This window comes from Pseudochaenichthys georgianus, unplaced genomic scaffold (assembly GCF_902827115.2).
Source record: "Pseudochaenichthys georgianus unplaced genomic scaffold, fPseGeo1.2 scaffold_699_arrow_ctg1, whole genome shotgun sequence".
NCBI classification, from domain to species: domain Eukaryota; kingdom Metazoa; phylum Chordata; class Actinopteri; order Perciformes; family Channichthyidae; genus Pseudochaenichthys; species Pseudochaenichthys georgianus.
Genome location: NW_027263253.1, coordinates 685 through 72,773, shown reverse-complemented (window position 1 = coordinate 72,773; position 72,089 = coordinate 685). Strand labels below are relative to the sequence as shown.

General features: G+C 43.3%; 3 protein-coding genes across 4 annotated transcripts; 2 read left to right on the top strand and 1 right to left on the bottom strand.

Moving 5' to 3' along the window:
* Nucleotides 1-5,096: 5,096 nt before the first annotated feature.
* Nucleotides 5,097-6,939, bottom strand: LOC117443896 (uncharacterized). Of its 2 annotated transcripts, none has more exons than XM_034079705.2 (3): nt 6,880-6,939; nt 5,426-5,962; nt 5,097-5,242 (listed from the first exon to the last, which is right to left on the bottom strand). In XM_034079705.2, the coding sequence occupies exons 1-2, from the start codon at nt 6,899-6,901 to the stop codon at nt 5,433-5,435; spliced, it is 552 nt and encodes a 183-aa protein (XP_033935596.1). In that variant the 5' UTR covers nt 6,902-6,939; the 3' UTR covers nt 5,097-5,242; nt 5,426-5,432. The 2 variants fall into 2 exon arrangements, with proteins under 2 accessions (XP_033935596.1, XP_071058771.1); XM_071202670.1 differs by having other exon boundaries at nt 5,097-5,238.
* Nucleotides 6,940-11,100: 4,161 nt separating this feature from the next.
* Nucleotides 11,101-17,029, top strand: LOC139433601 (zinc finger protein 135-like). The gene is made up of 2 exons (XM_071202668.1): nt 11,101-11,554; nt 15,700-17,029. The coding sequence occupies exons 1-2, from the start codon at nt 11,359-11,361 to the stop codon at nt 16,833-16,835; spliced, it is 1,332 nt and encodes a 443-aa protein (XP_071058769.1). The 5' UTR covers nt 11,101-11,358; the 3' UTR covers nt 16,836-17,029.
* A 17,344-nt stretch (nt 17,030-34,373) lies between these two features.
* LOC139433602 (zinc finger protein 879-like) lies at nt 34,374-63,096 on the top strand. The gene is made up of 3 exons (XM_071202669.1): nt 34,374-34,785; nt 39,865-40,727; nt 62,367-63,096. The coding sequence occupies exons 2-3, from the start codon at nt 40,078-40,080 to the stop codon at nt 63,094-63,096; spliced, it is 1,380 nt and encodes a 459-aa protein (XP_071058770.1). The 5' UTR covers nt 34,374-34,785; nt 39,865-40,077.
* Nucleotides 63,097-72,089: the final 8,993 nt, after the last annotated feature.

Sequence of the window (72,089 nt, the reverse complement as noted above, 5' to 3'; positions counted from 1 at the left end):
GGCCAGCGAAGAGATATAATCCCTCCACCTGGTCCTAGGTCTACCCCTTGGTCTCTTCCCAGCTGGACGTGCCTGGAACACCTCCCTAGGGAGGCGCCCAGGTGGCATCCTAACTAGGTGCCCGAACCACCTCAACTGGCTTCTTTCGACGCGAAGGAGGAGCGGCTCAACTCCGAGTCCCTCCCTGATGACCGAACTTCTCACCTTATCTCTAAGGGAGACACCAGCCACCCGGCGGAGGAAACCCATCTCGGCCGCTTTTATCCGCGATCTCGTTCTTTCGGTCATGACCCATCCTTCATGACCATAGGTGAGGGTAGGAACGAAAATGGCCCGGTAGACAGAGAGCTTTGCCTTCCGGCTCAGCTCCCTTTTCGTCACAACGGTGCGGTAAAGCGACTGCAATACCGCTCCCGCTGCTCCGATTCTCCGGCCCATCTCACGCTCCATTGATCCCTCACTCGAGAACAAGACCCCGAGATACTTGAACTCCTTCACTTGGGGTAAGGACTCATTCCCTACTTGGAGTGGACAGTCCATCGGTTTCCTGCTGAGAACCATGGCCTCAGATTTGGAGGTGCTGATCCTCATCCCAGCCGCTTCACACTCGGTTGCGAACCGATCCAGTGAGTGCTGAAGGTCGCAGACCGATGAAGCCATCAGAACCACATCATCTGCAAAAAGCAGTGGTGCAATCCTTAGTCCACCGAACTGCAGACCCCCCCCCCCACGACTACGCCTCGAAATCCGATCCATGTATATTACAAACAGGATTGGTGACAAAGCGCAGCCCTGGCGGAGGCCAACCCTCACCGGAAATGGGTCCGACTTACTGCCGAGGACCCGGACCCAGCTCTCGCTTTGGGAGTACAGAGATTGGATGGCCCTGAGTAGAGACCCCCTCACCCCATACTCCCGCAGCACCTCCCACAGTAACTCCCTGGGAACCCGGTCATACGCCTTCTCCAAGTCTACAAAACACATGTAGACCGGATAAGCGTACTCCCAGGCCCCCTCCAGGATCCTTGCGAGAGTAAAAAGCTGATCCGTCGTTCCACGACCAGGACGGAATCCGCATTGTTCCTCCTCAATCTGAGGTTCGACAATCGGCCTGACCCTCCTTTCGAGTACCTTGGAGTAAACTTTCCCGGGGAGGCTGAGTAGTGTGATGCCTCTGTAATTGGCACACACCCTCTGATCCCCCTTTTTGAAAAGGGGGACCACCACCCCGGTCTGCCACTCCTTCGGTACTGTTTCCGACTTCCACGCAACGTTGATGAGACGTGTCAACCATGACAGTCCCTCAACACCCAGAGCCTTCAGCATTTCCGGGCGGATCTCATCCACCCCCGGGGCTTTGCCACTGTGGAGTTGTTTGACGACCTCAGTGACCTCCCCCCGGGAGATTGGCGTTGATCCCCCGTCATACTCCAGCTCTGCCTCTAACATAGAGGGCGGAGTTGTCGGGTTCAGGAGTTCCTCAAAGTGTTCCTTCCAACGCCCCAACACTCCATCAGTTGAGGTCAACAACGTCCCATCCTTACTGTACACAGCTTGGATGGTTCCCTGCTTCCCCCTCCTGAGGTGTCGGACAGTTTTCCAGAACAACTTTGGTGCCGCCCGAAAGTCCTTCTCCATGTCTTCTCCGAACTTCTCCCACACCCGCTGCTTTGCCTCGGCCACGGATGAGGCTGCTGCCCTTCGGGCCTGTCGGTACCTTGCAACTGCTTCGGGAGTCCCCCGGGATAACAAATCCCTGAAGGCCTCCTTCTTCAGTCGGACGGCTTCCCTGACCACCGGTGTCCACCAGGAGGTTCGAGGGTTACCTCCCCTTGAGGCACCTAGGACCTTGAGACCACAGCTCCCCACCGCGGCTTCGGCAATAGAGGCTTTGAACACCGACCACTCTGGTTCAATGTCCCCAACCTCCACAGGAATGCCCGAAAAGCTCCACCGGAGGTGTGAGTTGAAGGCCTCCTGAACTTGGGCCTCCTCCAGACGTTCCCAGTTCACCCGAACTACACGTTTGGGCTTACCAGGTCTATCCAGAGGCTTCCCCCGCCACTCGACCCAACTCACCACCAGATGGTGATCAGTTGACAACTCCGCCCCTCTCTTTACCCGAGTGTCCAAAACATACGGCCTCAGGTCCGATGATACGATAACGAAATCGATCATGGACCTTCTGCCTAGGGTGCTCTGGTACCACGTACACTTATGAGCATCCTTATGTTCGAACATGGTGTTTGTTATGGCCAATCCATGACTAGCACAGAAGTCCAGTAACAAAACACCACTCCGGTTCAGATCAGGGGGGCCGTTCCTCCCAATCACGCCCCTCCAAGTGTCTCCATCATGGCCCACATGTGCGTTGAAGTCTCCCAGCAAGACTAAGGAGTCCCCTTCAGGAGCCCCATACAGGACTCTTTCCAGGGTCTCCAAGAAGGCCGAATACTCTGAACTGCTGTTGGGTGCATAAGCACACACAACAGTCAGAGTTTTCCCCCCCATAACCCGCAGGCGTAGGGAGGCGACCCTCTCGTCCACTGGGGTAAACTCCAACAACGAAGCACCTAACCGGGGACTTGTGAGTATCCCCACCCCCTGCCCGGCGCCTCACACCTTGAGCAACTCCGGAGAAGAATAGAGTCCAACCCCTATCCAGAAGTAAGGTTCCAGAGCCGACGCTGTGCGTAGAGGTGAGCCCAACCAGATCCAACTGGTACCGCTCCACCTCCCGCACAAGCTCCGGCTCCTTCCCCCCCAGAGAGGTGACGTTCCACGTCCCCAAAGCCAGCTTCTGCCGCCCGGGTCTGGTCCGTCGAGACCCTCCGCTTTCACTGCCACCCGTCTGGCAGCGCACCCGACCCCATCGATGTTTCCCGTAGGTGGTGGGCCCGCGGGACAGAGAAGCGGAGGTGTTGCCCACGTTGCCTTTTCGGGCTGGGCCCGGCCGGGCTCCGTGGCAAGCCCGGCCACCAGACGCTCGCCGACGAGTCCTCCTTCTGGGCCTGGCTCCAGAAGGGGACCCCGGGCTTCCTCCGGGCCGGGTATCCTCACTTCTTGTTTTTCCTTTCATGAGGTCTTTTGAACCAATCTTAGTCTGGCCCCTTGCCTGAGACCAATTTGCCATGGGAGACCCTACCAGGAACACAAGGTTCCAGACAACACAGCCCCCAGGTTCATCAGGGCACACAAACCTCTCTACCACGGTAAGGTGCTGGTTCTTCAGAGAGGCAATGTTTGCGATTTATAAAATACTAACTTGACGGGAAAATGTGCGGTCCTCCACGCAAACTCTGACCCATGCGTACGCACTAAGCACAAAAACGGGAGGGACGAGGAACTGCGACACCGTTGGCAGAAGGAAGAATGGAGAGAAACAGGGGCGGACTGGCCATCAGAACGGTCGGTCGTCAAGGGCCGTTGACGACCGACCGGCCCTTTAAAAACAAATTGTTTAACGTCATCATTTAAGTTGCGCTGACGGCCGACAGAGGGCGACAGCGGCCGCTAATGCAGTTGTGTGGTTCTTATCTGTCAGAATCACACACGAAGAAGAAAAAAGACCGGCCACACGAAGAGAAGGGATTAGAGTCTGTGGATTAGACGCTGCGGCAGACAGGGAGAATGAAAAAACATGGATACAAATCAAAGAAAACGAAAAGAAAAAGGTGGGGCCGAGAAGGCAAGAGAAATAAAGGTGATGTCACTCGCAGGTGAAGCATATCAATGTCGCAAATTGACAGACAAGTGCAAGATGATGAAGAGAATGATGAGGGCGCGAGTTCAGATATACAGCCAGCCTCCTGCGTTCATGATGAGGGGCAGCGTTGAGCTGCTGGAAGAACCAGCTCAACTGGCACAAGTGCAGGGCAAGAGCAAGAGGTGGGTGAGAGTTATCCCTTGAACTCAGTGGCGTTTCTCCTGCCTTTCTCCGGTCCTGTGTCCTGCATCGTGAGCGCTGGATCTTGAGTCGTGGCTGTGGTCCTGGATCATAGGTCCTGGATGGATATCCTCGTGGATTCATCTTCCTATTATACACACATGCATTTCCAAACATCTGGACTACCTATGTTGCAAATGTGTTATCTTTTCAATTTCCACACGGCATCTATTGCACGTCTGTCCGTCCTGGAGAGGGATCCCTCCTCTGCTGCTCTCCCTGAGGTTTCTCCCATGTTCCCTTTAAACTGGGTTTTCTCCGGAAGTGTTTCCTTGTACGATGTGAGGGTCTAAGGACAGAGGGTCTAAGGACAGAGGATCTGAGGACAGAGGGTCTGAGGACAGAGGGTGTCGTATTGTCATACTGATATTCTGTACAAACTCTGAAGTCCACTGAGACAAATGTAACATTTATGATATTGGGCTATAAATAAATTGATTGATTGATTGATTGATTCTTCAGTTTAGCTCCGGCTCTTTTCACACCGCCCAGAGTCCGACTGGTGCTGCGTCATTGCGTCATCGTTTGCGTCATGACATAACCGTTTGCGTGCCTGCTTCATAAAGCCAAACCGCGGAAACCCCTCACAGCTGACAACGACAACAATGGCCGATTGTGCTCCAGCTTCCTCTGCACCTCTTCGGAAGACCAGAAGACGTTTCTCCATCGTTGTGTACAAACTGGACTATACTGCAAATGCAAATAAATATGAATGTAATGGATGTTTGTTGATTTGCAAAAAGGTCACAGGTTTTCTCTATATTTCCAAATCTTGTCCCAATCATTGTTTTTTAGCAGAAAGCATCTGTTTGCATTCATTGATTTGATAAATTGGAGTGTTTCCTTTTGAGAAGCAGGAAGTCACAGTTTGGTGCATCAGGACCAAACCTTTTTCACACAGTCGGAACAAAGGCATTTTTCCAATAATTGCCGGGTGTGTTGTTACGTTAGGACAAACTGACGATTAGTTAATTATCTTTGAACTGTTTGTGACTCATTCACACTGTGTTACCTGAGGCGCAGGATTCGGAGCCACACCTGTCCTCCTCCACCCAAAGGTGTTGGTTGCATCCCAAAACCGCATGCATTTCATGTTACAGGTGCAAAACTGACTTAGCCATAACAAAAACAGTAGTTCATACACCTTAAATGTCTTTATTTATCTTTATTACGCATTAACATTTCCAGATAACAAGAAGATAGGACGTCACATTTCAGCCCTAAACATAATCGATTTTCTTTGCACAGCGACAGGTGGAGATTCACATGACATGTCGTGGACTGGGTGTCTGCTGCCTGCAAGAGAGAACATGGTTTATCTGCTCATAGGCATGCATATTTGAAGGGTGTTATTTTTCAGGACTGTTTGGATTGATCGGATTTGACAGTGTGATACAACATATCAGAGCTCTGCCAATAACCATGACATTTCTAGATGAACAAAACCATAGTATTTCATTTTGTATGATTGCATCTCACCTGTATTCTACTTGCATCCTCCACGCCCGTGACCGCGACCGTGCCCGTGACCGTGCCCGTGACCGTGCCCATGTTTGCGACCATGTTTGTGCTTTCGACGGCCTCCGTGCCCATCATCACTGCTGCTGCCGCTGCTGCTTTCGCTGCCGCTTCCGCTGCCGCTTCCACTGCCACAACCTTGTTCTCTGCGTTTTATACGTTCTTGCCTGCGTTCAGCACGACGACGTCTGCGGCGTTCCTTCTTCTCGTCATCATCCTTATCACGGCATCCGTGGCGGTCCTTGTCGTCATCATCCTTATCACGTCTGCGGCGTTCCTGCTTCTCGTCATCATCCTTATCACGGCATCCGTGGCGGTCCTTGTCGTCATCATCCTTATCACGTCTGTGGCGGTCCTTGTCGTCATCATCCTTATCACGGCATCCTTGGCGATCCCTGTCGTCCTTCTTGTCCTTCTTTTGATCGCAACCATGATCCTTGTCTCCACCCGCTACGAGGGCATCGTCCAGGTCGAAGTTGTAGCCTGACGGGTGTTCATCTGTTCAACAATCAGAATAAAACATAGAATCAAATCAAATCAAGTTTTCTAAGCGATTTTTGGTGGAGCCAAAGTGCTGTACATAAAATAAAAATAGCCTACAGTAGAAACACTTTACAGCAAATACAACAACACAGATCCTCTGTCCTCAGACCCTCTGTCCTCAGACCCTCTGTCCTCAGACCCTCTGTCCTTAGACCCTCTATCCTTAGACCCTCTATCCTTAGACCCTCTGTCCTCAGACCCTCTGTCCTTAGACCCTCTATCCTTAGACCCTCTATCCTTAGACCCTCTGTCCTTAGACCCTCTATCCTTAGACACTCTGTCCTTCGACCCTCTGTCCTTAGACCCTCTGTCCTTAGACCCTCTATCCTTAGACCCTCTGTCCTTAGACCCTCTATCCTTAGACCCTCTATCCTTAGACCCTCACATTGTACAAGGAAACACTTCCAGAGAAACCCACAGTTTAAGGGAACATGGGAGAAACCTCAGGGAGAGCAACAGAGGAGGGATCCCTCTCCCAGGACGGACAGATGTGCAGTAGATGCCGTGTGGAAATCGAAGAGATAATACATTTTACAGCATATAGACCGAATGTTAGGAAATGCATGTGTCTGTAATAAGAAGATGAATCCACGAGGATGTCAGCTACAATCCTGTGGAAGCCATCAGGGAAGCAGCAAGACAAAGAAATGCATTTCAAACACTGAGCTACAACCCCTAGACAAAGGACTCTATATAATTGTATTTTTTTAGGGTAAAATGACATTACATTCAACATTTCATGACACCAAGAAATGAATTGGCAACAAAATGTTACTTAAATTAGATAGTACCAATTAATACTTCATCCCCAACACCCAAGACAAAGGACTCAACAAGATTTAACAAGAAGCGTTGACTTTGGTCAATCTTACCTTGGTTGGTACATGAGAACATTTTCTGTCGTTGATGTCTCTCTTTGTGGCAGAACGTTTCTGTGACACAGAATAAAAGAAAAACACAGTGAAGTGCATTTAGGTTAAACCAGTTCGACTGGAAATTAAAAGGTGTGGCAAAACACACTGCATTCTGAAAAACAGGTATGACTTATCTTCTCCGAATTTTAAAGGTGTCTGGGAACGGCAGTAACAATGACGATCCCATTTGACACTATTGTCCTTAGTGTTAACACAACATGCTGCTATCATATAACACATATACACAAGTTTCTTCACTTATGTCTAGAACACAGATATCTGTTTAAATCCCACATGTTTACATATTATTACCTTAAAGGTGGGGTAGGTAAGTTTCAGAAACCGGTTCGAGATACACTTTTTGTTATATTCCATGGAATGCTCTTAACATCCCGATAGCGATGAATATCTGAAGTGCTTTGACAAAAAATCCATAGAAAAATGTCATCTGTAGAAGCCGTAATACTGTAAAAAGTACAACCAATCCGATGGCCTACCTGCCTCTCAGCCTTCCATCGGGGCACACACTTATCTCGTGCCCTCATTGGTCATGTGCGCGTTCGTGTGTGTTGGGGGAGGGGCTCTGTGAGGAAGTGGCAGATTTTCTCCGGTTGTGTATTTTCTAATTCTAGCGATCTCGAGCCGGTTTCTCAAACTTACCTACCCCACCTTTAAGTAATATTTTATTTTAATGTACAGTATTTAGTTTTTCATTCTGTTATCTGATTCTATTATAATTAACTTATTTCCGCATTTACTTGCACATTGTGTGGCATGCACCATTCTCTCTAAGTTTTATTTGTGTCTATTTCCTTTTGCAATTTGTTTAATTTATTTGATTAATTCGGTATTTTATTGGTTGCTTTAGGGTTAGGGTTAGGCCTGGGATTTAAGTGGCAAATTATGTTGTATCAAGTCTTTGAATCTTTACTTTATCTTACTTGACAAAACTCGGTACACTGCACTGTGCTTTCGTTTCCACTGAATCTGCACATTTTATAGTTATACAAATATATGTGATGAAAATACAATTCTGTAATTTTAACTAATGTTCTAAAGTGACATTTAATCAAATTAAGATGTTTTCTACCTCTCACACATCACACAGGATGGCACTGGCACTGATGGAAAGCACTCCCCGGAAGGCTTTACTACCCATCATGCTCTGGGGCAGGCCCAGGTCTCCAAGGAACTGATTGAGTTGAAGAGAGAAGTCTTCAGCTTTAAGGAAGCCATTGAGAGGAAGATGTGCCAGAATGACACTACCATGACGGCTACTAAACTGTAATGAAAACGCAGCATAAAGTGAGCCTGGCCTACCTATAACTTACTAAGCAGTGCGAGGCCCTGCAGTGGAAAAGCGGCATTACTGTATGCTGAAGGTCCTATAACAGCATTTCTGTTTTGATGCTATTCCATTTTCATCTTTAGGCATAAGCATCAATCTCGGCCAATTGTCTCTGGGTAAAGTGATCCGTGCCTTAGGGATAAAAGAGCTCACCCGTCTCCTTAAAGGTATGCTTTGAGACTGGCCTAACCATACCAGTGGCGTTTTCTCCCGGAGGCCAAGGGAAGCCAGGCTTCCCCTGTTTTTTCGGATTGTAGTTATAATTTTAATAAATAAATAAAAATACTTCTAGGATATATATTTTAAGTATAGTATTTTCATTTCATTTCATTTCATTTCATTTCATTTCATTTCAAACCTTTATTGAACCAGATTGGTCCCATTGAGATCATAGATCTCTTTTTCAATGGAGACCTGCAGCATATAGGTTCCACATGAAACATAAAACAATAAAGGACATTATACATTATATTTACAGGATACATAGTTATAGACATTTACAAGTTCCCATAGTATCAAGGAGCATTTCATTTAGCCTAGCTTTAAAGACATGCAGAGGAATGAGATCGCTCAGTTTCAATTCTTGCTGAAGATTGTTCCAGCAAGTGGAGCTGCGCATAAAAGCTGTCTCACCTGAGACAGTCCTTGCTCTTGGCACATCTAACAATACTACATCATGCCATCTCAGACAATAGCTGCTTGCAACTCTCTGTGTGATCAGAGAGCAGATATAATATGGGAGTTTACCCAACAAAGCTTTATAGATAAACGTGTACCAATGACTGAGCCTCTTTACAGTTAGTGAAGGCAAACCTGCCTTGGCATACAGGGTACAGTGATGAGTAAGTGCTTTACAGTTAGTGACAAATCTTAGTGCGCTGTGATAGGCGGCATCTAACTTGTTCAGGTAATAGGCAGGTGCATTCATATACATCAGATCACCATAGTCCAGCACAGGTCAAAGGTCACAGAGCCTTCTCCTGGCCTCAAGCGAGAAGCAGGACTTGTTTCTGAAAATAAACCTAGCCTAACCCTCAGCTTTTTAAGCAGATTATTGACATGAAGTTTAAAAGAGAGACAATCATCAAGCCAGATACCAAGGTATTTATAACAGGTAACCACTTCAAGTACTTGTCCTTGCATAGTAACAATATCCAAAACAGGCTCTGGTGTCTTTTTAGCTTTTGAAAACAGTATTACCTTGGTTTTCTCAACATTTAAAAGAAGCTTTAGTTCAGAGAGCTGAGTCTGAATAATGTTAAAAACAGCCTGTAATTTAAGTACACACAAATTGTGCTTACTTGTGTTTGCAGAGAGATTCAATTACATATGCTGTCCTCCACTAGGAACACCGTTGACCCAGGCTACCCAACAGGACCCTCTTCACACCACAGTGAATATCCGTTAACGCAACACATTTATTTTACTTTTTGTAACTGACATAACTGTTATCTGTACAACAAAACAGTACAGCTACAATAGCCTTCAAAAACTCCACACTGACATCGATAATCCTTTTCCAAAACCAGCCAACAAACCTTCCCCTGCCCACTCAGCAACTCCTGCACCTGAAGAAGCAATTTAAGCAGGACAGAGTAGACAGAATAAACATTGTAGGACCCAACACTGACCCCTGGGGGACACCACAAGAAATGTCCAAACATGAAGAACTGTCATTTCCCAACTTCACATACGGCTGTCTATTGCTTAAATAGCTTTTATTCCAGTCTAAAAGTATACCCCTGATACCATAGCTTTCTAATTTATGTAGTAGGATATCATCATGGTTGATTGTGTCAAAAGCTTTTTTTATATCTATAAAAAACCCCTACTGCATATTTGTTGTGTTCAAGGGCGAGAATAAACCATAACCATGATATCAAATGCAATCTCTCAGCAGAGTAGTGAGGAATAGTTCAGTTGAGAGGTTCATTAAACACATCATCCTGTTATATCTCTCTATATAAAGGAAGGCTAGGAAGGAACCTGCTAACTATATGTGTGTTTTACATTTCATGATTGGTGACCTATGATGTAAATGCCATTTCTCTTTCTTTAGTGTGCATGTAAAGGCTGTAGCTGGATGCAACTGGGGCGCAGACAAACAAGCATTAATAGATATTTACAGATCAATGATGAGGTCCACAATATATTTGTATAGTGTATGGAGCAGCAGCAAAAACATCACTTTTAAAAATGGACAGACTACAATATAAAGCATTGCGGCTGTGTATTGGAGCAATACAATCACCCCCTATTAATGCAGTTCTGATAGAAGCAGGAGAGACGGAAGAGAGGAACTTGCTCTGTCGTACTGGGTCAGGCTACAAGGGAGTGGAGAGGAAAATATCACAAACAGGAAACAGGATTGCTGGGAATATGCAAAGTTCCAGGGGCGTGGGTTTGGCTGGACAAGTAAGGAGAGAACGAGGACATATGGAGTAGAGACCATCACGTTTGCCAAAGCAACCCCATTTAGCAGTGTTCCCCCATGGCTGTCCCCAGAAGCTAACATAGATGTGAGTATCATGGAAAGGAAAAAAGAGTGGCAGGGTCAGAGAGGCAGGAAGGGAGTGGAGCCTGATGGGGATACTGGGAACAGAAGGTGAGGGGGTAAGAGCTACCAGGAAGGCCATTGTTAAGTATCTGAGTGAAACAGGATTGATTGGAAGAATTTAAAACAACGTAAACAACACAATGGTACAATTCCACAAGTGGTGATAGGATGATATGGCGATACACACTCTTGTACAGTAGGTGGCGGTATGCACCTTAAAGCTGTTTGCAATCCGCCAAAAACCAAGAGGAAGAGGAGGAGGAGGAGGAGGAGAAGAAGAAGAAGAAGAAGAAGAAGAAGAAGAAGAACCAGAACCAGAACCAGGATCCATGTGGCGTCTCGTCGCTACGGTTCTCTCAGGAAGTCTGGATAAACCTCCGAATGGACTGTGTGCTCTTTTTTCTGGAGCGTTTACCTCGGACTATAGGAGCTAGCTTAGCATGCTAGCTGGAAACACGTTAGCAACACTAGTCAGATTGAGAGAGAAACGGTGTGTTTAACGGAGTCTGCAGGAAAAGGTGATCTAGGAAACATGAGTAAAGTCCAAATGCTGCTGTCGTTGAAGAAGCAGCGACTCACTGCGGCTTCTGCTGAAGAGATATTTGCTCTGTTTGAACAAACGATAGCAGAGCTCGAGGAGGAGCTGTCTCTTTCCAAAGAGGAGAACAAGAGGCTCCAGAAGCTATTGGACGCTGTTTTACAGCCTCAGCTTCGGATCCACAGAGCAGGTCTGTTCCCTTTACCCTTAATCAACACTTTACACTCTTCAGTAGCACTTTATTATCACATTAATAACACTTAGACCCTTTATCAGCACTTGCTGCAGGTAGCAGATCCTGAAGTAAAAGTACAAACACCACACTGTGAAAATACTCCATTACAAGTTAAAGTACTGCATTCATATCTTATTTAAGTAAAAGTATGTAAGTATTATTAGACACATGCACTTTATTATAATAATTAAAATGTATTACGGAAGAGCAAATCTAACAAAATAAATATATTTATAAAAATACATACATTGAATAATATGCCATTTAATGTACTGATTTAAATATTACCCATACATGTAGGCACTAGTAGTAATAATAATAAATTGGTTTTTTTTATAGCGCTTTTGTCGAACCCAAAGACGCTTTCAATTTGGAAAAGGGTAGACAAACAAGGACAGGCAATAAAACAACAACAACAAAACAGAAAAGCAGTCAGGAGGAAGTTGGTTGAGAGGGGGGGGCTTATGGATATACAGAGTTGAAGAGGTGAATTTTGAGGCGGGACTGGAACAGGGTGAGGGACTCAGACTCACGTACCTCATTCACACTAACGGTGTTTCAGGGCCGGTTCGGAGCTGGAGCTTGAAAAGCACCGGGTTTTCCTGTTCACACCGCAGCGGAGCCGCCTCTTAGCTCCGGAATCCGGTTCATTTCGAGCACCAAAAAATTGTCCGGCCAGAGCAAAAACACCGCATACGTCACGCCGGGGGCGGGATCAACTCCTGAACAACAACAAAAACAACAACAATTAAAAAAAAAAAAAAAAAATACATGTTCAAATAAGTATAGGAACCAAGTCGAATTTTTCAAATGTATTGAACTGGTGATCACAGTTTGAACAGTTGACAGCTATAGGCCTACAGCTTTCATGCTTAAAACATAACTTTGTTTTTAAATGAAAGAGGGATCAAACACGAACAACATAGCGGTTAGGGTAACGTAACCCTATTACAACAGAGATCAACAACCTATAACGGGGCCTATGCACAGAATGCAGCTATTCAATACTCATTCTTGCTTAAGAATATGAGCATGTCTTCATGCTCAGGGGAGAGGCGGGTGCGGAGGCGATTCACAATCAAGCCAGCTCTAAAGAAGCCCCTCTCAGCTGGAAATTGGGCATAAGATGAGGTTGCGTGATCTGCGTGTAGAAAGAGGCATCAGCCATATCATTAACTAGCTAGATCTGATGGATTTGGACATAAACGTGAGTGAAGTATAACCGGATGCGAGAGAGAGAGATCAGCACCAGCAGCTCTGCCCGCTGTGAGGGACCGGTGAGCGGAGCAAAACACAGCTTTAGACCTAACACATTTAGCTATGGCACTGTCGTACTTGAATAACATGAAATGTAGGCACCCCTCCCAAAAAAAATTAAATATTCACAACTCAAATTGCGCGAGAATAATTCATAAAGAAATCAATGAATAAATATGTTCAATAATAAATTAAACACATCTAAAATGTTACTTGATAAAGAATAGGGGAACTAGTACAAAGGTCATTAAGGAATTAAAGCATTAATATAAATTAATCTCATCAATCAATTATTGCCAACATGTATTTATAATATATTCTGTGAATATATATATATATATATATTAGAGCCGGGACTCGATTAAAAAAATTAATCTAATTAATTAGAGGCTTTGTAATTAATTAATCGAAATTAATCGCATTTTTAATCAAATATACATATTTGACCTGAGAACAGTGAGAAGCAATTTTCACATGGATTTTACTCCAAGTGGTCTACAGTCCAAGTGCATGACATTAAGGATTTTGGGAGATGGCCCTGTGGGCCGTCTAAGCTAATTTACAGATGGCCCTGAGCCCAATAGAGATTGCCCTGAAAAATGCACGCGGACGAAATGGCACGAAGGGTTTGGGGGGCCTCCGTCCCCCTAGAAAATTTTGATTTTTGCAGGTCTTAGATGCTGCCTGGTGCATTCTCTAGACTGAATTATAAGATGAACCACCACAATATTATATTATACAATTTCAATTTTATTCTTCATTTCACTTGTTTGTTTGTGTTTGCTCGCTTGCATGCCCTGCATAGCTTTAGGAAATACTTAAGTTGTTGGTCAAAACACTTTTGGAAAAAAGTAGAAAACATTACATTCAGTTATAACTGCCAAAACAAACATTATTTACACTATTATGGCCCCTGTTAAAAATGTTTGTAATGTTAACTACTGTAAGTTGGTCGAACGAATGCCTCCTCACCCGGAAGCTGACCGAGCAGACCCGAGCAGCAGTCGAGAGGAGCCGAGCGCATCCGCGAAGCACACGTCAGAGTTCCCGTTAGCCGGCAAATCTAAATATCTTCGGTCAAAATAATTTCCCTTTAGAGCAATACCGCTTCAGTTGCGCCACTTATGTGACAGACAAGAAGAGTCAACTCTAATGTCTAACACTTAATGTGGAGAAAGAGATGTCCTGTATGGGTTGATTGTGCGTTGATCTGTTGGTAATGCCTCAGGGTTCCGGTGGGCATGTAAACAAATGCATAATGCTGCGCTATACTTTGTGGCCTCATCCAGTTGCATAGCGACACTTATTGTGTAGTTGTCTTTTAATAAGCAGGTGGTCATATCATTAGCTAGAACTAGCTGGAGCTGATCGATATGGACATAAACGCGAGTGAAGTCTAATCTGACGGGAGAGAGAGATCAGCTGCTGCTGCGTGTCGAGACTCGACACGCAGCTCTGCATAACCACATGCAGCGGTGAGCGGAACAAAACACACACTTCAGGTTAGAATATCACACGTAGCTATTTTAATTACCTCTCAAACTACCTAAACGAGTTATAGATATGTTTAGTTTTACTGTCGGGTCACTCATTACTGGATCCGTGAGCTGCATGATACTGGCATAATAGATTGCCCGATCGGGCAACCAGCAGGTGAGGCTTCATTGCCCGAGCTAAATACTAGATGGCCCCGGGCCATCGGGCAGTCCTTAATGTCGAGCCCTTGAATCCAGTGAGCCAGGGAGTTGGTTATTCTCTCAGACGTGGACTTACTTATCCTGGCCCTGAAACCAGTCATCTGGTTGAGTGTGGGTTGGGTCAGGGTGTGGTTCCTTGCACTCGGAGTCGGGCTAACGTCCACGCTAGCTGCTACATGCTTTGCATTTAGGTGATACTTTAGGCTTGATGTGCTGCGGTGATATGCACGTTATTTTTTGCATAATTAGCACACAACCGTGCTCTTATCGACGCTTCCATCCGTCCGTTTTTTAAAACAAAATTTCCCATCCACGGGGCCGACCAAAGCGGTCTCATCAGCTTGTTCGTTCATGTTTGACTATTGTTCACCGTGGTTTGTTGTTGTTTGAAGTCCCATGCTGAAGTCATGAACGTTAGTTGGTGCTCCAGTATAATCGGTACGCCTGAAACTCATCCAGTGAGAAACGTTCTGCTGTGCAAAAATAAGTGCGATTAAAGTGCGATTAAAATGCGTTAATTTTTTTAACGCGTTAATTTTTTTAACGCGTTAATTTTTGTGTAATTAATTAATCTTAATTAACGCGTTAAAGTCCCGTCCCTAATATATATATATATATATATATATATATATACATACATACACACAGAATATATATTTTGAGAGAGATATACACTAGTATTAGACGTAGTCAAAAGTTTGGACACAGCTTCTCATTCAAAGTTTTTTATTTATTTAAATTGGTTCTACTTTGTAGATTTATATTGAAGACATAAAAACAATAAAAGAACACATATGGCATTGTCTAGTAAACAAAAAAGTGTTAAAAAATCCAGAATATGATTTATATTCTGTAATCGTAGTGTATCCATGAACAATCCCAAATACAGTTTATTGCAGCTAGTGCAACGCCAGAAGAAAAAACCCTTTTTCATTTTTAACTGGAAGTGGAAAGGGGCTGGGCTACATGAGGTGAAGTGAGCCAACACAAATACACAATAGGTGGGACTAAGAAAGATAATGGGAAAATATAAAAACAAAGGCATTAATTAGGGCTGCAAAATGTCTCCCATTTTAAGGGTGATTAGATTTTTAAATGCTAACACTTAACAGTGTGTTCTGACTGTGTGTTGCCTGTTTCCTGCAGACGTCCAGCAGCTGCTGGTGGTTAAAGAAGAGCCTCTCCCTGACCAGCAGGAGTGGAGCACCAGTCTGGACCTGGAGGACCCAGAGCCCCCCCCACACATTAAGCAGGAACAGGAGGAACTCAGGATCAGTCAGGAGGGAGAGCAGCTTCAGGAGCTGGAGGAGGCTGAGATCACCAAGTCCACTTTCACTCCTGACCCTGTGAAGAGTGAAGATGATAAAGAGAAACCTCAGTCCTCTCAGCCTCATCAAAGACAAACTGAACACATGGAAACAGAAGCTGATGGAGATGACTGTCGTGGACCAGAACCAGCCAGGAACTCAGATCCAGAGAGCAGTTTACAACCAAAGACTGAGGACCACACTGGAGACTCTTCTGAACCTGACACTGAAGACAGTGCTGATTGGAAAGAGGTCAGAGAACCTGCATCAGGCTCAAACTCACTGAAAAATAGACATGAATCTGTCAGTGATCCACAACATAGTGCTGAAAATAACCCATTCAGCTGCTCAGTCTGTAAAAAAGCTTTTTCACATAGTCGAGGTTTAAGGAAACACAGGAGAGTCCACACAGGAGAGAAACCACACAGCTGCTCAGTCTGTAAGAAAGCTTTTTCATGGAGTGATAGTTTAAAGACACACATGAGACTCCACACAGGAGAGAAACCACACAGCTGCTCAGTCTGTAAGAAAGCTTTTTCACGGAATGAACGTTTAAAGGAACACATGAGAGTCCACACAGGAGAGAATCCACACAGCTGCTCAGTCTGTAAGAAAGCTTTTTCACGGAGAGAAAGTTTAAAGACACACATGAGAGTCCACACAGGAGAGAAACCACACAGCTGCTCAGTCTGTAAGAAAGCTTTTTCACAGAGTACACATTTAAAGTCACACATGAGAATCCACACAGGAGAGAATCCACACAGCTGCTCAGTCTGTAAGAAAGCTTTTTTACGGAGTGATAATTTAAAGTCACACATGAGAGTCCACACAGGAGAGGAAAAATACAGCTGCAATGTTTGTGACAAAAGATTTAAATGGCGTAATCGTTTCAAAAGTCACAAGTGTGCAAATGTTTTGTCATCATCCAGTTCAACTGTCATCCACACATTGATAATTCAAAACAGCGATGTGTAAGATATGGCTAGTAATTTATGGGCTCAGAACAGTCTCATAATACACACATGCACACTGAAGGATTCACACTTGTATATCATTATCCGCAAAAGGATTCACACTTGTATTTCCGGATCCACACTTGTGTTTTTCAATGCACACACAAATGTGTTCCGTTTCATATCCATGTAAATAAAATCCAAATACAGAAAAAACTCTTACATATGTGTTTTTGATCCACACATATTTGTGTTTAAATCCCCGGAACCTGCAAACACAAACCGCTTACTGTGCACGGATCGCTGTGCATTCGTGTGTGGGTTTTTTGAGACTCCCCTGACGGTCAGCCGATTCGTACTTGTAATTTTTTCTATCTATAGCCAATCAGATGTCTCCTCAATTCTAAGCCAATCACATGAGTGCGCCCCCACGAGGGTAGATGTCTTGCGTTCATGACGTAGCGCTTCATGTACGCATTGTGCGCAGTCCGGTCAGCTCGCTAAACAGAGGGCGGAGCATCAGGGTTAGCGTCTACCAGGAGCGGGGCGAGAACACTGCCTTCACTGGTTAAATTAAAGACGAATACCAGATGCAACGTAACCGGGAGCGGGTGCGGGAACTGTAGTGGAAATGTTTATTATATCCTAATAATCATTTGAGTATGTGCATATACATATGTAATTTACAATAGCTGTAAGATGCTTGAAAATGCTTGAAAAGTGCTTGAATTAGATTTTGGAAAAGGTGTAAGAACCCTCTTATGCCTTTGCCTGTTGACGGTGACGAACTGCTCATGGTGTGCACACCTAGACCGGACTTAAAAGACGTTCCTCTGACCAACGCTGACCTCATTTTGTATGTTGATGGGTCTTCCTCTCGCGACCAAGGGGGCACTGATCGGGTGAGGTTTTCTGTTGTTTCAGATTCTGCTGTTCTCCGTTCTGGACCGCTTCCATGTCACCTCTCAGCACAAGCAGCAGAGCTCATCGCACTAACTGAAGCCTGCACGTTTGCAGAAGGCAAAACCGTGACTATTTACACTGACTCACGCTATGCTTTCGGGTAGTACACGATTTTGGGGCTATTTGGAAGTGTAGACAATTTCTGAAATCTGATGGCAAACCAGTGCTTAACCATGCACTGGTTGCAGGCTTACTAGACGCCATTCTGCTCCCATCTGAAGTTGCAGTCTGTAAATGTGCCGCACACGCAAGCAGTACAGACCCAGTTTCCCTAGGAAATGCGTCTGCTGACTCAGCCGCAAAGGCTGAGGCAAAGGCACTAGTGAGGGAAATCATTCCTAGATGGGGACTACCAGACAACATTTATAGCGACAACCGTTCACATTTTGCTAATGAGGCCATTACGCCGATAGGAGAATACATGGGCATGGACATCAGAAAGCATTGTGCTTATCATCCACAGAGTGGGGGTGGGGTGGAAAGAGAGAACGGCACAATAAAAACCAAACTAGGAAAATGCTGTGCAGACTCAGGTCCGTCATGGACACAAGCTCTACCCATTGTGCTGATGTACATGCGGATGCAGAAAAGAACACGGAGTCAACTCAGCCCATTTGAAATCCTTTTTGGGGCTCCTCCACAGATTGGACTCAAGGCTCCAGGATGTCCTCCTCCCTCCATAACTTTGTGTGAGGATGCTATGTTGTCATATTGTGTTAACCTATCATCCACTTTAGCAGACATCCGACGTCAGGTAGCCGCAGCCTTACCTACCCCTGCCACTGGTCCGCTTCACCGCCTTCAACCCGGCGATTTCGTGCTGATCAAGGATTTCTGGAGAAAGAGCTGGAAATCCAATCGTTGGCAAGGTCCCTACCAGGTGCTTCTCGTCACCCAGACAGCGGTCAAGGTCGCCGAGGGAGCTACGTGGGTCCACGCCAGCCACTGCAAGGTCGTAGTCACAGGAAAGGAGAAACGGTAGAAGCAGACGACAACAAGTGACGTGTCCTAGTCACCAACGGAAGACGACAACAAGTGACGTGTCCAAGTCACCACCAGCACCACACTTGCACTACATATACCAAAACACACTACACACAAGGTGTCACGAGCGAGTGCCAGCTGAGCGGTTCCATATGCTCTCTGGTTCCTCGTTTGTGTTATCGGTGTGCGGAGTCTGACTGTCCGTGTCAAAAAAATCGACCGAGAGAATACACACACAAACACTCCATGGAGCATTCCCGCCTCGTGATGAGGGCTCGCCTGGAAAGGCGACAACGCAACCGTGAGCAATGTGGATACTACTGGAGAGCCTGGACAATCATAAAATGGTTTCTCTGCATACTTGCCATGATAGTTGTGTTAGGACTAGTCCTATATTTTATGTATCCATGGTCAGCATACAGCATGTCAGCCAAAATCGAGGTATCTAAGAGGTACATGGGGAAAGCAGGGCGAAAAGCAGGGCGAACCACATGGGTCGAGGGGCTGGTCAAGACAGGGATTGGGAACATTACTCTAAGGGATGGGGAAGATAGCACAGTGCAGTTAGACCCGTGCGACTACATGCATTGCCCCGACCCTAACGGCCCGTCCACACTACAGCGTCGACAGCTTCAATCTGCCTATTCACTTTGAATGGGGTGACGTCACGTTGCCTCGCTTTTTCGCCGAACTGAATTGTGGGTAGCATAGCGGTCCGTCTCCGGCGTCAGAAGTTGAGTAGCCAGCGCCAGCCAATCAAATCCCGTTTCGGAAAATCTGACAGCTCAAGCCGTAGCCAATCAAACCGCGTCTAAGCTGGGAGAGATATCCCGCCGTTCATTTCTATATTTCAAAAAAAGTTGGAGAAACTAATTATCGCTGTAGCAAATCACCCGGTTTTGTATGACCAGACCCTCTTCACCTACCGGGATACAAACCGGAGGAACCAGCATGGAGGGAGGTGGCAGAGACAGTGGGGAAACTGGTAGGTTTCGCCTGTTTGGGGAGTTTATATATATATATATATATTGCTCCCATAAAATCCCCCGGGGTTTTTGCTTTGTATGTCGGGGGCGGGAGATTCATGTGATTGGTTGTTGGTCGCGTTGCTTGAATAAAATCCCCAAGCTACAGACACGCCCAGCTCCAAGCTTTTTTTGAAGCTGTAGTGTGGACGCTCCGTAAGAAACTGGGGTGGGCAGACGCCTACATATGCTATGTCGAGAGTGACAGTCACACCGCCACTCACTGTTCGGGGGGCTGGACTTTTGTTTTATGGACCACCGCGCACACCGATTGGGGTTATACCTTATGGGACGACAAAACAAACATCAAAGAGAGATTGTCTATCTCCAAGGTCAATTCATCGAGCCCCGTTACCCTGTTGCAACTACAGGCTGCCCAGATATCAGACAAGGGTTATTTTGTTGTCTGTATGTATGTATCCGGCGCCGACCCGTGTGGCACATTTTACATAGACATCGCGCCCAAAACTCAGACCCCCGAAAAGGATAAGCAACCTTTGACGCAACTGTTGACATCCATAGGTACATCTACATATCTAAAACGTAACCTATACATAGGCAATAACGACCATAGCAACATTGATGTGGTTCAGACCAGTAATGGGATCACCGGTAACGTCTGGTGGCACACTCTGAGATCATTCTTGCAGGCCGCAGGACAAAATGGGTCATGTTATGCATCAATCAATCAATCAATCAATCAATCAATCAATGTTTATTTATATAGCCCAATATCACAAATGTTACATTTGTCTCAGTGGTCTTCACAGTGTGTACAGAATATCAGTATGACAATACGACACCCTCTGTCCTTAGACCCTCACATCGTACAAGGAAAAACTTCCAAAGAAAACCCAGTTTAAAGGGAAAAATGGGAGAAACCTCAGGGAGAGCAACAGAGGAGGGATCCCCCTGTCCCAGGACGGACAGACGTGCAATAGATCCCATGTGTAAATTGAAAAGATAATACATTTGCAACATAGGTAGTCCAAATGTTTGGAAATGCATGTGTGTATAATAGGAAGATTAATCCACAAGGATATCCATCAGGACCGATGATCCAGGACCACAGCCACGACTCAAGATCCAGGACACAGGACCGCAGGATCATCCATGACTCCGGATCCCAGCGTATATAGACACCAAAAAGAAAGAGATGTGGGGAAGCTGGGTTAATCGGAACATGAGTGTACACAGGTATAGACAGAGAGAAGGAAGAAGTAAGATGTCCCCCGACAAACTAAGCCTATATCAGCAAAACTAGGGGCTGAATCTAATCAGCCCTAACTATAAGCTTTATCAAAAAGGAAGGTCTTAAGCGCACTCTTAAAAACGGATAGGGTGTCTGCCGCCCGAACACAAACTGGAAGCTGATTCCACAAATGTGGAGCTTGATAAGAAAAGGCTCTGGCTCCCATTGTACTTTTAGAGACTCTAGGAACAACCAACAACCCTGCATTCTTGGAACGCAATGCCCTAGTAGGACAGTAGGGTATAATGAGTTCTTTAAGGTAAGATGGTGCCTGCCCATTAAGGGCTTTGTAGGCGAGAAGAAGAATTTTAAATTCGATCCTGTGTTCTATAGGGAGCCAGTGTAAGGCAGCCAGAACAGGAGTAATGTGGTCCCTTTTCCTAACTCTGGTTAGTACACGAGCCGCAGCATTTTGAATCAGCTGAAGCGACTTGATTGACTTCTTGGTACTCCCTGATAATAAAGAGTTACAATAATCCAGCCTAGAAGTAACAAATGCATGGACTAGTTTCTCTGCATCGTTTAGAGGCAAGATATGCCTGATTTTTGCAATGTTACGTAGATGGAAGTAGGCGGTCCTTGAAATTAATTTTATGTGGGCGTTAAAGGATAAATCCTGATCAAATATAACACCAAGGTTCCTTACAGTCTCACTGGAGGCCAAATTAATGCCATCCATAGTTAGTATGTCTTTAGATAATTTGTTTCGTAGATTCTTCGGGCCAAGTACAATAACTTCAGTTTTGGTCGTGTTTAACATCAAAAAGTTTAAGGTCATCCACGTTTTTAAGTCCTTAAGGCAGTCTTGAATTTTATTTAGATGATTAACTTCATCAGGCTTGATTGATAAATATAGTTGAGTATCATCCGCATAACAATGAAAGTTTACAGAATGATTCCTTATAATATTGCCTAACGGAAGCATATATAATGTGAACAAAATAGGTCCGAGCACTGAGCCCTGTGGCACTCCATGGCTAACTTTGGTTTGCGTGGAAGATTCATCGTTAACACGTACAAACTGAGAGCGTTCAGATAGATAGGACCTAAACCAGCCTAAAGCAGTTCCCTGTATGCCAACCAAGTGCTCTAGTCTTTGCAATAGGATATCATGGTCGATAGTATCAAATGCAGCACTGAGATCGAGCAAAACAAGAATAGAGACAAGTCCCTTGTCTGAGGCTATTAGAATGTCATTTGTGACTTTAACCAGAGCTGTCTCTGTGCTATGATGTGTTCTAAAGCCAGACTGAAAATCTTCAAATAAATCATTGTTTTTTAAGTAATCACACAACTGTTTTGCGACCGCTTTCTCAAGAATTTTTGAGAGGAACGGAAGATTAGAAATAGGTCTATAGTTGGCTAAAACCTCTGGATCGAGGTTGTGCTTTTTAAGAAGCGGTTTTATCACTGCTACTTTGAATGATTGTGGAACATAGCCTGATAATAAAGACATATTCATAATATTTAATAAAGAAGTGCTAATTAATGGAAAAACTTCCTTCAACAGCGTAGTTGGAATTGGGTCTAACATGCACGTTGATGGTTTAGAAGAGAGAATCATTGAATGTAATTGTTCAAGGTTAATGGCTGAAAAGCATTCTAGTGTAATATTAGAACTTACGATTCCGGGAGCTGTTGATAACACTATACTGGTCAAAGGCAAGAGGTCATTAATTTTGTTTCTAAGAGTAACAATTTTATCGTTAAAAAAGCACATAAAATCATTACTACTGAGTGCTAAGGGAATAGAAGGCTCAATCGAGCTGTGGCTCTCTGTCAGCCTGGCTACAGTGCTGAAAAGAAATCTTGCATTATTCTTATTCTCATCTATTAATGAAGAGTAGTAGCTGCTCTCGCTTTACGCAGTGCTTTCTTATATTCATTGAGAGTAATATGCCAAATTAAACGAGATTCTTCAAGTTTAGTGGAACGCCATATCCTTTCAAGTTGTCTAGACTTTTGCTTTATTTTGCGGGTTTGGGCATTATGCCATGGAGCTAATCTATGTTGTTTTATTTTCTTCTTTTTCAAAGGAGCAACAGAGTCTAATTTTATTCGCAGCGCATCTCTAGCACTATCAACAACATGATCAATTTGGGGTGGTGTACATTTTGTATAAGTTTTCTCCCCTACATGCAGACATGCTATCGAGTTAAGTATTGGTGGAATCTCTTCCTTAAATGTGGCTATAGCACTAACAGATAGGTTTCTGCTGCAAGAGCTTTTGACTAATGCTTTGTAGTCTAGTAACAGTACTTCAAAAGTTACTAAGAAATGGTCGGATAAAGCAGGATTATGCGGTTCGACTAATAGTTGCTCAATTTCAATACCATAAGTCAGAACAAGGTCGAGAGTGTGATTATAGCAGTGGGTTGGTTTATTTACACTCTGACAGAAACCAACAGAATCTAATATAGAGTTAAATGCAACAGTAAGGCTATTTTTATCATCGTCAACATGAATATTAAAGTCACCTACGATAATTACTTTGTCTGTTTTAAGTACCAAAGTTGATAAAAACTCAGAGAATTCTGATAAGAATTCTGAATAAGGACCGGGTGCACGATACACTGTAACAAATAAGATTGGCTGCAAAGTTTTCCAGGTCGGATGCGTAAGACCAAAAACGAGGCTTTCAAAAGAGGTATAATTTAATTTTGGTATTGATAAGTAAACTTGAGTCAAAGATTGCATGTTATGCATGCACCCTTTTCCCCCAGGACTCATCAATGTCCGTGCCAGTTCGTCCGCGCTCTCTGACCCAGGTTGAACACCTCTGTGCGTTTATGGCTCTGACAAGGCCCATCAAGGGTGAAGACCGCGTAACCGAGTGGCGTTATGCTAGGCAGCTTCCCCCACCATGCAGTAATCGGTCTAACTCCCTTTTGCGTGCATCTACGTTTGATACCACATACGCAAAGTACCAACCCGTCATAATAGCCTCTAGGAACATGCTCATGCAGCACCAATTTGCTCTTGACCTTTTGTTCGCCTCAAAGGGTGGCCTGTGTCATGTGATCGGTGACTCCTGTTGCACTTACATTCCCGACGCCACCAAGAACATCACTGACACCGTGCTGCATCTCAACGACCTGTTAGCCGACATGAAAGCGGATGACATATCCAACGCAGGTGGCTGGGACTGGTGGTCCTGGCTTACATCAGGCGGGTGGGAAGCATGGCTGGCTAGGATAGTTACACCCCTGGCGATCATTTTTGGCCTATTAATCAGTTGTACCTGTTTGATTATCCCAATACTGAAGAAGTGCGTTTCCAGCATGGTATCCTCAGCTTTCGTTCAGTATGCTGCTATTCCATTACACGACAATCCTTTGCGCCACAGTGAGATAGACCAGCTAGAATCAGAAGAGTCTGATTCCGACACTACAATATAATCAAGTGTACCCTCCTCTCTTACGCTTACATTATATTGGAGTCTGTCCTCCACAAAAACAGCCAGTTTTCTATGATATATTTGTGATGTGTTTACTTAAACCAGCGATGGAGTGTATTCATTGATGTGTTATATCAGTCTATCCTGTCATTTGTTTTTTTATTGATCAAGTATGATCAAAAGGGGAGAATGTAGTGGACATTTTTATTATATCCTTATATGCTTAAACCAAATGCTTCTCAAACCATTGTAAAACACCTATATCATTTCCTGAGATGTGCTGTTTTCTTCTCATACTCTACTGGGGGTGTATTCCCAAGCGCTTCAAGGCCACAGAGCTGATTTGGCAGACTAGGGTGAGACTCACACAAAGTCACACAAGAAGTTCCCTACTCTGGGAACCGTTATGCTATCTACAGCTCAAGGACAGGTGTCTAATAACAATATGTGACTGTGTGAAGACAGATTTCTGAACTTCCCACTCCTTCTTGTATATAAGCTTTGCTACCATATTGTACTGTGCACACTCACTATTGTATCTTATGTATTTGAAGCTTCAAATAAATAACCAGAAAGACAACTGTGTCTGATTCACCAGAAACCAGAAACTGGCTTCTAAAGAAAAAACAGCACGGGAAACTCCGGTGCTTCAGCCGAGTAGCTGCAGCCGCTACTGCTAACTAGCCAAACAAGAAACACAGCTCAATGCTAATGAAGTTTGGCACAACGCCGCGGCCAGAACAAGTACAGAAGCACAGCAAGGGCAACTCCTGGGAGAGGGAGCGGAAACACCTCCGTCACCAAAAAAGTTCAAGCCCAAAAAGTAAACAGACAGTAATCAGAACAACTAGGCTGGGAGAGGGAGCGGAAACACTGCCATCACCAACCAAGCCGACGCCAACCTGTCCGAACGAAGTCTCTGCGCAGCCAGCCACAGCTCCTGGAGGACGGGTAAGCCCACGGCCCCGACTGGATGAGTCGCGAAGCTGCACGCAGCCAGCTGTTTGCAGAGAATCCTTGACAAATGTTCCAACCGAACGAACGCTGTAGGCTACAAAAATGTAGCTACGGTACTCTCGCGCAGCGAGAAGATGAAAGGAACAGATCCTCTGACGACACCGGCTGATATAGCCGGTGTCACGTGAGTCACAGGTGACTTTGTTGTTATTGGTACTCGAGCTGCGCATGCGCGCGATGGACATATCCAGTGCTAAAACACCACCTCTGGCGGTCAGTAGGGACAAAATAGAAGTGCAGTTATGCTGGGTGGGTGCCGTGTCACTTGGAAAAGGAGAAGGAAAAGCAATAATTAAGAAGAAGGGTATGGAAATATGGCAGAAAAGGTGGGAGGAAGATCAGAAAGGGAGGAGATACCACAAGTTACAGAAATCAGTCATGATAAAGATCTATACAGAAAGGAACAGACGGGAGGAGATCACCATCACTAGACTCACTAGACTCAGACTGGATCATACAGGATTAAACGGCACAATGTTTTTAAAGGGAAAAAGTGAAGTTGAAGAATGCAGGGGGTGTGGAGTGAAAGAAAATGTGGAACACATCATATTACACTGCAGCATGTAGAAAACAGAGAGGGGACACTAAGAGATAGGGGTCAGAGAGGCAGGAAGGGAGTGGAGCCTGATGGGGGATACTGGGAACAGAAGGTGAGGGGGTAAGAGCTACCAGGAAGGCCATTGTTAAGTATTTGAATTGAAACAGGATTGATTGTAGAATTTAAAACAACGTAAACAACACAATGGTATAATTCCACAAGTGGGTGATAGGATGATATGGCGATACACACTCTTGTACAGTAGGTGGCGGTATGCACCGTAAAGCTGTTTGCAATCCGCTAAAAACTCAAGAGGAGGAAGAAGAAGATGAGAAGAAGAAGATGATGAAAGAAGAAGAAGAATAGAAGAAGAACCTGGTAGAACCTGGATCCATGTGGCGTCTCGTCGCTCCTGGTTCTCTCAGGAAGTCTGGATAAACCTCCGAATGGACGGTGTGCTCTTTTTTCTGGAGCGTTTACCTCAGGACTATAGGAGCTAGCGTAGCATGCTAGCTGGAAACACGTTAGCAACACTAGTCAGATTGAGGAGAGAAACGGTGTGTTAACGGAGTCTGCAGGAAAAGGTGGATCTAGGAAACATGAGTAAAGTCCAAATTTGCTGCTGTCGTTGAAGAAGCAGCGACTCACTGCGGCTTCTGCTGAAGAGATATGGCTCTGTTTGAACAACCGATAGCAGAGCTGGAGGAGGAGCTGTTTCTTTCCAAAGAGGAGAACAAGAGACTCCAGAAGCTACTGGACGCTGTTTTACAGCCTCAGCTTCGGATCCACAGAGCAGGTCTGTTCCCTTTACCCTTAATTAACACTTTACACTCTTCAGTAGCACTTTATTATCACATTAATAAAACTTTAGACCCTTTATCAGCACTTGCTGCAGGGTAGCAGATCCTGAAGTAAAAGTACAAACACCACACTGTGAAAATACTCATACTTCATATCTTCATTTATTTAAGTAACAAGTATCTAAGTATTATTAGACACATGTACTTTATTATAATAATTAATTTATTACGGAAGAGCAAACCCTACCAAAATAATATATTTATAAAAATACATACATTGAATAATAGCCATTTAATGTACTGATTTAAATATTACCCATACATGTAGGCACTAGTAGTAATAATAATAATAAATTCTTTTTTTTTATAGCGCTTTTCTCGAACCCAAAGACGCTTTACATTTGGGGACGGGGTTAGACAACACAAGGACAGGAAAAAAAAGCAAACCGGCTGAGGTGTATCTGAGGGACCTGGGTGGTTGGTAGAGGATGAGGAGGTCAGTGAGGGGGATGGTGGAGGGCTTTGATAAGTGAAGACCAGGAGTTTGTAATGGGTGCGGTGTGAAACGGGGAGCCAGTGGAGTTCTTTGAGGACCGTGGTTGATGTGATGCATGATTTGGTGTGAGTGAGAGTCTGACGGCTGCGTTCTGGACACGCTGAGTCTACTGAGGGAGGGTGGAGCTGATGCCGTAGAGAAGTGAGTTGCAATAGTCAAGGCGGGGAGGAGATGAAGGCGTGAATGAGTCGCTCAGCTGCAGGGCGGGGTGAGAGAGGGACGGAGTTTGGCAATATTGCGGAGGTGGAAAAATTTAGGTTTTTTACAACATGATGGATGTGGGGGCTCGAGGGAGAGGGTGACGTCAAATATAACGCCAAGGTTGCGTGCCTGGGTGGAGGGGGAGGGAAACAGGGTGCCATCGATGGTGAGTGTCAGGTTGGGGTTTTTGCTGAGGGTTTGATTTGGAGCCGATGAGGAGGAGTTCAGTTTTATTGCTGGTGAGTTTGAGGAAGTTGTGTTTGCATCCAGGATTTTATTGCAGTCAGACAGGATTCGATGTGGGTGAGGGGGGGGGGGGTTGTGGGGGGATTGGATGGGGGATTTGGTGCTGAGGTAAATCTGGGTGTCGTCAGCGTAACAGTGAAACTCCAGGTTGAAGTAGCGGAGAATCTGACCAAGGGGGAGGATGTAGATGATGAAGAGGAGGGGGCCGAGTACTGAACCTTGGGGAAACACCTTGGGTGACTGAAGCTGTGTCAGAGGAGTGGTTGTTGAGGGAGATGAAGTGGGATCTGTCGGAGAGGTAGGACTGGAGCCACCTGAGTGCAGTACCTTCGATACCGTTGTCCTGGAGTCGGGTAAGCAGGATGGTGTGGCTCATGGTATCGAAGGCTGCACTCAGGTCGAGGAGGATGAGGATGTTGAGGAAACCGGTGTCAGCAGAGGTGAGGAGGTCATTGAGGACTTTGATGAGTGCCGTTTCTGTGCTGTGGTGGGGGACGAAAACCAGACTGAAGAGGTCAAAGGCTGGTTGGTTGGAGATGGCGGTGGAGTGTTTGGAGATGATGCGTTCATATTGTTTTGAGAGAAGGGGAAGTTGGAGATGGGCGGTAATTACTGAGGGAGGAGGGATCCAGACCGGGTTTTTGAGGATGGGAGTTACAGCAGCAGTTTTTGAAGGCAGAGGGAACGGTTCCTTCGGACAGGGAGGAGTTGAAAGTTGACAGAGGACGGGGAGGGCCGGACTTCGTAGAGGGGTGGGTAGAGGGTCAAGCGAGCAGGGTTGTGGGTTTGGAGAAGCTGATCAGTTTGAGTATTTCAGGGGGTGTGTGGTGGTACACCATAGTGAACTGGGAGGCGGTCGTGGGGAGGAGGGCTCGGGAGGTCCAGGGAGATGGGGGGAGAAATTGTGGCGGTGGATGTTGGGGGAGATGTTTTGTGTGTCAGATGCAGTGGATAGGGAGTGATTAATGGCAGTGATTTTGTCAGAGAAAACTGGAGGGAATGAACTGCATTAAAGTGGAAGTGGATGAAGAGCGGGGTGTCAGACGGGGTTTGAGGAGCTTGTTGACTGTGGGAAGAGGGTCCTGGGGTTACGGGGAAAACATCTGTGAAAATTTTATTTTGAAAAATAAATAAATACATGTTCAAATAAGTATAGGAACCAAGTCGAATTTGTCAAATGTATTGAACTGGTGATCACAGTTTGAACAGTTGACAGCTATAGGCCTACAGCTTTCATGCTTAAAACCATAACTTTGTTTTTAAATGAAAGGGGGATCAAACACGAACAACATAACGGGTTAGGGTAACGTAACACCTCTTACAACAGAGATCAACAACCTATAACAGGGCCTATGCACAGAATGCAGCTATTCAATACTCATTTTTGTCTAAGAATATGAGCATGTCTACATGCTCAGGGGAGAGGCGGGTGCGGAGGCGATTCACAATCAAGCCAGCTCTAAAGAAGCCCCTTTCAGCTGGAATTTGGGCATAAGATGAGGTTGCGTGATCTGCGTGTAGAAAGAGGCATCAGCCTTATCATTAACTAGAACTAGCTAGATCTGATGGATTTGGACATAAACGTGAATGAAGTATAACCGGACCCGAGAGAGAGAGATCAGCACCAGCAGCTCTGCCCGCTGTGAGGGACCGGTGAGCAGTAGCGTGGCGTGGGAAAAAAATTAGGGGAAGCCAATAATACGTCCTTTCTTTTGGGTCGGGGGTGTGGTGGTCAATGTAATAACGTAACCAGATGAGTGATTACAGCACCCGTATCATTTTACACACATTTGTATCATACAGATGCAGGACTTACACACGCCTGTTATCTAACCGACATGTCCGCACGCACTCTCCAGCCGAAACTCTAATAAGCATTCATTCACAAACTAAATCAGGAGACCTTTAACGTTTTACGTCCGACTCGCTCCTTTTTCCTCGCTGTACACAGCTCCAGTTTTGGGCATCGGCCAGTCATCAGATTTTATTTGTTGTTGCTGCTTGTAGCGGAAGTTTAGTACAATTATTTTTGATTAAATACTCCCAAATTCCACCCTCCATAATTGCACTTGCTTCAGTTGCTTTGCTACTTTCTAACGGCGTGAGAGTGATGCAGTTGACGCTACTATCTATCTTCTATCGATTAGATTTATGATTCGAAAATATAAAAAGTAGAGTAGACCCTGTGGATATTATCCGACTGAACAAAACTTGCATTATCTAACAGGTTCGTTTCCACTGACCTTATTTCGAGCTATTTCACTAAATCCTATGGAGAAATCCGTTGCTTTTTTGTCGAGGGAAACCGAGAGCAGCTTACTTCCGGATTTTAGGACGCGTCACTGCCACACTAAATTGATTGCGATTTGATTGGATTGTGAGGCAAGGGAAGCCCGCGCCTCTGGCTTCCCTTGGCATGGCCCTGCCCAATCACAGGTTGGCAGGGGCTGATTGGTCATATCCCTCCATTTTTTTTTCACAAGGGTAAGGCCAGATTCGGCTGGCCAACTCTCGCAACAGTGAGTGCATCTACTGTTTCACCATAACATCTAGAGGGCGCCGTTTGTTTCACACTTTGTAAAATACTCAATGAGAATGGGGGAGAGCCGGGCCGGCAGCAACACACAGCAAAGGAGAACTTAACAAAACAAAAGTGTTTTTTATTTATTTATTTAAATTATAACTACAATCCGAAAAAACAGGGGAAGCTGGCTTCCCTTGGCCTCCGGGGAGAAGAAACGCCTACTGCCGGTGAGCGGAGCAAAACACACCCTTTAGACCTAACACATTTAGCTATGGCACTGTCGTACTTGTATAACATGAAATTATTCCATTTGATAATATGTAATCAACTTAAGCACCCCCTCCCAAAAAAATTCAACTTTCACAAACTCAAAAATTGCGCGAGAAATAATTCATAAAGAATCAATGAATAAATATGTTCAATAATAAATTAAACACATCAAATGTTACTTGATAAAGAATAGGGGAACTAGTACAAAGGTCATTAAGTAATTAAAACATTAATATAAATTAATCTCATCAATCAATTAGTGCCAACATGTATTTATAATATATTCTGTGTATATATATATATGTATATATATATATATACATATATATATATATATATACACAGAATATATATTTTGAGAGAGATATACACTAGATTAGGAATGCACGATATTGTTTTTTTTAACCGATTACCGATAACTTCCTGCTTCTCAAGACCGATACCGATAACCGATAATAAAAAAGATTTACGCCACTAATTATTTAACGCGATTAACGCATGTTGTATTTTTTTTTTCTCGGCCGCCCGTAGGTTTCAAAGCGCATCGAGTTTAAAATACCGTCTACAAGCTGATCTGACAGCCCCGCTCCTGCCGCCCGCTTGTGGCAGACCACACTTCCCGCTCACCCGGCAGGCACCGACTGGCCATCGGGAGGACCGGGAGGGTGTTGTGTATGTGTGGCCCGAGCGAAGCGAGAGAGAGACCTTACGTGCATTGTGTTTGTAGCATCTGGTGCTAGCTAGCTGCGCTAACGGATATAAGGAGCTGTTTAAATGAAAACAGAGGAGCGCCCCTCATCCCAATCCCACACCGCAGTATCTTTTTCTTTTTTTTTTACCCAAAAAAATATATTGTATATTATCGGGCTATTAATACTGGTATCGGCTTTATAGGGGATGACATCATAATTCCTAATATATAATTATCGTGCATCCTAGTATAATGCAGTCAAAAGTTTGGACACATCTTCTCATCAAAGTTTTTAATTTATTTAAATTGGTTCTACTTTGTAGATTTATACTGAAGACATCAAAACTATAAAAGAACCACATATGAAATTGTCTAGTAAACAAAAAGTGTTAAAAAATCCGATATGATTTATATTCTGTAGTCGTAGTGTATCCGTGAACAATCCCAAATACAATCATTGTTTACATTGCAGCTAGTGCAACGCCAGAAGAAAAAACCCTTTTTCATTAGGGCTGCAAAATGTCTCCCATTTTAATGGTGATTAGATTTTTAAATGCTAACACTTAACAGTTTGTTCTGACTGTGTGTTGCCTGTTTCCTGCAGACATCCAGCAGCTGCTGGTGGTTAAAGAAGAGCCTCTCCCTGACCAGCAGGAGTGGAGCACCAGTCTGGACCAGGAGGACCCAGAGCCCCCCCCACACATAAGCAGGAACAGGAGGAACTCAGGATCAGTCAGAAGGAGAGCAGCTTCAGGAGCTGGAGGAGGCTGAGATCACCAAGTCCACTTTCACTCCTGACCCTGTGAAGAGTGAAGATGATAAAGAGAAACCTCAGTCCTCTCAGCCTCATCAAAGACAAACTGAACACATGGAAACAGAAGCTGATGGAGATGACTGTCGTGGACCAGAACCAGCCAGGAACTCAGATCCAGAGAGCAGTTTACAACCAAAGACTGAGGACCACACTGGAGACTCTTCTGAACCTGACACTGAAGACAGTGCTGATTGGAAAGAGCCATAGAACCTACATCAGGCTCAAACTCACTGAAAAATAGACATGAATCTGTCAGTGATCCAAGACGTAGTGCTGAAAATAACCCATTCAGCTGCTCAGTCTGTAAAAAATCTTTTTCACATAGTCGAGTTTAAAGAAACACAGGAGAATCCACACAGGAGAGAAACCACACAGCTGCTCAGTCTGTAAGAAAGTTTTTCATGGAGTGATAGTTTAAAGAAACACATGAGAATCCACACAGGAGAGAAACCTTACAGCTGCTCAGTCTGTAAGAAAGCTTTTTCACGGAATGAACGTTTAAAGTCACACATGAGAATCCACACAGGAGAGAATCCAAACAGCTGCTCAGTCTGTAAGAAAGCTTTTTCACGGAGTGATAATTTAAAGTCACACATGAGAGTCCACACAGGAGAGGAAAAATACAGCTGCAATGTTTGTGACAAAATTTAAATGGCGTAATCGTTTAAAAAGTCACAAGTGTGTTGGTCGTCAGCTGCTTCTGTAACTGTAAGGGAATACATTTGTCTATTTTGTATCCTGATGACCTAATGCCGTTACATGTAATACGTTACTCCCTAAGCCTGTTTTCACCCACCTGCAACCGATTTGCGAATAATCACAAATGTTGATTTCTTTGACCCCTTGACTCGACTATTTCGTGTTTAATAATCGTTACATCTCCTCAGGACCAAGTTCCCATGTCCTGCCTTTCACCTGCTGATCACCCACTGCTCATTTAAGGTGGACTCACCTTTACAAGGGACCAGCTAGTATTAGTGTCTTAATGCAAATGTTTTGTCATCATCCAGTTCAACTCTCATCCACACATTGATAATTCAAAACAGCGATGTGTAAGATATGGCTAGTAATTGACTTTTTCAACAGAATGTGAAGAGGTTACAGTCTTGAGGCCATGTCCAATATGTTTATGTTTTGTTTGATTAAATCTACTGAAATGAGCCTTCAATGACTAAATTATTCTTAATTACTGTCATTACATCATGGGTTTGCATTGCAATATTAGAACGCATAAAACCCAACTTTATTTCTTCCAAGTTGCGGGTGTTCATTGTTTAGAAGTCCGTTATGTTTCATCCAAGCTTCCACTTCGTGCTCCAATAATGCTCCAGTAAGAAAAGTGTAATTCACTGGACAGAGACAACAGATAGTGGATGGATCCAGAAAAGAACCAGAAGATAGTCCGTGCAGGGGTGTCAAACTCAATTTCATCGCGGGCCACATTCGCATAAAGGTTGCACTCAAAGGGCCGGTTGTAACTATATAAATATATAATATATATATATATATATACATGATTGCCTCTGAATTTGATTATTATTGGATAGGATAATAACTTAGTAATTAACTACTTCTGAAAGCAGAAGTCCAGGGAAAATAATTGCAAGTCCCTTCGGTGGGCATGTCACAAAACGAGATGCATTGCGGGTAGTTTATGGGCAACCTGCTCATGTAAAGTGGCATGTAACCGTATAATAAACGTATTATATTCGTTGCAAGCTCTTGCGGGGCCACATAAAATGAACTCGCGGGCCGGGATTGGTCCCCGGGCCTTGAGTTTGAGACCCCTGAGATCACAGCACCGACGGGTGAAAAATAGTGTTTAGGTAACACGGGGAGTTCAGGTAACACTTAAAGACTTTGTTATGGAACGCAAAGCAGAGTAGGGGGCTAGTACACCCTCCTGAGGGTCCGATTGTGGATGTCATGCGAGCATAACATGGTGAAAAACAATCAGTCTAAATTAACAATCGGGACGGAAATGTTCGGATTTCCAAAGGGAGGTTCTGTGAATAAATTAAAAATCAAGAACCGAAATAATTGAACTATTCATATCTGAGACTGCACTGTAACTTCTATCTTTTAATGTTTATTTTATTAGCTTTTCTTTTTAATGACTGATTTTAAATGCCATTTTCTTAATGTCTTTCATTTTATGTTTTTGATAGGATGATATGGCGATACACACTCTTGTACAGTAGGTGGCGGTATGCACCTTAAAGCTGTTTGAAATCCGCCAAAAACCAAGAGAAGAAGAAGAAGAAGAAAAGAAGAAGACCTGGAGAACCTGGATCCATGTGGCGTCTCGTCGCTCCGGTTCTCTCAGGAAGTCTGGATAAACCTCCGAATGGACGGTGTGCTCTTTTTTCTGGAGCGTTTACCTCAGACTATAGGAGCTAGCGTAGCATGCTAGCTGGAAACACGTTAGCAACACTAGTCAGATTGAGAGAGAAACGGTGTGTTTAACGGAGGCTGCAGGAAAAGGTGATCTAGGAAACATGAGTAAAGTCCAAATGCTGCTGTCGTTGAAGAAGCAGCGACTCACTGCGGCTTCTGCTGAAGAGATATGTGCTCTGTTTGAACAAACGATAGCAGAGCTGGAGGAGGAGCTGTTTCTTTCCAAAGAGGAGAACAAGAGACTCCAGAAGCTACTGGACGCTGTTTTACAGCCTCAGCTTCGGATCCACAGAGCAGGTCTGTTCCCTTTACCCTTAATTAACACTTTACACTCTTCAGTAGCACTTTATTATCACATTAATAACACTTTAGACCCTTTATCAGCACTTGCTGCAGGTAGTAGATCCTGAAGTAAAAGTACAAACACCACACTGTGAAAATACTCCATTACAAGTTAAAGTACTGCATTCATATCTTATTTAAGTAAAAGTATCTAAGTATTATTAGACACATGTACTTTATTATAATAATTAATGTATTACGGAAGAGCAAACCTACCAAAATAAATATATTTATAAAAATACATACATTGAATAATATGCCATTTAATGTACTGATTTAAATATTACCCATACATGTAGGCACTAGTAGTAATAATAATAATAAATTCTTTTTTTTTATAGCGCTTTTCTCGAACCCAAAGACGCTTTACATTTGGGGAAGGGTAGACAAACAAGGACAGGAAAAAAAGCAAACCGGCTGAGGTGGATCTGAGGGACCTGGGTGGTTGGTAGATGATGAGGAGGTCAGTGAGGGATGGTGGAGGGCTTTGTAAGTGAAGACCAGGAGTTTGTAATGGGTGCGGTGTGAAACGGGGAGCCAGTGGAGTTCTTTGAGGACCGGGTTGATGTGATGCCATGATTTGGTGTGAGTGAGGAGTCTGACGGCTGCGTTCTGGACACGCTGGAGTCTACTGAGGGAGGTGGAGCTGATGCCGTAGAGAAGTGAGTTGCAATAGTCAAGGCGGGAGGAGATGAAGGCGTGAATGAGTCGCTCAGCTGCAGGGCGGGTGAGAGAGGGACGGAGTTTGGCAATATTGCGGAGGTGGAAAAATTAGGTTTTTACAACATGATGGATGTGGGGCTCGAGGGAGAGGGTGGCGTCAAATATAACGCCAAGGTTGCGTGCCTGGGTGGAGGGGGAAACAGGGGTGCCATCGATGGTGAGTGTCAGGTTGGGGTTTTTGCTGAGGGTTGATTTGGAGCCGATGAGGAGGAGTTCAGTTTTATTGCTGTTGAGTTTGAGGAAGTTGTGTTGCATCAGGATTTTATTGCAGTCAGACAGGATTCGATGTGTGGTGCGGGGGGGGGGGGGTTGGGGGGGATTTGGTGCTGAGGTAAATCTGGGTGTCGTCAGCGTAACAGTGAAACTCCAGGTTGAAGTAGCGGAGAATCTGACCAAGGGGGAGGATGTAGATGATGAAGAGGAGGGGGCCGAGTACTGAACCTTGGGGAACACCTTGGGTGACTGAAGCTGTGTCAGAGGAGTGGTTGTTGAGGGAGATGAAGTGGGATCTGTCGGAGAGGTAGGACTGGAGCCACCTGAGTGCAGTACCTTCGATACCGTTGTCCTGGAGTCGGGTAAGCAGGATGGTGTGGCTCATCGGTATCGAAGGCTGCCACTCAGGTCGAGGAGGATGAGGATGTTGAGGAAACCGGTGTCAGCAGAGGTGAGGAGGTTCATTGAGGACTTTGATGAGTGCCGTTTCTGTGCTGTGGTGGGGACGAAAACCAGACTGAAGGGTTCAAAAGCTGGTTGGTTTGGAGATGGCGGTGGAGTTGTTTGGAGATGATGCGTTCTATTGTTTTTGAGAGAAAGGGGAGTTGGAGATGGGCGGTAATTACTGAGGGAGGAGGGATCCAGACCGGGTTTCTTGAGGATGGGAGTGACAGCAGCAGTTTTGAAGGCAGAGGGAACGGTTCCTTCGGACAGGGAGGAGTTGAAAAGGTTGACAGAGGACGGGGAGGGGACTTCAGTAGAGGGGTGGGTAGAGGGTCAAGCGAAGCAGGTTGTGGGTTTGGAGAGCTGATCAGTTTGAGTATTTCAGGGGGGTTAACCATAGTGAACTGGAGAGAGGCCGGTCCGTGGGAGGAGGGCTACGGAGGTCAGGGAGATGGGGGGGAAGAAATGTGTGGCGGTGGATGCTTGGGGGAAGATGTTTTGTGTTTCAGATGCAGTGTATAGGGAGTGATTAATGGCAAGTGATTTTGTCAGAGGAAAACTGGAGGAATGAACTGCATAAAGTGGGAAGTGGATGAAGAGAGGGTGTCAGCACGGGGTTTGAGGAGCTTGTTGACTGTGGAGAAGAGGTCCTGGGGTTACGGGAAAACTCTGTGAAAAATTTTATTTTGAAAAAATAAATAAATACATGTTCAAATAAGTATAGGAACCAAGTCGAATTTGTCAAATGTATTGAACTGGTGATCACAGTTTGAACAGTTGACAGCTATAGGCCTACAGCTTTTCATGCTTAAAACATAACTTTGTTTTTTAAATGAAAGGGGGATCAAACACGAACAACATAACGGGTTAGGGTAACGTAACCCTATTACAACAGAGATCAACAACCTATAACAGGGCCTATGCACAGAATGCAGCTATTCAATACTCATTTTTGTCTAAGAATATGAGCATGTCTACATGCTCAGGGGAGAGGCGGGTGCGGAGGCGATTCACAATCAAGCCAGCTCTAAAGAAGCCCCTTTCAGCTGGAATTTGGGCATAAGATGAGGTTGCGTGATCTGCGTGTAGAAAGAGGCATCAGCCTTATCATTAACTAGAACTAGCTAGATCTGATGGATTTGGACATAAACGCGAATGAAGTATAACCGGACCCGAGAGAGAGAGATCAGCACCAGCAGCTCTGCCCGCTGTAAGGGACCGGTGAGCAGTAGCGTGGCGTGGGAAAAAAATTAGGGGAAGCCAATAATACGTCCTTTCTTTTGGGTCGGGGGTGTGGTGGTCAATGTAATAACGTAACCAGATGAGTGATTACAGCACCCAGTATCATTTTACACACATTTGTATCATACAGATGCAGGACTTACACACGCCTGTTATCTAACCGACATGTCCGCACGCACTCTCCAGCCGAAACTCTAATAAGCATTCATTCACAAACTAAATCAGAAGACCTTTAACGTTTTACGTCCGACTTGCTCCTTTTTTCCTCGCTGTACACAGCTCCAGTTTGGGCATCGGCCAGTCATCAGATTTTATTTGTTGTTGCTGCTGGAGTGGAAGTTTAGTACAATTATTTTTGATTAAATACTCCAAATCTCCACCCTCCATAATTGCACTTGCTTCAGTTGCTTGCTACTTTCTAACGGCGGTGAGAGTGATGCAGTGACGCTATCTATCTTCTATCGATTAGATTTATGATTCGAAAATTATAAAAGTAGAGTAGACATGTGGATATTATCCGACTGAACAAAACTTGCATTTATCTAACAGGTTCGTTTCCACTGACCTTATTTCGAGCTATTTTCCTAAATCCTATGGAGAAATCCCGTTGCTTTTTTGTCGAGGGAAACCGAGAGCAGCTTACTTCCGGATTTTAGGACGCGTCACTGCCACACTAAATTGATGCGATTTGATTGGATTGTGAGGCAAGGGAAGCCAGCCGCCTCTGGCTTCCCTTGGCATGGCCCTGCCCAATCACAGGTTGGCAGGGGCTGATTGGTCAATCCCTCCATTTTTTTTTCACCAAGGGAAGCCAGATTCGGCTGGCCAACTCTCGCAACAGTGAGTGCAATCTACTGTTTCACCATAACATCTAGAGGGGCGCCGTTTGTTTCACACTTTGTAAAATACTCAATGAGAATGGGGGAGAGCCGGGCCGGCAGCAACACACAGCAAAGGAGAATTAACAAAACAAAAGTGTTTTTATTTATTTATTTAAATTATAACTACAATCCGAAAAAACAGGGGAAGCCTGGCTTCCCTTGGCCTCCGGGAGAAAACGCCACTGCCGGTGAGCGGAGCAAAACACACCTTTAGACCTAACACATTTAGCTATGGCACTGTCGTACTTGTATAACATGAAATTATTCCATTTGATAATATGTAATCAACTTAAGCACCCCTCCCAAAAAAAATTCAACATTCACAACTCAAATTGCGCGAGAATAATTCATAAAGAAATCAATGAATAAATATGTTCAATAATAAATTAAACACATCTAAAATGTTACTTGATAAAGAATAGGGGAACTAGTACAAAGGTCATTAAGTAATTAAAACATTAATATAAATTAATCTCATCAATCAATTAGTGCCAACATGTATTTATAATATATTCTGTGTATATATATATATGTATATATATATATATATATATATATATATATATATACACAGAATATATATTTTGAGAGAGATATACACTAGATTAGGAATGCACGATATTGTTTTTTTTAAACCGATACCGATAACTTCCTGCTTCTCAAGACCGATACCGATAACCGATAATAAAAAAAGATTTACGCCACTAATTATTTTAACGCGATTAACGCATGTGTATTTTTTTTTCTCGGCCGCCCCGTAGTTTCAAAGCGCATCGAGTTTAAAATACCGTCTACAAGCTGATGCTGACAGCCCCGCTCCTGCCGCCCGCTTGTGGCAGACCACACTTCCACGCTCACCGGCAGGCACCGACTGGCCATCGGGAGGACCGGGAGGGTGTGTGTATGTGTGGCCCGAGCGAGCGAGAGAGAGACCTTACGTGCATTGTTGTTGTTAGCATCTGGTGCTAGCTAGCTGCGCTAACGGATATAAGGAGCTGTTTAAATGAAAACAGAGGAGCGCCCCTCATCCCAATCCACCCACACCGCAGTATCTTTTTCTTTTTTTTACCCAAAAAATATATTGTATATTATCGGGGCTATTAATACTGGTATCGGCTTTATCGGGATGACATCATAATTCCTAATATATAATTATCGTGCATCCCTAGTATTAGATGCAGTCAAAAGTTTGGACACATCTTCTCATTCAAAGTTTTTTATTTATTTAAATTGGTTCTACTTTGTAGATTTATACTGAAGACATCAAAACTATAAAAGAACACATATGGAATTGTCTAGTAAACAAAAAAGTGTTAAAAAATCCAGAATATGATTTATATTCTGTAGTCGTAGTGTATCCGTGAACAATCCCAAATACAATTCATTGTTTACATTGCAGCTAGTGCAACGCCAGAAGAAAAAACCCTTTTTCATTAGGGCTGCAAAATGTCTCCCATTTTAATGGTGATTAGATTTTTAAATGCTAACACTTAACAGTTTGTTCTGACTGTGTGTTGCCTGTTTCCTGCAGACATCCAGCAGCTGCTGGTGGTTAAAGAAGAGCCTCTCCCTGACCAGCAGGAGTGGAGCACCAGTCTGGACCAGGAGGACCCAGAGCCCCCCCCACACAATAAGCAGGAACAGGAGGAACTCAGGATCAGTCAGGAGGGAGAGCAGCTTCAGGAGCTGGAGGAGGCTGAGATCACCAAGTCCACTTTCACTCCTGACCCTGTGAAGAGTGAAGATGATAAAGAGAAACCTCAGTCCTCTCAGCCTCATCAAAGACAAACTGAACACATGGAAAACAGAAGCTGATGGAGATGACTGTCGTGGACCAGAACCAGCCAGGAACTCAGATCCAGAGAGCAGTTTACAACCAAAGACTGAGGACCACACTGGAGACTCTTCTGAACCTGACACTGAAGACAGTGCTGATTGGAAAGAGGCCATAGAACCTACATCAGGCTCAAACTCACTGAAAAATAGACATGAATCTGTCAGTGATCCAAGACGTAGTGCTGAAAATAACCCATTCAGCTGCTCAGTCTGTAAAAAATCTTTTTCACATAGTCGAGTTTTAAAGAAACACAGGAGAATCCACACAGGAGAGAAACCACACAGCTGCTCAGTCTGTAAGAAAGTTTTTTCATGGAGTGATAGTTTAAAGAAACACATGAGAATCCACACAGGAGAGAAACCTTACAGCTGCTCAGTCTGTAAGAAAGCTTTTTCACGGAATGAACGTTTAAAGTCACACATGAGAATCCACACAGGAGAGAATCCAAACAGCTGCTCAGTCTGTAAGAAAGCTTTTTCACGGAGTGATAATTTAAAGTCACACATGAGAGTCCACACAGGAGAGGAAAAATACAGCTGCAATGTTTGTGACAAAAGATTTAAATGGCGTAATCGTTTAAAAAGTCACAAGTGTGTTGGTCGTCAGCTGCTTCTGTAACTGTAAGGGAATACATTTGTCTATTTTGTATCCTGATGACCTAATGCCGTTACATGTAATACGTTACTCCCTAAGCCTGTTTTCACCCACCTGCAACCGATTTGCGAATAATCACAAATGTTGATTTCTTTGACCCCTTGACTCGACTATTTCGTGTTTAATAATCGTTACATCTCCTCAGGACCAAGTTCCCATGTCCTGCCTTTCACCTGCTGATCACCCACTGCTCATTTAAGGTGGACTCACCTTTACAAGGGACCAGCTAGTATTAGTGTCTTAATGCAAATGTTTTGTCATCATCCAGTTCAACTCTCATCCACACATTGATAATTCAAAACAGCGATGTGTAAGATATGGCTAGTAATTGACTTTTTCAACAGAATGTGAAGAGGTTACAGTCTTGAGGCCATGTCCAATATGTTTATGTTTTGTTTGATTAAATCTACTGAAATGAGCCTTCAATGACTAAATTATTCTTAATTACTGTCATTACATCATGGGTTTGCATTGCAATATTAGAACGCATAAAACCCAACTTTATTTCTTCCAAGTTGCGGGTGTTCATTGTTTAGAAGTCCGTTATGTTTCATCCAAGCTTCCACTTCGTGCTCCAATAATGCTCCAGTAAGAAAAGTGTAATTCACTGGACAGAGACAACAGATAGTGGATGGATCCAGAAAAGAACCAGAAGATAGTCCGTGCAGGGGTGTCAAACTCAATTTCATCGCGGGCCACATTCGCATAAAGGTTGCACTCAAAGGGCCGGTTGTAACTATATAAATATATATAATATATATATATATTACATGATTGCCTCTGAATTTGATTATTATTGGATAGGATAATAACTTAGTAATTAACTACTTCTGAAAGCAGAAGTCCAGGGAAAATAATTGCAAGTCCCTTCGGTGGGCATGTCACAAAACGAGATGCATTGCGGGTAGTTTATGGGCAACCTGCTCATGTAAAGTGGCATGTAACCGTATAATAAACGTATTATATTCGTTGCAAGCTCTTGCGGGGCCACATAAAATGAACTCGCGGGCCGGGATTGGTCCCCGGGCCTTGAGTTTGAGACCCCTGAGATCACAGCACCGACGGGTGAAAAATAGTGTTTAGGTAACACGGGGAGTTCAGGTAACACTTAAAGACTTTGTTATGGAACGCAAAGCAGAGTAGGGGGCTAGTACACCCTCCTGAGGGTCCGATTGTGGATGTCATGCGAGCATAACATGGTGAAAAACAATCAGTCTAAATTAACAATCGGGACGGAAATGTTCGGATTTCCAAAGGGAGGTTCTGTGAATAAATTAAAAATCAAGAACCGAAATAATTGAACTATTCATATCTGAGACTGCACTGTAACTTCTATCTTTTAATGTTTATTTTATTAGCTTTTCTTTTTAATGACTGATTTTAAATGCCATTTTCTTAATGTCTTTCATTTTATGTTTTTCTTTTAATGTTTCTTTTATTATCTTTTACTGTTTTTAAATGCCTTTGTATGAATGTCTTTCATTTTTGTAAAGCACCTTGAATTGCCTGGTGCTGAAAGGTGCTATATAAATAAACTTGCCTTGCCTTGCTATAGAGCCTTCAGGTTCTGAAAATGATCAGGGATAGAGCTAGAAAAAAAAATCCAAAACCCAGAATAGAGCTAGAAGATAGCCAGTACAAAGCCAAGAAAGACCCAGTAGGAAGACAGGAAGGAGCCAAAAGAGATGTATTTTTTAATATTCAAGCTCTTCTCTTAAGATATTAGAACTTCCTATCTCAATATGTATCCTTTTATTCCAATTAAAACTTACATTTTTGCTGCCAATTATTGAGATTGTTTCACAGCTTTATCTTAAATATTTAGACTTTTTTCTTTACATATACATTACATAGGATGAACAGCACGATCTACTCGGCTGGATTCTGCTCCAAATGCATGCACACATCTCGCTGTATCCATACTCCTGCAGTTGTATTGTTCTGGATTCATAGTGATTCATTAGATGTTCTGCACTCTTATTGTTATGTATTTAATATAAAGTGAAATACCCATAAAGTCAGAAAAGAAAAGAGAGGAAAAAGGTTCTGAACCAGTGAGAGTTCTTCATTTGCACATAAACATGGTCAAATATTTAAAGTTGTGAACAGATGGTGTCGCCCTAATCCGTGTTTTTACGGTCCATTTGTTTTTCTTTATTACTCAAGTAAGCGGAAGAGCGTCTGAGAAGCGTTTTTGTTTTTTTACCTTACTAAATGGTCTAATGGTCATGGGAGCGAGGGGCAGGGCGAAACTCGCGGAAGTGATTTCAAAACAAAAGCACTCGTTTGCTTGGAACGGTGATAATATTATAAACAAGGGGAAACAAGGGGAATTTAGCGATCACAACGAAAACGACCACGACATATATTGAGCCCAGAAATGAACGTTATTAAGGGCTGTAAATATAATAGGCCTATGTCTAAAATTGACAACATTGTTTGGAGATTTAAACTATAGAGTGGCGAAGTCCCTCCCCTTCCGGGGGACCTCAATGGGACCTTATTTTGGAAAAAGTATGTATTGAAGTCAATGGAGAGAGAAAGATTATCTTTTGATCCCGTTTTACACATATGATGTTTGTCAATTGAAAACATAATTTTGCAAGTCAAAAAAATGAAATGTGCCGCAAAACCGTGAAGTAACACATTTGTTTGTGTGAAGCGCTCAATGAACTAAAACTCTGGGTTGCGTTCCGATAATCCAAAAATCAGCTCCTAAATTCTAACCCTATCTCCTATTCCTTGACCTCTGAGTGAAAGGTCACAGGGTTAAGGGATAGTGGATAGGAGAATTCAAAAGGACTTAGGAGAAGAGACTGCGGTACTTTAGCAGGTCTCCCTTGAAAAAGAGATCTATGATCTCAATGGGACCAATCTGGTTAAATAAAGGTTTGAAATGAAATGAAAAATTAGACAATCCGAATGCACTTTCACTATCCGACGTGTTTATGATGCGATGTTTCGAATGGACTATTCGACTTCAGCCCAGGGTTGCGTTCCAATAGTCCATTTAGCTTAGGAACCTTCCTAACCAAGGCTGAAGTGGAATAGTACATTTAGCTTAGGAACCTTCCTAAAGGAGTGAAATGACCCGGAAGTCCCTCAGGGGCAGCCATGATAAGTGCCGTTCGAATTCTCTAGAATGATGAGAATGATAGGAAAGGAGGTTTCAAACTTCCTTTATCACCTCCTTTAGCTTAGGAACCACTGGACCTCCCTAACCGACAGGAGAAGCGAAAATGCTTCCCCACAATGCCTTGCAGCCGCAGCATTTGCCGTCACTCAACAGTCGGCCGTTCACGGAAACAACCGATTATGACGGAGAAATTATATCATGAATGTTACGGTGCTTATTAAGCATTTTAAAACATAGGTGGTAAGTTGCCAAAGTGCTTTGTTTTGAACGTTCATCAGTATTATAATCAAAGAGAGAAATATGAACGTTAGTTTTCACTGAAATGATCAAATAAAGTCAACATTTCACAGTCTTCACTGAGCTGTGTGGAGTTTGTTCAACTTCTAAAAGATGTTTGAATGGTGATATACACAGTGATAGATGTTAAGGACCAACGTTTATAATAAATACATTTGTATTGATTTTAAGATCTTTAGTTCATCAATCATATGTATTGGGATCATTTGTATTAATGTGGACCGGAGGGAGAGGGGGACGAGCAGAAGTTTCACTTTCCTTTTTTATTTCAATTCCAACTTTGGTCCTGAAGAATATGTTTCTCTGTTGTCCCCGTTCATAAAGCAAAGCAGCAGCATCAGAGCACGATGCAGAGTCTCTAGATGAGGTCACAGTAGTCCCTCGTTCTTATTAAACATCCATGTTGTAGTCCGCTGTATAGAAAACTGTGGTTTCCATGGTTTCCCCACAGCAGCAGACGCACACAATGACGTCCGCTGGCGCATCATAAACACGTGGGATAGTGAAAGTGCATTCGGATTCTCTAAAGTACCGCAGTCTCTTCTCCTAAGTCCTTTTGAATTCTCCTATCCACTATCCCTTAACCCCGTGACCTTTCACTCAGAGGTCAAGGAATAGACGATAGGGTTAGAACTTAGGAGCTGATCTTTGGACTATTCGACTGCAGCCCCGGTTTGTCAAACAGAGCACATGGTGTAGTCCAAAACGATAGCTGGGGATTCTGGGTAGTGTAGTGTCTTCTGCCGTCCTTTACTCCGAAAAAATATTTGTTTCTCCGAATCGAAGGGGAAAAATACAAAAGCATTGCACACAATTTAAACCAATCAATGTTGTGTAATTAACAAGGATAATCTGGTGTTTTTTAGTCGATGAGTAGTGCAGATATCACTGTAAAATCAATCGACAGTAAGGGGAATACTTACTTCCGGGTGTACAATTCTCCGTTATCCAATGGGAATGGACGCTCACATTGCCTTTAAGGGCAGCCGACACAAACGAATGCCGTGTGTTATGGAAATCTAGGGCCCAACACAGCTGGAGAGTACAAGTCAAATGATCATAACAAATAAATGGTGAATCGAGAAAAGCTGTCTTTTGGTTATTTATTTGAAGCTTCAAATACACGATATAATGATTGAATAATGTCACAAGTCGCACAGAGTATAAGATAGTCTGCGCGAGAGTGCGCAGGACAATGAAAAAGCAGAGATTATATAAGGAAAGAGTGGGAATATTATAACTCCCCTGTTCACACGGGGAGATTGTTATGAGACACCCAGTGGCCTTGAGTAGATAGCATAACGGTTCTCAGAGCAGGGAAGTTCGTGATGTGTCTGACTGTGTATGAGTCTCCCAGTCTGCTGAAACAGCTGTGGCCTTGCAGAGACTGGGAAACTCATAAGAGAATATAATAGAATAATAATGGTAAAAGCACAACAAGAGGAAATAAGAAGCATTTGGTTTAAACATATGAAAGATATAATAAGGATAATAATGAAAATGATAATAATAAAATTTTCCACTACATTCCCCCCTTTTGATCATACTTGATCAATAGAAAAAACAAATGATAGGATAGACTGATATGTAAGGGATAATGTGCTGCGACGCGGTCATTATGGGGAAAAGAACACCGACAGGCTGATCAGGAGCCCGACGCGAGGCGGAGGGATCTAGATCAGCATGAAGGTGTTATTATCCCGCTTATTACATGGCCACATTCTCAACAAAGTAACGTTATGACTCCCAATATTAATTGAAATGCTTTTATGGATTTAGAAAATGATTTTATTGATTTAAAAAATAGTTGTATGTATTGATTTAAATTGACATGCATCCGCGAAGAAAAATAGTCCGTTGTTACTGTTTGAACTAACGTAGCAACGGCAGGAACTGCTTCGATAGCGTTTTTGAGGAGCTTTTTGATTACAGATTTGAAAACATCGCTCCTTGCTTTAAAAGTAGCACAATTCATGATGTCAAACCTTGGAAAGTATCTAGATATCCCTGCCCTAATGACAAAGTAACTGGCAAGTGAATATGTGTCGCCGTTTGATGTCTATGTCTGGACCGCTGCGTAAAAAGGAGGGTTTCTGCCCCGTTACTTCTCCGCAGTTTTTCTTGTCCCAGTTCCAAAAGCAAACTGCATGCAGTTTGCTTTTCGGCCCAACTGTATACAGTTCAATCGACCGGACTTCTTTCTGAAGATGTGAGCGTCCTTAACAACGGTCAATAAGTCCTTGACAGCGGTCTGTCTGTTCGGTATTAACAACGTGTCACGTGTTCTGAATTGACCAATCAGAATCGAGTATTCAACTAAGCCATGTAATAAAACACATCAATGAATACACTCCATCGCTGGTTTAAGTAAACACATCACAAATATATCATAGAAAACTGGCTGTTTTTGTGGAGGACAGACTCCAATATAATGTAAGCATAAAAGAGGAGATACACACATGATTATATTGATGAATCGGAATCAGACTCTTCTGATTCTAGCTGATCTATCTCACTGTGGCGCAAAGGATTGTCTTGTAATGGAATAGTAGTATACTGAACGAAAGCTAACAGGTTGTTAAGATGCAGCACGGTGTCAGTGATGTTCTTGGTGGCGTCGGGAATGTAAGTGCAACAGGAGTCACCGATCACATGACACAGGCCACCCTTTGAGGCGAACAAAAGGTCAAGAGCGAATTGGTGCTGCATGAGCATGTTCCTAGAGGCTATTATGAATGGGGTCAATGCCTGGAAGCCTTGCGTCCTCTCCTAAGTGAGGTTCTCTAGCCGGACGTGTAAGGTATCTATTTTATGGGCATTGTTTACTGTACCCCACCATGGGAACAGGCCACCCATGAACTTAGCTACAGCGGACGTCATATCTCTTTTTACCTTGTGGTGGTCGGGGTGTTGGAACTCTGGGTAATGATGTGTCGTGTGCATTAAGGACGTGAGTACAGTGACTGCTGGATTCAAATCCACTAGAGTGCATGTCCCTATCCAAAGGGGAGCCAGAACTTGATAGAGCTTGTTGCCGCACAACCAAACGTAATCTTCTGGCGCGCTAAACCCAGCATCACTGGGCCAGGCCAGTTGGAGGGAAATATGTTTAACATCAGGGAATGCTACGTTAGAAAGGATTCTCTCAGGGGCACCGGATATGTGACAATACGAGATTTTGTAAGCACCGTCACCGCATGTGTTCCGTAGGATGCGAGTACAACCAGTAGTAGTGCCTAGGAAAAAATAAGGTGGTGTAAGAGACGTTTTGTGGTACACTCTCTGGATGCATAGGTTGTGTTTCATCCCTCTCAAATGACTGGGGTGCACATGGCTGACGGGTTGGTACTTTGCGTATGTGGTGTCAAGCGTGGATGCACGCAAAGAGGAGTTAGACCGATTACTGCATGGTGGGGGAAGCTGCCTAGCATAACGCCACTCGGTTACGCTGTCTTCACCCTTGATGGGCCTCGTCAGAGCCATAAACGCGCAGAGGTGTTCAACCTGGGTCAGAGAGCGCGGACGAACTGGCACGGACATTGATGAGTCCTGGGGGAAAAGGGTGCATGCATAACATGACCCATGTTGTCCTGCGGCCTGCAAGAATGATCTCAGAGTGTGCCACCAGACGTTACCGGTGATCCCACTACTGGTCTGACCCACATCAATGTTGCTATGGTCGTTATCGCCTATGTATAGATTAAATGTAGATGTACCTATGGATGTCAACAGTGGCGTCAAAGGTTGCTTACGTTTTTCCGGGTCTGAGTTGTGGGCGCGATGTCTATGTAAAATGTGCCACACGGGTCGGCGCCGGATACATACATACAGACAACAAAATAAAATAAATGTGGTTCGCCCTGCTTTCCCCATGTACCTCTTAGATACCTCGATTTTGGCTGACATGCTGTGTGCTGAAAAGGATACATAAAATATAGGACTAGTCCTAACACAACTATCATGGCAAGTATGCAGAGGAACCATTCTATGAGTGTCCAGGCTCTCCAGTAGCATTCACATTGCTCACGGTTGCGTTGTCGTCTCTCCAGGCGAGCCCTCATCACGAGGGGGAAATGTTCCATGGAGTGTGTGAGTGTATTCTCTCCGTCGATTTCGTGACACGGACCGTCAGACTTCGCACACTGATAACACAAACGAGGAACCAGAGAGCATATGGAACCGCTCAGCTGGCACTCGCTCGTGACACCTTGTGTGTAGTGTGTTTTGGTGTATGTAGTGCAAGTGTGGTGCTGGTGGTGACTAGGACACGTCACTTGCTGTCATCTCTGTTGGTGACTTGGACACGTCACTTGCTGTCATCTCTGTTGGTGACTTGGACACGTCACTTGTTGTCATCTCTGTTGGTGACTCGGACACGTCACTTGCTGTCATCTCTGTTGGTGACTTGGACACGTCACTTGCTGTCATCTCTGTTGGTGACTTGGACACGTCACTTGCTGTCATCTCTGTTGGTGACTTGGACACGTCACTTGTTGTCATCTCTGTTGGTGACTCGGACACGTCACTTGTTGTCATCTCTGTTGGTGACTTGGACACGTCACTTGTTGTCATCTCTGTTGGTGACTCGGACACGTCACTTGTTGTCATCTGTTTCTATCGTTTCTCCTTTCCTGTGACTACGACCTTGCAGTGGCTGCCGTGGACCCATGTAGCTCTCTCGGCGACCTTGACCGCTGTCTGGGTGACGAGAAGCACCTGGTAGGGACCTTGCCAACGATTGGATTTCCAGCTCTTTCTCCGGAAATCCTTGACCAGCACGAAGTCGCCGGGTTGGAGATGGTGAAGTGGACCAGTGGCAGTCGCTAAAGTGGATGATAGGTTAACACAATATGACAACATAGCATCCTCACACAAAGTTGTGGAGGGAGGAGGACATCCTGGAGCCTTGAGTCCCATCTGGATTAGCATAGGATTTCAAATGGGCTGAGTTGACTCCGTGTTCTTTCCGCATCCTCATGTACATCAGCACAATGGGCAGAGCTTGTGTCCATGACAGACCTGTGTCTGCACAGCATTTTGCTAGTTTGTAATTTTGCATAATGCAGATTAGCATTCTTCACAGTGCTTCACAGTGCTGTTACTGTGAACCCCCTTGTGAACCACTCCTGATTTATAGACTCTAACATCCCCCCTTTTGACACATGATCCCACCCATGTGTCAATTTAGCGAAATGAGGGAAAAAATGTCTGGGAAGACATGGATTAGAATTTGGGCCAACCCAAAAAACAGCCCCAGCAGCCTTCCATTGAGCCTTCTCAACTGGCGTAGCTAGCTGCTTCATGGAAGTCAGTGATGACATTTTGTCAGTGAAGGAGGAGACAGGGATTTTAACAAATGAGTGTGCGTGAGGTGCGAGAGGAATCAGAGCAGCTGCCTTTGCGGCTGAGTCAGCAGACGCATTTCCTAGGGAAACTGGGTCTGTACTGCTTGCGTGTGCGGCACATTTACAGACTGCAACTTCAGATGGGAGCAGAATGGCGTCTAGTAAGCCTGCAACCAGTACATGGTTAAGTACTGGTTTGCCATCAGATTTCAGAAATTGTCTACACTTCCAAATAGCCCCAAAATCGTGTACTACCCGAAAGCATATCGTGAGTCAGTGTAAATAGTCACGGTTTTGCCTTCTGCAAACGTGCAGGCTTCAGTTAGTGCGATGAGCTCTGCTGCCTGTGCTGAGAGGTGACATGGAAGCGGTCCAGAACGGAGAACAGCAGAATCTGAAACAACAGAAAAAAACAGAAACAAAAAAAACACACAAAAAAAAAAAAAAAACAAGCTGTCGAGCTTGGAGTTGACGCTGACTGCATGGCTGGGGCTTGTAGTTGAGGTGGTTGAGGTGTTCCAACCAGATTGCCAGGGTTGTACGCCGGAGGAGGGAAGGGATACCCAGTCGAGGAGAGGTCATTCAGGCCTGCAATGGAAGGACACAGAGATGTCTGGGGTTTACATGTTTTTTGGAAATAATGTATTTATTTTCTTCACATTCATTTTCAACCTTAATATTTTATTTAATCCCCAAGGCCAACTGCCTTTTTTTTACTCCCCAGTATTATAAACACTTTCTATGAGTGTCCTTTTAGGTTTTTGATTTTTAATTTACTCAAAGAACCTCCCTTAGGAAATCCGAACATTTCCATCCATATATTTAATTTAGACAGACTTTCTTCACCATATTTTGCTCGCATGACATCAACTATCGGACCCTCAGGAGGCTGTACATACCCCCCCCCCTGCTTTGCCCCCATAGCAAAGTCTTTTAAAGTGTCACCAAAACACTCCGTGTCACCAAAACACTATTTTTCATCCGTCGATGCTAGATATGCCAAATATCTCTGTTTTCGAGCAGTCCCTCTCCTGATGTCATGGAGTTTTAATTACGTTTAACTTTAAACAATTTAGACTTTGCACATCTCACCGAGTATTGAAAGCCCTTTGAGTTCGTTGGATCTCGTGAAGTCAATCGGTTCCACCCCTCGCGCTGGTCCCCTCGTCCCGTACGTTTTATGTCGGGGTAGAGGAGGATCCAAGATCCCGGAGCTAGCAGCCACCAGCGTCCAGAGGTTTCCCCGATCAAACATACAGAGATCCTGCCGACAACGCCATTTGTTATGGAAATCTAGGGCCCAACACAGCTGGAGAGTACAAGTCAAATGATCATAACAAATAAATGGTGAATCGAGAAAAGCTGTCTTTTGGTTATTTATTTGAAGCTTCAAATACACGATATAATGATTGAATAATGTCACAAGTCGCACAGAGTATAAGATAGTCTGCGCGAGAGTGCGCAGGACAATGAAAAAGCAGAGATTATATAAGGAAAGAGTGGGAATATTATAACTCCCCTGTTCACACGGGGAGATTGTTATGAGACACCCAGTGGCCTTGAGTAGATAGCATAACGGTTCTCAGAGCAGGGAAGTTCGTGATGTGTCTGACTGTGTATGAGTCTCCCAGTCTGCTGAAACAGCTGTGGCCTTGCAGAGACTGGGAAACTCATAAGAGAATATAATAGAATAATAATGGTAAAAGCACAACAAGAGGAAATAAGAAGCATTTGGTTTAAACATATGAAAGATATAATAAGGATAATAATGAAAATGATAATAATAAAATGTTCCACTACACGTGCTTCCATGAGCGTCAAATCCCGCCGCAGATGGGAATACATTGCAATCAGTTGAAAGCTATTTGCGTCCCTTTATGAAGCTGAAGGAGCCTAGGAGCGTCACACAACTGCACCCCATGGACACTGACCAAACGTCGCTCCTGGACGATTATGGAGTGAGAGTGTGTTGCATGTGGGTATTAGAGGGAATGAGGTAGTGGATCAACTGGCAAAATGTGGTTTGAAAGCAAACCAGATTGATATAATGGTACCCATCAGTAGAGCAGAAGTCAAATCTGTTACACAAGTTCTTATCAAGCAACAATGGCAAACATTATGGGACAGTAACACTAAAGGAAGACATTTATAACAGATACAAAGGGAAGTGGGAACGGGAAGTACTTGGGGGAGTAGTAGAAGAGAACAGAGCATTAACAGAAGGATACAATTGGGTCACTCAACTATGCATCTGATTGGAAAACATCCAAATGGTAATTGTGATGGTTGCCAACAACCAGAGACAATATACATCATGTATTTTTTAGCTGCCCGGAATATAACAGACAGACTCATTCTGAAAACTGCACTGGAACAACATAACATCAAGGACATGGATTTCAAGTCAATATACGAAAGTAAATCAAGAAATGAAGTAAACAAGCTGATCTTCAAGTTCCTCAAAAACACTGGTCTGAGGACAAGGATTTAATATGAACATTTAATAAATCAACAGTAGGTGGCGATATATGCTCCAAGTGGAAGCGATTCGCCATTAAAGAAAAGGAGGAGGAGTTTGCGCGATACAGACATTTGAAAAAAAGCAGACGTTCCAGTTGAAGAGAAGAAAGCATGGACCCTGTCTAATATGATTACTCGTGGATTTTGAATCATGTAAGTATATTTTTGTACTTTATTAACTCTCTACATCCCCGTTAGCTTGTGAGCTTAATGTGGATATCAAACAAACGTTAGCTAACGTCAGTGTTTCAGCTTAGCAATTTAGCTAGTTAGCGTGCTAGCTAATTTAGCCTGCTTTCATGGACGAGGCATGTAACACTAGTAGTTGCTTCAAATTAGTTAACATCTGGCGAAATTCACCGTTTTGAATAAAACATGTGGCAGTGGGGCACAAGTAGTTTAGAAGAGTTTTTTTGTTGGTGGTGTTCGCGCTACATTTTCAAATCCTACTCTGTAGTTAGCAGTGTGTCGCCAAACTGAGTTTTCCTGTGGAAGTCAAGTCAGTTCACTCGCATGCACCCGACTGTGTGTGATGCACGTGTGCTTTTATTTCATGTGTACACTGACACAGATAGCGGCACCAGATTCCTAAAAAACGGTATGTCACATTCAATGCCATGGACACTGCTCTGCTAAAGAGTTCGGCGGGACTACTGGGAACTAAGTACGGCAAAGTGCTTGGTGTGAAAGCGGCTATACTGCTAGCTAGCCAACTGTCACGTTAGTCAATAAACTGAGGACAACTTTATTATTACACGTCAACTGGGTTGAAGCATTGTTTTCCATCAAATTAAACGAATTGTAGGTAGCTACTGCTATAAAGGTGGTAGATAGTTTCGCTGTGAATTCTTAAAAGTGGGGTAGGTAATTTGAGAAACCAGCTCGAGTGCACTAGAATTTGAAAATACACAGCCAGAAAAAATCTGCCCCTCCTCCAAAAACACACGAACGCGCACATGACCAATGAGGGCACGAGATACGTTTGTGCACAGGTGGAAGGCTGACAGGCAGACAGACCATCCATGTAGCAGCCAAAATCATATAGAACTAAAACAGATAGTTAATTTAACAGCCGCTGAGGCACTAGTTAGCGGATCTTACGCAGGGCGATGATCCAGGTCCAGACAAGATTCTCCGTTGTGCATTTTATTCCTATAACAAAATACAATGAACAGGTTTCCTATATCTCTTTCCTTAAGCCTTTCCTATGGCTTTCTCTTGTGTAGCTTGAAACACCCTGCTAAAAAAACGTTTGCCTTCTAGTGCTCTGGCTCCCACCTCCACCTGTCTCAAATATATACAATTACACCAGGTGCTCTAATCACCCAGTGCCCAAAACATGCCTTCAAATAAAAGCATAGAAACTACTTTAACTTATGAGACTAACTAAGAATACATTTACAATAAACACTATAAAACAGCAAGAAAATAAATGTTAAACTATTAAATAATATAAAGAGATGTATAGCTCCAACAATCCGGCCCCTAATTGTGGCCAGTGGAAACACACAATTACTTAAATATATATATATATATATATATATATATAAATGGAGCTATACTCTATCTTTATCCCATCCATACAACATACAAATAATCATCTGCATAGTTTTCAGGCAACAGATTCCTGGAAAAGAAATGGAGAGAAAGAAAAATAGTCTAAAGAAACAAAGAATAAATGTTCATGATGCTACGCTGCTGCATCCAGGAGCAGGCAAACGGGTCTCTCCATGACACTGGTCTTCATTTGGGGCTCACAGAGCTGACCAATCCTTTTCCGTCCATCCTTCATCCAGGGTCCACTTGTATTTGCAATGAAGAACATATCTCCCGTTGGAAATTATTTTCTGAGCCTTTTCCACTCGCTCTCTTATCCAAATCCTCTTCATAAGGAGGCTCCTCTGTGTCTCCATCACTGTTCACACAATCTATCTGGAGGTTGGAAAGCATTTCTTCAACCTGTGTTTCGGTCTGATGTGTATGACTTTGTTGGCTCTCTGATGTCTTGGAGCTCTTTGTGGTTTCTTCCCTGCTCCTCACTCTCCGTGTGCTTTTCCCATTGCACTGCTGATGTTTTTTCTTTTTAATCATGATGAATGTGAAGTTTGATGAGCATCTTCTCTTGTTGTTCCACTGCAAGCTGGGAGGTTACTACAACAGGGCAGCCAGAGCTGAATCCATTGTCCTGTCCACCGGCCCCAGTATGGACACTTGTCTCTGACTGTCCAGGTGAAACGTGTGCTTTGTTGAAGGATGTGCCGTGTCCTCATCTTCAATGTGAAGGGCTGACAGTTGCTTCTGGTGACACACGCTGCACTTCAAATATCTCCAATAGTCTTTGATTATGTGACCGGCAGGGCAAACAAAACTAGATCCATCCACCCTTATGGAATTTGTTTCCTCATTTTCTATTTTCATATTGAAGCTTGAACATGTATCCTGTGAGTGGTGGTTGTGTTGGAGAGAAAAACAGTTGTAGTTTGGGGCAGAAGGAAACTTTATCTTTTCAGATTTCTGTTTGTTACCATTTTTCCACAGATCCTTTCGATCCACGCCTCGAGGGGATTCTCAGGATGTCAAGTTTGTCATTGGGTGCAGTCAGTTTTAGGCCAAAAGCTCCTCCTCTTGGGCTTCCAATGCATGCTTCCTCTTCAATGCAGCCATGCGCTCTTTAAGGACTGCTAAATCAGCTTTAGCTTTGATTATTGCAGATGATGTATGATAATCTGACTACTTTCTGTGATCTGGAATTATTGTCCTTTAAACACAACATGTGGTGCAATGTCCTTGGGATTTACCTCGTCAGAAGATCCACTTCTGTCCTGTGATGTGGCGTCTTGCATCATTTTTCTTTGATTGGTTTTATTTAAATATCCAAATTTGTTATTTTAATCCACAGGAGAAAATGCTGATGCCTGCGCGTCAGAGTGCGTAATCACTGTTCCACGGTCCAACTATTCTTTAAACCTTTTCCACTGTTCATTCATATGCGGCGAAACAATGACTCCAGCACTCCATCAGTGAGGCCGTTTTCCTATACAGCCACTGGAGAAAATGTTCACATACCGCCCATGTTCCTGTGCCGTTGTTGAAGTCCGTCCAGATGTGTCTTTTAAAGTGAAATCCAATACTCCACTTCAAACGCGGGCAATCCAAAAATCCACAAAAAAGAACTTCAAAAAACAAGTCCGCTTTCACGGCATGGTTTTTTACTTTGTAGCAGCCAAAATCATATAGAACTAAAACAGATAGTTAATTTAACAGCCGCTGAGGCACTAGTTAGCGGATCTTACGCAGGGCGATGATCCAGGTCCAGACAAGATTCTCCGTTGTGCATTTTATTCCTATAACAAAATACAATGAACAGGTTTCCTATATCTCTTTCCTTAAGCCTTTCCTATGGCTTTCCCTTGTGTAGCTTGAAACACCCTGCTAAAAAACCGTTTGCCTTCTAGTGCTCTGGCTCCCACCTCCACCTGTCTCAAATATATACAAGTACACCAGGTGCTCTAATCACCCAGTGCCCAAAACATGCCTTCAAATAAAAGCATAGAAACTACTTTAACTTATGAGACTAACTAAGAATACATTTACAATAAACACTATAAAACAGCAAGAAAATAATGTTAAACTATTAAATAATATAAAGAGATGTATAGCTCCAACAATCCAGTTACTTTAGCCGGCTCAGATGATTGGTCGAGCTTTTTACAGCGCCACGGCTTCCACAGATGACATTTTTGTATCTATTTATTGTCAAAGCACTTCAGATATTCATTGCTATCGGGATGTTAAGAGCATTCCATGGAATATAACAAAAAGTGTATCTCGAGCCGGTTTCTCAAACTTACCTACCCCACCTTTAATGCACATACCTCTATATAAACAGTTTGTTCTTCCTTTACTCTTTTCTTTCTTTTTCATTTCAGCTAAAAGGACAGCCACCTGGCAGCTCACACTCATTCTCTCCTGAGTGATCGTATGCCTGCCTGCCGAAACATTTTTATTGTTTTTACAATTCGTTTTTAAACATTTGTATTTGAGGCAGAGCCGACATCAACAACACGGTGAGTGGATCTAATGAACAGTGTTTCCCCTAGGTGTACTGCCTTGGCAGGGTGCTGCTGTCCTGTATTACTTTAATTCAAACTGTATTCCTTTCTCATCATGTAGCCTACACTTCTTCCTTTCATTGATGCATCTAAATCACCTGACTACAGCGTATAACATACCTGCTGCAACCCTGTGCTGCTGCCTCATCCTCTATTGCTGGAGGCAGCTCCACCTCATGCAGTAATACCATCCCTCCTCTCACCCGCAGACCCACAGCAGAGAGAGTCAGAGATGCTTGCTGCAGAGCCCCTTGAAGGCATAAAATGGCCCGAGGTGGATGTAGACTCCACAGAAACAATGACGATGCAGGGCACAATGAAATTCTTAATGAACTCGAGCCCATTATCTGAGGCGTCCACTTCCCACCCGACCGGGGCTTCGGCGGCGGCACCTGGCCCCCCACCCCGTCAGGGACCCTTCACTCACCCACATACCATCAACAAATAACAGGAATGGGCGCTACAAGTGCGGAAGAAGACACTCGTCTTAGGTGACTCCAACCTCTCCCGGATCCCCACTTTCACAGACCCCAACCTTCAGATAGACAGTCCCCCCCCCCCCCCCCCCGCCACAACACCACTCATTAGTAAGGAAGAAATCACAATGATCACGTGTCTCAATCAGTAGGGATGTTTACATATTATTACAATAAGTAATATTTTTATTTTACTGTACAGTATTTCGTTTTTCATTCTGTTATCTGTGTAATGGCAATTTCCTGTTTCTATGTCCTATATATTTTTGCATTACTTCACTGAAGAGTGATCCAGACGCAGACACAAACCGATGACTTTCCGGTCCTTTGGTGCAGTTTATAATGAGGTTTATCTAGCGTTTTACATACCAGGGTTTAATTGTACAGTTTAGTTGTTGTGGTGAGCATCTGCCGGGCTGGTGGAATCGGTATGCTCTCTTCCTTCTGTGTCCTCGTCCTCCTGTCACCTATGACCCCTTTTATACACCCGGTGCAGCTAAACCCCGCCACCAAGTGTTCAAAATAATATTGCACTATACATATAAATTAAATAAACTGACACGCCGACAACACCCATACAATGGCTCCTACAATCTGATTCTATTTTAAATATGTATAATCAACTTATTTCCGCATTAACTTGCACATTGTGTGGCATGCACCGTTCTCTCGAAGTTTTATTTTTTTGCAGGCCCAGGTCTCCAAGGAACTGATGGAGCTCAAGAGGAAATTCTTCTTCTTCAAGGAAGCCACAGAGAGGAAGATATGCCAGTTAGAGCTCCAGGTTAGAGGATTTTCTATCACGACTGTATATGGACCCTCCCAACAATATTAGTTCAGTCAGACAACTCACGTGTTTCTTAATATGTTTATTAGAAGCAGCATATAGTTTGGGTTATATTTTCACCCAATTCCAAGCCTCTCCTTATAGGGCTTCTGCATTGATGAGTCCGTCACTTCTTCAGGTCTGTCACTTGGGTTCAGCCGGTGCCCTGGTACCATAACAGCAACATCGCAGATGAGCTGCTCGGTAACATGTTTGTTGTTGGGCAAGCTGGGATTTTCTTGTCTGAATGGCAAGTCTGGGCAGTAGTGTCCATCTGACACTTCTGGTTCGTTCTCCTCTGGCTCGGCCACAGGCTTGACTTCTTCCTCAGGCACTGCGTCGGATTTGTGTAACTCGACATCTGCTGTGAAGTCAGGCATGCTGTGACAGGAGTCTGAAGTCGGCTGGCTTTCAAAAGGCTCGCCTTCTGCCTCTTCATCTTCGTAGTACCCACCTGAATCCCGACCCTCATTTTCTTCTTGGGGGGCCTCAGCTTCGCCTTCAACATCCCCATCATTGTTTTCTTCGGCGTCTGCTTCAACATCGCCATCCTGCTACAACAGGTATATTCAAAAACTATTAAATCGCCCAGCTAAGATCTTTTTGACAAACTATACTATGACTTTCTTTCATATTCTTAGAAATCCTAAACTGACATTGCAGACAAAAAATAACGAAAAGAGAAAACGATCCATAAATATTTAAAAAATGCAATATTTGTATATATGACTGTTTATAATCGATCTGTGTTGAGTCAAACCGATCTGGATTGATCAACCGATTCAAAAATTCAGGGTCATCGATGGAAATAAAACTTCCATACATGTCCTCTTCAAGATCTTTGTATTTAGTAAACAAATCTAAATAACAATTACTGGATTATTATACTATTATGTATTACATCACCAATGTAGAATAATAATATTAAATGTGAGTCAATTTAAAGAAATACTGGAATAAACCATAATAACCTGATACTAGTTTAAACAATATGTAATTTGGCATTCATTTTGCCACATACGTGTTCACTCACATTTTGTCTTTCATTGTAAATAAAATGCTTTGATTGTTTTCATGAAAACAAAATGGTATTCTCATTTTAGGATCCCACTTCAAGCAGCCCATGAAGACGGGGACAAGGCCCCTGAGACAACATCTTTTATACATGAATATGTGTCCCCGGTGTTCCAGGGAACTCACCAAGTGTCAGAAAATACAACCCTCTCTTTTCCTCCATACCCAAATCTCTAAAAAAAAAAGGGCTGCAACGGATCTGATACAGATTTGAAAATTCTCTGACGTCAGGAACAAGGAGCTCCGCCTATATGGGCAGCTCTCCACCTATCAGGGGAATGTGGGGTTGGGCCACCGCCGGCCATTGCCGCTCGAAAGCGCTGGAGACGCTGTAGTACATATGCCAGGCCTGTAAGTGGCGCTGTAGTCTGCCACAAAATGGTTGCCATGGTTGCCCTTCTGTTTATTCTCCGCTGTGGCTCTTTTTCTCCCTCCCCGAGGCAAGCAAGTTGCAAGAAACGGAGGTGAAGAAAACAGCCATGAAAGACCAGAAGAAGGAGAAACCTGAGAAGAAAGACGGAAAAACAACCGAAGAGTCGGACAAGAAATGCACCGAAGACACGAAACCACAGAAGAAGAAAGCGGTGAGAGCATCGTCTGAGGACGAGGAGAAGACGAAGAGTTCAGATGTTTCCATGAAGCGCGGTTCGTCGGAGCAGAAGAACTCAACGCTGCACCGTATCAAAAGAGACATCCGGATCTCTCTGAAGACACAAAACCCCGTAAGAGTTCACTGATTTAATATTATTGGGAAACCTTTAAAGAGTGCTCTCCTGCTGATGTTCAGGTGTATATCAGGATGTAGTGTCTCTACTTTAAAGAGTCCTCTCCTGCTGATGTTCAGGTGTATATCAGTATGTAGTGTCTCTACTTTAAAGAGTCCTCTCCTGCTGATGTTCAGGTGTATATCAGTGTGTAGTGTCTCTACTTTAAAGAGTCCTCTCCTGCTGATGTTCAGGTGTATATCAGTATGTAGTGTCTCTACTTTAAAGAGTCCTCTCCTGCTGATGTGCAGGTGTATATCAGTATGTAGCGTCTCTACTTTAAAGAGTCCTCTCCTGCTGATGTTCAGGTGTATATCAGTATGTAGTGTCTCTACTTTAAAGAGTCCTCTCCTGCTGATGTGCAGGTGTATATCAGTATGTAGTGTCTCTACTTTAAAGAGTCCTCTCCTGCTGATGTTCAGGTGTATATCAGTATGTAGTGTCTCTACTTCCGTCCTGGTCGTGGAACGACGGATCAGCTTTTTACTCTCGCAAGGATCCTGGAGGGGGCCTGGGAGTACGCTTATCCGGTCTACATGTGTTTGTAGACTTGGAGAAGGCGTATGACCGGGTTCCCAGGGAGTTACTGTGGGAGGTGCTGCGGGAGTATGGGGTGAGGGGGTCTCTACTCAGGGCCATCCCATCTCTGTCCTCCCAAAGCGAGAGCTGTGTCCGGGTCCTCGGCAGTAAGTCGGACCCATTTCCGGTGAGGGTTGGCCTCCGCCAGGGCTGCGCTTTGTCACCAATCCTGTTTGTAATATACATGGATCGGATTTCGAGGCGTAGTCGTGGGGGAGGGGGTCTGCAGTTCGGTGTACTAAGGATTGCACCACTGCTTTTTGCAGATGATGTGGTTCTGATGGCTTCATCGGTCTGCGACCTTCAGCACTCACTGGATCGGTTCGCAACTGAGTGTGAAGCGGCTGGGATGAGGATCAGCGCCTCCAAATCTGAGGCCACGGTTCTCAGCAGGAAACCGATGGACTGTCCACTCCAGGTAGGGAATGAGTCCTTACCCCAAGTGAAGGAGTTCAAGTATCTCGGGGTCTTGTTCTCGAGTGAGGGAACAATGGAGCGTGAGATGGGCCGGAGCAGCGGGAGCGGTACTGCAGTCGCTTTACTGTACCGTTGTGACGAAAAGGAAGCTGAGCCAGAAGGCAAAGCTCTCTGTCTACCGGGCCATTTTCGTTTCTACCCTCACCTATGGTCATGAAGGATGGGTCATGACCGAAAGAACGAGATTGCGGATACAAGCGGCCGAGAAGTTCGAGAAGTTCGGTCATCAGGGAGGGACTTGGAGTTGAGCCGCTCCTCCTTCGCGTCGAAAGGAGCCAGTTGAGGTGGTTCGGGCACCTAGTTAGGATGCCACCTGGGCGCCGCCCTAGGGAGGTGTTCCAGGCACGTCCAGCTGGGAAGAGACCGAGGGGTAGACCTAGGACCAGGTGGAGGGATTATATCTCTTCGCTGGCCTAGGAGCGCCTTGGGATCCCCCAGTCAGAGCTGGTTGATGTCGCCAGGGAAAAGAAAGTTTGGGGCTCTCTGCTGGAACTGCTACCCCGGCGACCCGACCACGGATAAGCGGGAGAAGATGGATGGATGGATGGTGTCTCTACTTTAAAGAGTCCTCTCCTGCTGATGCTCAGGTGTATATCAGTATGTAGTGTCTCTACTTTAAAGAGTCCTCTCCTGCTGATGTTCAGGTGTATATCAGTATGTAGTGTCTCTACTTTAAAGAGTCCTCTCCTGCTGATGCTCAGGTGTATATCAGTATGTAGTGTCTCTACTTTAAAGAGTCCTCTCCTGCTGATGTTCAAGTGTAAATGATAGTGTCCGTCCAAAAATAAACCATTACTTATAGTGAAAACCACCCTTGAATGACGGGATAGTAGACGCTAAGCTTTAAGAATCCAAACTATAACATAGAAGTACCCTGTATCAAGATTGATGCAAAACAAGTGACATTTTACCTCTTTTTTTCCAGCACTGCTACAATACATTTTGAAATACAGATATAGATATTAAAGGTAGACGTACTGCCTTCATTTCCGTTCTGCTTTTTATTTTGGCTACTTCCATTCTTTGAGTTGTTTAATGCAGAACATGGACACCTGACTTATGAAACAAAAACACTGTTTGCTTTCAACTGAAGCTTAAACTCAAACAGCATTATAGTAGTCTGTGTAGCCTTGCCTTCATTTGAGATGACACTCATAGCTCAAGTATAAAAACACGTATGTTGTGTCTTGTATTGATTTGTACAAAGTAGCAGGACATGGAAATACTGAAGTAAAGTACAAGCTTATATGAATGGTCTTTATTTGAACTGCTGGTATATTGAAAAGGAATACTTTATGTTTTTAGTAATATTATCCCATCATCTTTGCAACATCATTTTTGTTCCTTTCTGTAATAGCTTATTTTTGTAATGCCTTATTATATTTTGTATTTTCATTATTAGAGCAACTGTCTCAAAGCCACATTTTCCCATAGGATAAAAAAACAGCTTTCATTTGTATTTTGTGGAACTAAAGTCTGATTTAACACTGGATTATATTTCACATCATTCATCCACATCTGTAAAGTAACTAAAGGTATTAAATACATGTAGTGGAGGAAAAGTACACCATTTACATCTGAACTGTAGTGGAATAGAAGTAGCATACAATGTGAATACTCAAGTAAAGTACAAGTACCTCTATGGTTGTACAGTACTTGAGTACATGTACTTCCCACCTCTGCTGCTAAGCTACTTCTTAGCTGTAGATTGATTTGTGTTGACTGTAGTGTTAATACTTATTTCAGAGACCAAGCAGGAGAAGGAGCACTGAGAGCAGCATGGAGGAGAACAACGAGGCCCAAACTTGAACATTGTGGGGTTTATTTTACAGACTCTTATTTTTGTTTTTAGATATATCTGCATCACAGCCTCTCACTGACTCTTTATCTGTCTGTGTTTTTTAGAAACAGAAGACAAGAAGAAAAGAACCCCAACTTTTTCTCAAAAAAGTAGTCTTTCATCCCACCAGCGCATCCACACGGGAGAGAAACCCTACAGCTGTGAAGAGTGTGGAAACACTTTCACTACATCAGGTAGTCTCAAAAATCATTGTCGTATTCACACAGGTGAGAAACCATACTGGTGTGAAGAGTGTGAAAAGTCATTCATTACATCAGGGCAACTCACAATCCATCGTCGTGTTCACACAGGTGAGAAAGCATACTGGTGTGAAGAGTGTGACAAGTCATTCATTACATCAGGTTGTCTCACAATCCATCGTCGTATTCACACTGGAGAGAAACCATACTTGGGTGAAGAGTGTGACAAGTCATTCATTACATCAAGTCAACTCACAATCCATCGTCGTATTCACACTGGAGAGAAACCATACTGGTGTGAAGAGTGTGAAAAGTCATTTATTACATCATGTCAACTCACAATCCATCGTCGTATTCACACTGGAGAGAAACCATACTGGTGTGAAGAGTGTGACAAGTCATTCATTACATCGGTTAAACTCACAATCCATCGTCGTGTTCACACTGGAGAGAAACCATATAGGTGTGAAGAGTGTGAAAAGTCATTCAATACATCAGGTCAACTCACAATCCATCGTCGTGTTCACACAGGAGAGAAACCATATAGGTGTGAAAAGTGTGGGAGAACCTTTTCTCAAGGTAATAACCTTAAAGTCCACCAGCGCACTCATTCTGCCTCCATCTGATCATTTTCTGAGTCAAGCTGGCATTCCTCCTGATTTTCTCCAAATGTTTTAATTTAAATGTAAGGGTTATGTGCATTCAGTGTCCATTTACTGTTGAGTCCAGAGTTTTACATTCTGGAGGAGTTAGACACCCCTCCTATAAAATACTGCATATGCAGGCCTTTTTTTATAATAAAACAACCGTTGGCTCTGGTGGATATTGAATGACTATTTGCCTGATAAACGGCCTTCCTAGGAAGACTAACACAATTGGCTCCACTAGTATATAGGCCCCCTTCACTCTCACCTCAGTGCATGATCGTATTTCGCAGTATGCCGTTCGTTCCCTCATTACCTCCCACAATGCTCTCCCGGTTTTCACCCTGCCTGTCCCCGGACTATTCTGCCTCGCCTGCTCCCTGACCCTGCCTGTACCCGGACTATTCTGCCTCGCCTGCTCCCTGACCCTGCCTGTACCTGCGTCTCCCGTCTTGCCTACTCCTGGAACCCTCGCGTTTCCCCGACCAGCCCTTTGCCTACTGTCTGCCGGTTTGTCTACAACTTTATGTTACAACTGTTGTACTTTTGTCTTACAACTTCTCTTTGGAAACAAGTAATAATAAAGCTGGTTACTATGGGGGTTATTCCCTATCTTTATTCAAGAGCGTGGTCTTTACATTTGAGTATAATTTATGGACTTCACGTTCAGATGTAGTTTCTTTCCCTCAAACCCTTTCACACTCAAATAGTGCCTGCTTCTGCTCAAACTGTACGCTTGCACTCGGATATATTACCAAATCTGGGGCCTGCGGGGTGTTTTTTTCACGAAACTGTGTCTCAGGGCATCTTAATATTTATATACCTATTAATGTGTCATACTCACTTTAACGGTTAGAAACTCAGCTAACTGAAGATACGAACCATTTTTACCGAAACAAAGTCTCACAAGAAGTGTCTAAATGAGTCCTGAGCGAAAGAATGCAATCGCACTTAGCACAGAACTCGAGGTTAAAAACACCCTTATTACTTATCGTAACTGCACATACAAGATATCCGATTAAAGCTGAGATTCTATAGGTATTGGTATCATCACTGAGCGATCAGAACTCGCGACAGGGGAACCAAACACAGACATCACAACACGTAGCATTACGGAGCAAACACGGGAGATCGTCTCACCTTAGTTTCTGATCAAAAGTCGTTTTCAATGGCATAAAAACGCTGCTGAAGGTTAATCCAATGTGTCTGTGTCACTTTGAAATGATTACGGATAATTAGGGGAGGGTATCGTTTGAAATGTATCGATTCCGGTTCTTATCGATTCCCCGTTTTGATTCCAAAATTGTAAAAGAAAGAGGTCAAACGTTTAGATAACAAAAATATCTTTATTCTTTTAAGCTTTAACTGACATTTTTACAAAAAAATATATACATGCAATACACATTTATTGCACAATAGCTGTTAGGGGTGTAACGGTATTCGTCACGGTTCGGCACATGCAGTCACACGGCGAATACGCCTTTTTTTGAGTGGGAAAAAAGTCTGTCACTCAGGGCAGTATTGCACTATATATAATCCCGGGGGCGGTATTGCGCCTAAAAGCCAGCCGCCCGTAAATAACAAATGAATAACAAGAACACAACAAAATACAATACATGAAGAAGAACAGTCAGTAGCTTTGGCGAGTTCACACAACACTCAGGAGCTAGAACCCACCTGCTTCTTTTAAATCAGCTGTGTGGGAACATTTCGGGTTCCCTGTGGACTACAACAACGATGGGGTGCGAGTTGTGGATCGGACGAGGACGGTGTGTCGGCGTTGTTCGACAGCGGTGCGGTATGCTAGTGGTATCACGTCAAACATGCTCAATCACATCCGAGTCAGTCTCAGTCCCCAGCGAGAGGGTTTCCTCGACTAACTAAAAAACTTGAAAATAGAGTAAAGCTTGAGTACCTTTATTTAGGCATAATGGCCTCACACACTCACAAGTTAATTACACATGTTAGACATTGCTCCTAAAGGTACAGATTTAATTTTGTTTTATATTTATCATTGTAATTATTTTATATTTTGACATCAGGAGATGTTATACAGTTCTGTTTTGCCTTTTATTGAAACACTTTCTTATTATTTATTTAATACAGTTAATGATTCCAAATATTAGAGTTCCTTATGTTCATACCAAAACTTGCACTACTGTTAAATAAATAACAGCAAACAAAATGATGCATTTGGGACTTATCTTGTGTGTCAGTCATCCACACCAATCAGAAAAACATTACATTTTTTCCCAAAATCGTGCAGCCCTCGTGTGTCGTTACATTTGCCATGCGACATTATGCTATAATATAATATTTAGCCTCACAATATAGACATTTTTAAACACTAACTTTTTAAATAGCCCCCCATTTCCTGTTGCTATGTCTGCTCATGCAGTAGCTGATAGGATGTAAACCTGGACCATGCGCTAGAAACAGAATGCAATTTAAAAAAAGGTTTATATTCTAGCAATACTGGACTCACCAAAATAAAATACTTTACAGCATAGGCATCACATCCCCTACACAGCAAAAACCACAGTGTACATTGTACTCTATAAGAGTACATTTAACACCAGTCTCGGGGTGTATATAGGTCCAAGAGTTTGGTGTAAAAAGTGGAAAATATAAACTCCAAATAAAGAGTTAGATTTGAGCACTTTGGGAGTCAGAATATACACTATACCTATAACTATTTTGACACTGCTTGAGTGCTTTCCAACACGTGCAGTGTAAACCTAGAGCCCTCAGAGTTCAAATGTACTCTTAGTCAGTCTTTTAGTGTCACTGTGCAGAGCTGATAATTCACTTTGAGAGAGAAAATACTCCGTGGTCATTTTTCACACGGTTAACACTTCAGGAAATAAAGTACACATCAGATTCTTGAAAACATGTTTATTATTTTAAAAAATTTTTATTTTGATGTGTTTTAAATATAACATCTAATCAGTAGCAACATCAAACAACCCACGAAATACATTGGTCGGTGTGCTAAGGGCTAATTTTACATATTGCAACTATAATAACAGTGGCCAAATTCATGTTCTAATATGCAATGCAAGCTTTGCGTCTGCAGATAGACTTACTCATTAGTGTGACTGAAGGAAAGACAACAACAATGATAGTAATGATTCAGTGTCAGCTTTATTGGCATGTGTACACACACAAGGCACGTCCAGCTGGGAGGAGACCGAGGGGTAGACCTAGGACCAGGTGGAGGGATTATATCTCTTCGCTGGCCTGGGAGCGCCTTGGGACCCCCCAGTCAGAGCTGGTGGATGTCGCCAGGGAAAAGAAAGTTTGGGGCTCTCTGCTGGAACTGCTACCCCCCGAGACCCGACCACGGATAAGCGGGAGAAGATGGATGGATGGACACACACAAGGAATATAGCCTGTTTCTCTCCTGTTGGGATCCAAACCAAAAGCGTCAGGTAAATGGAATGTCATGTAATTGACGTGAGTGTTTTGAACACACTTATTTAATTTATGATTCTCCACAAGGTGCCATGTTGATTTGTGGGGCACTTATAACGCGCAGGTCTTGCGTGATTTATGCTGTTGGGACTCGGGTTTGAGTCCAGCATGAACCTTTTTGTTATTTTCATGTCGGCCTAAGTAATGGTAAGGTAAATCGGATCCACCTCCACCAGTTGATCCAGGGTGGGACCCAAGCCAGCCGAAGATGGCAGGTTTAAAAGTGCCCTGCTGCAGCGGACCATTGCTTCAATCAGAGTCTCCCAGGAACTCCTCATTACCATTAACCAATGATTCATCAATAGGGCGGTGGTGGCGAAGTCGATAGGGGCTTGGCAACTGGAAGGTCACCAGTTCAAGTCCCGGCAAGACCAAGTGCTACCGAGGTGTCCCTGAGCAAGGCACTGTTCCCCATAGAAGTCCATCTTAATACAGTACCCCCCAGTCTGTTTACCAGTAACTAACCATTAGTTCCTTATTCACTACTCAGTAACTAAGCACATGTTGTGTACCTTATTGTTGTGTTATCACTGATTAGAGGTGGGAGAAGTACTATCTGTACTTAAGTAGAAGTACTCAGATCTGTACTTGAGTGAAAGTAGAAGTACTCAGATCTTGTGCTTGAGTAAAAGTAGAAGTACTCAGATCTGTACTTGAGTAAAAGTAGAAGTACTCAGATCTTGTACTTGAGTAAAAGTAGAAGTACTCAGATCTGTACTTGAGTAAAAGTGGAAGTACTCAGATCTGTACTTGAGTAAAAGTAGAAGTACTCAGATCTTGTACTTGAGTAAAAGTAGAAGTACTCAGATCTGTACTTGAGTAAAAGTGGAAGTACTCAGATCTTGTACTTGATTAAAAGTAGAAGTACTCCGATCTTGTACTTGAGTAAAAGTAGAAGTACTCAGATCTGTACTTGAGTAAAAGTAGAAGTACTCAGATCTGTACTTGAGTAAAAGTAGAAGTACTCAGATCTTGTACTTGAGTAAAAGTAGAAGTACTCAGATCTGTACTTGAGTAAAAGTGGAAGTACTCAGATCTGTACTTGAGTAAAAGTAGAAGTACTCAGATCTTGTACTTGAGTAAAAGTAGAAGTACTCAGATCTGTACTTGAGTAAAAGTGGAAGTACTCAGATCTTGTACTTGATTAAAAGTAGAAGTACTCCGATCTTGTACTTGAGTAAAAGTAGAAGTACTCAGATCTGTACTTGAGTAAAAGTAGAAGTACTCAGATCTGTACTTGAGTAAAAGTGGAAGTACTCAGATCTGTACTTGAGTAAAAGTAGAAGTACTCAGATCTTGTACTTGAGTAAAAGTAGAAGTACTCAGATCTGTACTTGAGTAAAAGTGGAAGTACTCAGATCTTGTACTTGATTAAAAGTAGAAGTACTCAGATCTTGTACTTGAGTAAAAGTAGAAGTACTCAGATCTGTACTTGAGTAAAAGTAGAAGTACTCAGATCTGTACTTGAGTAAAAGTAGAAGTACTCAAATCTGTACTTGAGTAAAAGTGGAAGTACTCAGATCTGGCACTTGAGTAAATGTAGAAGTACTCAGAACTGGGACTTGAGTAAAAGTAGAAGTACTCAGATCTTGTACTTGAGTAAAAGTAGAAGTACTCAGATCTGTACTTGAGTAAAAGTGGAAGTACTCAGATCTTGTACTTGATTAAAAGTAGAAGTACTCAGATCTTGTACTTGAGTAAAAGTAGAAGTACTCAGATCTGTACTTGAGTAAAAGTAGAAGTACTCAGATCTGTACTTGAGTAAAAGTAGAAGTACTCAGATCTGTACTTGAGTAAAAGTGGAAGTACTCAGATCTGGCACTTGAGTAAATGTAGAAGTACTCAGAACTGGGACTTGAGTAAAAGTAGAAGTACTCAGATCTTGTACTTGAGTAAAAGTAGAAGTACTCAGATCTTGTACTTGAGTAAAAGTAGAAGTACTCAGATCTTGTACTTGAGTAAAAGTAGAAGTACTCAGATCTTGTACTTGAGTAAAAGTAGAAGTACTCAGATCTTGTACTTGAGTAAAAGTAGAAGTACTCAGATCTTGTACTTGAGTAAAAGTAGAAGTACTCAGATCTTGTACTTGAGTAAAAGTAGAAGTACTCAGATCTTGTACTTGAGTAAAAGTAGAAGTACTCAGATCTTGTACTTGAGTAAAAGTAGAAGTACTCAGATCTTGTACTTGAGTAAAAAGTAGAAGTACTCAGAACTGGGACTTGAGTAAAGTAGAAGTACTCAGATCTTGTACTTGAGTAAAAGTAGAAGTACTCAGATCTGTACTTGGTAAAAAGTAGAAGTACTCAGATCTGTACTGAGTAAAAGTAGAAGTACTCAGATCTGTACGTGAGTAAAGTGGAAGTACTCAGATCTGGGCACTTGAGTAAATGTAGAAGTACTCAGAACTGGTACTTTAGTAAAAGTAGAAGTACTCAGATGTTGTTCTTGAATACAAGTAGAAGTACTCAGATCTTGTAATGAGTAAAAGTAGAAGTACTCAGATCTTGTACTTTCGTAAAGTAGAATTACTCAGATCTTTACTTGAGTAAAAGTAGAAGTACTCAGATCTTGTACTTGAGTAAAAGTAGAAGTACCAGATCTTGTACTTGAGTAAAAGTAGAAGTACTCAGATCTTGTACTTGAGTAAAAGTAGAAGTACTCAGATCTTGTACTTGAGTAAAAGTAGAAGTACTCAGATCTTGTACTTGAGTAAAGTAGAAGTACTCAGATCTTGTACTTGAGTAAAAGTAGAAGTACTCAGATCTTGTACTTGAGTAAATGTAGAAGTACTCAGATCTTGTACTTGAGTAAAAGTAGAAGTACTCAGATCTAGTGCTTGAGTAAAAGTAGAAGTACTCAGATCCGGTACTTGAGTAAAAAGTAGAAGTACTCAGATCTGGTACTTGAGTAAAAGTAGAAGTACTCAGATATTGTACTTGAGTAAAGTAGAAGTACTCAGATCTTGTACTTGAGTAAAAGTAGAAGTACTCAGATCTTGTACTTGAGTAAAAGTAGAAGTACTCAGATCTTGTACTTGAGTAAAAGTAGAAGTACTCAGATCTTGTACTTGAGTAAAAGTAGAAGTACTCAGATCTGAGTACTTGAGTAAAAGTAGAAGTACTCAGATCTTGTACTTGAGTAAAAGTAGAAGTACTCAGATCTTGTACTTGAGTAAAAGTAGAAGTACTCAGATCTTGTACTTGAGTAAAAGTAGAAGTACTCAGATCTTGGACTTGAGTAAAAGTAGAAGTACTCAGATCTTGTACTTGAGTAAAAGTAGAAGTACTCAGATCTTGTACTTGAGTAAAAGTAGAAGTACTCAGATCTTGTACTTGAGTAAAAGTAGAAGTACTCAGATCTTGTACTTGATTAAAAGTAGAAGTACTCAGATCTTGTACTTGAGTAAAAGTAGAAGTACTCAGATGACTTGAGTAAAAGTAGAAGTACTCAGATCTTGTACTTGAGTAAAAGTAGAAGTACTCAGAACTGAGACTTGAGTAAAAGTAGAAGTACTCAGATCTTGTACTTGAGTAAAAGTAGAAGTACTCAGATCTGGTACTTGAGTAAAAGTAGAAGTACTCAGACTTGTACTTGAGTAAAAGTAGAAGTACTCAGATCTTGTACTTGAGTAAAAGTAGAAGTACTCAGATCTTGTACTTGAGTAAAAGTAGAAGTACTCAGATCTTGTACTTGAGTAAAAGTAGAAGTACTCAGATCTTGTACTTGAGTAAAGTAGAGTACTCAGATTGACTTGAGTACAAAGTACAAGTACAGAGTGTAGGAATAGTCTGTTGCAGATTGGTCCATTTCAGAATAATAATATGATGGTTTTATAATGATTGATCATGAAAGTGTTCTCAGAGCTGGTGAAGGAGCAGCTAGTCTGAAGTACTTTGTAGACTGCAGGGTAGTGGTGGAGCAGCTAGGTCTGAAGTACTTTGTAGACTGCAGGGTAGCTGGTGAAGGTGCAGCTAGTCTGAAGTACTTTGTAGACTGCAGGGTAGCTGGTGAAGGTGCAGCTAGTCTGAAGTACTTTGTAGACTGCAGGGTAGCTGGTGAAGGTGCAGCTAGTCTGAAGTACTTTGTAGACTGCAGGGTAGCTGGTGAAGTTGCAGCTAGTCTGAAGTCACTTTGTAGACTGCAGGGTAGCTGGTGAAGGTGCAGCTAGTCTGAAGTACTTTGTAGACTGCAGGGTAGCTGGTGAAGGAGCAGCTAGTCTGAAGTACTTGTAGACTGCAGGGTAGCTGGTGGAAGGTGCAGCTAGTCTGAAGTACTTTGTAGACTGCAGGGTAGCTGGTGAAGGAGCAGCTAGTCTGAAGTACTTTGTAGACTGCAGGGTAGCTGGTGAAGGTGCAGCTAGTCTGAAGTACTTTGTAGACTGCAGGGTAGCTGGTGAAGGAGCAGCTAGTCTGAAGTACTTTGTAGACTGCAGGGTAGCTGGTGAAGGGCAGCTAGTCTGAAGTACTTTGCAGACTGCAGGGTAGCTGGTGGATTCACTCCAGGTGGAACTAAAGGCTGATTTAACACCTGATTATATTGTTTTTCATTAATTTATATCTGTAAATTAACTAAAGGTAATCCGTAAAGGAATAAAAGTACACTATTTATCTCTGAATTGTAGTGGAGTAGAAGTACAACGTAGCAGAACATGGAAATACCATACTAAAGTACAAGTTATATTTGCATAATACATGTTTGTCTGTGTCGCAATGCTTAGGAATGAGCACCAACTCCAAACTAAATCACATGTTGAGGACGGAGAGTCTTCATTCCTGCAGCACTTCAGGAGTTCAACATGCACTTGACATTTAAACATCTTGACATCACGTCATGTAGAACACTATGAAGTTCACATTGTGTATTCACACTCGGAATCAATGAAGGGAAACTCTTCGTGTTGAATCTCCACCTGCCAGCAGATCTGCAGAGCCTGAGCGACGATATCCTCTGACAGCTTCTGAGCGTAATCCAGTATCTGTCTGCTGACCGGATGAAGGTTTAACGATGAACCATCAGCTGGAGTCTCCTCTGAACATGTCCTCTCCTCTAGGTCCTTTAGAACACTTCTGTTTCCTCTCCTCTAGGTCCTTTAAAACACTTCTGTTTCCTCTCCTCTAGGTCCTTTAAAACACTTCTGTTTCCTCTCCTCTAGGTCCTTTAGAACACTTCTGTTTCCTCTCCTCTAGGTCCTTTAAAACACTTCTGTTTCCTCTCCTCTAGGTCCTTTAAAACACTTCTGTTTCCTCTCCTCTAGGTCCTTTAAAACACTTCTGTTTCCTCTCCTCTAGGTCCTTTAGAACACTTCTGTTTCCTCTCCTCTAGGTCCTTTAGAACACTTCTGTTTCCTCTCCTCTAGGTCCTTTAGAACACTTCTGTTTCCTCTCCTCTAGGTCCTTTAAAACACTTCTGTTTCCTCTCCTCTAGGTCCTTTAAAACACTTCTGTTTCCTCTCCTCTAGGTCCTTTAAAACACTTCTGTTTCCTCTCCTCTAGGTCCTTTAG

Coding starts and splice junctions, on each gene's coding strand:
- LOC117443896 (XM_034079705.2), bottom strand. CDS start 6,901: ATGTTCTCATGTACCAACCAAG. Junction 5,963..6,879: donor GTTCTCATGTACCAACCAAG/GTAAGATTGACC, acceptor ATTGTTGAACAG/ATGAACACCCGTCAGGCTAC.
- LOC139433601 (XM_071202668.1), top strand. CDS start 11,359: ATGAGTAAAGTCCAAATGCTGCTGTCGTTGAAGAAGCAGCGACTCACT. Junction 11,555..15,699: donor GCTTCGGATCCACAGAGCAG/GTCTGTTCCCTT, acceptor TGTTTCCTGCAG/ACGTCCAGCAGCTGCTGGTG.
- LOC139433602 (XM_071202669.1), top strand. CDS start 40,078: ATGATAAAGAGAAACCTCAGTCCTCTCAGCCTCATCAAAGACAAACTG. Junction 40,728..62,366: donor TGCAATGTTTGTGACAAAAG/ATTTAAATGGCG, acceptor AAGAACCCCAAC/TTTTTCTCAAAAAAGTAGTC.